Source organism: Cajanus cajan, chromosome 8 (assembly GCF_000230855.2).
Source record: "Cajanus cajan strain Asha chromosome 8, NIPB_CcT2T_4, whole genome shotgun sequence".
Taxonomy (NCBI): domain Eukaryota; kingdom Viridiplantae; phylum Streptophyta; class Magnoliopsida; order Fabales; family Fabaceae; genus Cajanus; species Cajanus cajan.
The window spans coordinates 1,028,602-1,091,985 of NC_138524.1; the positions used below are offsets into that span (position 1 = coordinate 1,028,602).

General features: G+C 29.7%; 5 protein-coding genes and 2 non-coding genes across 14 annotated transcripts; 3 read left to right on the plus strand and 4 right to left on the minus strand.

Moving 5' to 3' along the window:
- The first annotated feature begins 3,372 nt into the window (after window positions 1–3,372).
- On the plus strand, window positions 3,373–7,582 carry LOC109799147 (cycloartenol-C-24-methyltransferase). 3 transcript variants are annotated; one of them, XM_020359675.3, is made up of 14 exons: window positions 3,373–3,513; window positions 3,600–3,699; window positions 3,885–3,951; window positions 4,416–4,489; window positions 4,581–4,665; window positions 4,745–4,800; window positions 5,327–5,381; window positions 5,584–5,631; window positions 5,870–5,953; window positions 6,203–6,319; window positions 6,426–6,509; window positions 6,610–6,735; window positions 6,843–6,940; window positions 7,248–7,582. In XM_020359675.3, the coding sequence occupies exons 2-14, from the start codon at window positions 3,635–3,637 to the stop codon at window positions 7,306–7,308; spliced, it is 1,020 nt and encodes a 339-aa protein (XP_020215264.1). In that variant the 5' UTR covers window positions 3,373–3,513; window positions 3,600–3,634; the 3' UTR covers window positions 7,309–7,582. The 3 variants fall into 3 exon arrangements, with proteins under 3 accessions (XP_020215264.1, XP_082918816.1, XP_029127242.1); XM_083062690.1 differs by having other exon boundaries at window positions 3,381–3,513; window positions 3,604–3,699; XM_029271409.2 differs by lacking the exon at window positions 3,600–3,699 and having other exon boundaries at window positions 3,381–3,513.
- A 2,126-nt stretch (window positions 7,583–9,708) lies between these two features.
- TRNAR-UCU (transfer RNA arginine (anticodon UCU)) lies at window positions 9,709–9,781 on the plus strand. Its single transcript has one exon. It is a non-coding gene; the product is annotated as a tRNA-Arg (tRNA).
- A 6,108-nt stretch (window positions 9,782–15,889) lies between these two features.
- LOC109798463 (polyamine oxidase 1) lies at window positions 15,890–37,155 on the plus strand. The gene is made up of 10 exons (XM_020358771.3): window positions 15,890–16,060; window positions 16,153–16,402; window positions 16,657–16,791; window positions 16,928–16,980; window positions 17,123–17,277; window positions 31,366–31,509; window positions 33,699–33,848; window positions 35,280–35,534; window positions 36,452–36,533; window positions 36,710–37,155. The coding sequence occupies exons 1-10, from the start codon at window positions 16,009–16,011 to the stop codon at window positions 36,871–36,873; spliced, it is 1,440 nt and encodes a 479-aa protein (XP_020214360.1). The 5' UTR covers window positions 15,890–16,008; the 3' UTR covers window positions 36,874–37,155.
- A 32-nt stretch (window positions 37,156–37,187) lies between these two features.
- On the minus strand, window positions 37,188–42,076 carry LOC109798464 (Nucleic acid-binding, OB-fold-like protein). 3 transcript variants are annotated; one of them, XR_002239787.3, is made up of 4 exons: window positions 41,545–42,076; window positions 38,843–39,049; window positions 37,995–38,189; window positions 37,188–37,399 (listed from the first exon to the last, which is right to left on the minus strand). XR_002239787.3 is itself a non-coding variant. In XM_020358772.3 (3 exons), the coding sequence occupies exons 1-3, from the start codon at window positions 41,953–41,955 to the stop codon at window positions 38,046–38,048; spliced, it is 762 nt and encodes a 253-aa protein (XP_020214361.1). In that variant the 5' UTR covers window positions 41,956–42,076; the 3' UTR covers window positions 37,862–38,045. The 3 variants fall into 3 exon arrangements, 1 of the variants encoding a protein (XP_020214361.1); XR_002239786.3 differs by having other exon boundaries at window positions 37,188–37,423; XM_020358772.3 differs by lacking the exon at window positions 37,188–37,399 and having other exon boundaries at window positions 37,862–38,189.
- A 1,936-nt stretch (window positions 42,077–44,012) lies between these two features.
- TRNAG-UCC (transfer RNA glycine (anticodon UCC)) lies at window positions 44,013–44,084 on the minus strand. The gene has a single exon. It is a non-coding gene; the product is annotated as a tRNA-Gly (tRNA).
- Window positions 44,085–45,235: 1,151 nt separating this feature from the next.
- LOC109798765 (GPI-anchored protein) lies at window positions 45,236–49,882 on the minus strand. Of its 4 annotated transcripts, none has more exons than XM_020359152.3 (8): window positions 49,650–49,875; window positions 48,618–48,771; window positions 47,468–48,337; window positions 46,640–46,885; window positions 46,520–46,534; window positions 45,975–46,118; window positions 45,787–45,834; window positions 45,236–45,538 (listed from the first exon to the last, which is right to left on the minus strand). In XM_020359152.3, exons 2-8 carry the CDS (start codon window positions 48,649–48,651, stop codon window positions 45,465–45,467), a joined length of 1,431 nt encoding a protein of 476 aa, XP_020214741.1. In that variant the 5' UTR covers window positions 48,652–48,771; window positions 49,650–49,875; the 3' UTR covers window positions 45,236–45,464. The 4 variants fall into 4 exon arrangements, with proteins under 4 accessions (XP_020214741.1, XP_020214740.1, XP_082918359.1 ...); XM_020359151.3 differs by having other exon boundaries at window positions 48,618–48,800; XM_083062233.1 differs by lacking the exon at window positions 49,650–49,875 and adding an exon at window positions 49,370–49,561 and having other exon boundaries at window positions 48,618–48,800.
- Window positions 49,883–53,495: 3,613 nt separating this feature from the next.
- Window positions 53,496–58,384, minus strand: EMB3126 (Ribosomal protein L1p/L10e family). Its single transcript, XM_020359057.3, has 7 exons — window positions 57,936–58,384; window positions 56,616–56,795; window positions 56,445–56,499; window positions 54,836–54,963; window positions 54,371–54,454; window positions 53,997–54,122; window positions 53,496–53,915 (listed from the first exon to the last, which is right to left on the minus strand). The coding sequence occupies exons 1-7, from the start codon at window positions 58,254–58,256 to the stop codon at window positions 53,781–53,783; spliced, it is 1,029 nt and encodes a 342-aa protein (XP_020214646.1). The 5' UTR covers window positions 58,257–58,384; the 3' UTR covers window positions 53,496–53,780.
- Between the last annotated feature and the right edge of the window lie 5,000 nt (window positions 58,385–63,384).

Below are 63,384 nucleotides of genomic sequence, written 5' to 3' on the forward strand. Positions count from 1 at the left end.
ACCACTAGCTCTTAACTCTTTTCTTGTGTTTTTCTCTTCCAAAGCACTAAAAAATAGGAAGAGAATGATTGCATAGTAAAAAAACCAATGTCATCACCTCTACTAGTTGCATTTGAAGATTCTTCTTCTATGGCATTCATGCTTCTTACTTGACAAAATGTGAAATGATTATCAATATCCATCATAGAGTGAAAATGTTAAATTATGAATTGAATTTCTCAAGAAACACTTCTAAGATAAAACAATAAGAAAAATAAAATAAAATAACTTTTTTTCATAAACAATAATTAATTTAGGTCTAAGTTAATTTATAAAAATTATCTTTTATTAGCTTCATTAAAATCTTAATTTGAACTTATTTGCAAATTAGTTTTAATTTTTGGAGGATTTCGTTTCATTTTTATATCTTTTCTCTCTTAAAAGTGTTCCTAAATAAATTTATTCAAACATACCCACGTTTCATAACTGCAATTGAATTTCGTAATTATGAAGAATTATGTTAAGTTCATATATTATATGGTCATAGCAGTTCCTTGCGGATATTGAAATTACATTCATACAACCCAATAACCATTAACCACATGAAACCAAACGGTGCATCAATTGATACGATTTTGGATTTTCGGAAGAGGAGAAGAAGCAATCAAATTGAAACTTCTTCGCTGGCACAAAAGCAAGAGGATTTACGAGTTTCATCTTACACGTTGGGCCTTTATGGGCCAAACTAACCCCTCCAAAGATAAAAGCACAAGTATTTCAAGCCTCATAGCCCACAAAATAAAAAGCCACCTTTTATTTTAATATTTTAAAACTTTTAAGGCAAATTTTATATACACCTCCCTTTTTAATAGTTTTTTTAGAACACCTACTTCTCATCTTTTTTTCAAAAGATTTATCAAATACCCAATTAATTTATTTTTTAAAGATTTATATATTTTTTTTAAAAAAATTATTCACTCCATCTTCCTCTATTCCTTATATTTCTGTTTATTTTTTTTAATCACTCTTTATACAACTTTTTCTTCTTTTTACATTATACTTTTTGATTTTTTATATCCATAAATCAAGACATTTACTAGTTCATCTTTTTTATTTTTTAAAATCTATTTTTTTTTTTTTTGCATTCTTAATTTCATCATTTTTAAATCCTAATGTTTCACTCTATTTTTAATATTAAATACATTGAATACAAGATTATAAATTTTATAATTTTCAAATATATGACCTATTGATTTTTATGATGAATTATTTATTAGAAACAGCACATTTTTTTTTATTATCATTATGAAATTGTGTTTTATGATTCTTGAAATATAATTATGAAAGATACCTTTCACAAGTATATTTAAAGAATCATAAAACACAATTTCATAAGTATATTTTTGTCTTTCAAAAGTAACTTAAATAAATAAAGTAAAAAATTAAATATTCTCATAAAAAAATTATAAAATAATTTTTTTCCCACAATTTTATAAGGTTCTTATAAATTAATTTCGATTTATAAATAAGTCAAAAGACGAGCAACTTGCTAGAAAGGAATTAATGTGTAGTCTCGATTAACTCTTTTCAGAATTTGAAATTTTTATATAGATGATTTTTAAATTTTTTTAAAAATGATGTTAAAAATTTATTTTATACTTAAAATAAATTAAACTTGATAATTTTAAGATGGTAATATAATTATATATATTTTAGAAATAATAAATATAATAATAATTTTCCTTCTATTAATATAAAGTTGATTTTTTCATTGAAAAAAATCCAACCCCCTTAACTTGTTTAATGCTCGTATTAAAAAAAAAGAAGAGTGTTTGACCTTAAACATATATGCTCTTAATTGAGGTGTATTAATTTTTATGTTATATAACATAAATATTTTAGGTGAATTTTTAATTAATGCAAATGAATAATTTTGTAAATATAAAAAAAATATTTATTTTCATGTAATTAATGATAACATTTAAACAGGAGTGGCAACGGTATTTGTGATAACGTGGTGGCAGAAGTGACAGCAATTATGTTGGTGATGGTGAAAGTAATGATAGGGGTAATGACAACAATAATAGTGATGTAGTAGAGGTGCGATGAAGGTGGTGGTGGTGACAATTTCAATAACAAGAATGAAGACAACAATGATAAAGAAAATTATAATGACGACAATACGTAGTAACATCTTTTAATCTAAGAGTTGTAATTATTTATTCTTATATTCTCATATTAATAAGTGTTATTACTTGAGTCGTTTATTTAAGGAGTAAGTTTTTTTAAACTTATTTTGTTCAATAACTCATGTTCTATATCAAATTTCAACGATTCAATAGTTAGATTTAAAGTTTTTAATACATAGATCAAGTTTGAAATTTTTTTAAAACTTGAAAATCATTTGATACTTCATTTTATTAATTCAAATGGATGGATAATCATAAAATCATTTTATACGTTGATTTTGAATTAATAAAATAAAGTATCAAATTATTTTCAATTTTTTTTCAAAATTTTAGATTTGATCTATATATTAAAAACTTTAAATTCAACAATTAGATCATTGAAATTTAATGTAGAGAATTAATTATTAAATAGAATAAGTCTAGGTAAACTTATTCTTAGAGTAAATGAATCTCTCTTCACACACACACATGTGTGTATATATATATATATATGTGTGTGTATAAGGTGTAAAAAATAGTTATACTTAATTTAATGCTACTAAAATACTTTTTATATATCAAACCTTTTTTCTCCTACGAACATGATTTATGTAATGTTTTAAAATTGATAATCAAAAATTAATTTTCACTCATGAGATCTACTTTTTATAATTTTTTTATCAAACATTTTTATTTGTTACAAGGTATCAAACATTTAATTATCACTTTGTAATTTTTCAGCATTTTTTTCTCATGTTAAATCACCTATAATACTTACATTTTTTCTTTAAGGGTAAATAACTTTTATAACGTGTCATTTGATCATTTTCCAACACTCAATTGTATCAACAAAATTATAAATGTAAATATATTTTGTTGACCTCATTCATTGGTTGTTTAAGCCGTTTTGATTTTCCCGACGCAAACGCAAGAGCATGTGTATGGCCACAAAATATGGATGCAAAGACACATAAAACATAGTGAATTAGTTATTACAATCGTTAAGCAACAAAAAAAAAAAAAAAGAGGAAGTGAAAGCGACATCTTTCTATCTCTTGCTATATAATTAAAAATAGGAATTTAAATTCTCTTAATTTATTACCATTTTCCCATTGAGTAATAGTTGTCCTCACCATGCAATGACAATACGTGGTACTTTAATTCAATGCATTTCATTTAATATATATTTGTGGTTTTTTTTTAATTTATTCATTTTTTGGTTCAGATATTTTATATAGAGGAAAACAATTGTAAAGAATCGTAATCCCTCTCTCCCTTGTACTTTCTCTCTTCCTCTTCCATCGTTGAACCTCTGAAGTGATTCCCCTTTCCATGTGTTGGGTTCTTTTGACACCTTCTTTTTCATGTAAGATTCATCTCACATTTCCTATGCTTCATTGCATTTGTCTTATTTAATTCTGATGCAATTTTGATTTTTATGTGTGATCCTAGCAAGTTCCTTGTGAGAAGGGTTGAAACTTGCCACAATGAATCTGGCATCAGGTGTTGGTGGAAAGATTGACAAATCTCAAATTTTGTCCGCCGTTGAAGAGTATATATATATGATTCTCTCTTATTTTTCCTTCATATTATTATTCCTCATGATAACTATCACTATTTATATTGCATTGTTGTAATTGGGGGAACATTTATATATATGTGTGTTTTGGTACGAGATATGATGTTTAGTTATCAAGACAGATATATAAAATCAAATGTATTAAACTTATGATTCAGGTATGAGAAGTATCATGTTTATTACGGAGGCCAAGAGGAAGAGAGAAAAGCTAATTACACTGATATGGTGAGAGTTATTAATTGATATTTATTTTCTTCATTTAACAATAAATAGTTTTTACACAATCTGGTACTTGTTTAACATTATCCTTTCTTTCAGACACATGCTATCTGCCTTGCCAATTTATATATATCCTAATATAAGATTGTTACACTTTTTATTGTCACTGCTCGATGCTTTTTTTTTTTTTTTTTTCTTTTTTTTTTTAATGATATCAAGTGAATATGAACAATATAAAAATATATATTTTGGCTAGTCAGAATAGTGCCATACATATGCATGTCGGGATGGTTAAGTTAAATATTATGCACGTCGACTCTTCCTTTATTCTTAAGTATTATTTACAACAACAACAAAAATCACTTGTGTTGTTTATAATTGTGATTACTGAAGTTGGTTTGTTCTATCTTAATTGTTGTCAACTTGATTATCTAAAAAAACGTATCATAAGATCTCCATGTGTTTTTCAGGTTAATAAATACTATGATCTTTCAACCAGCTTTTATGAGTATGGTTGGGGTCAATCTTTCCATTTTGCACCCAGGTATCCATTTGTTGTATTATATTATGTACTAAATTATAAATTTGATGTAACCTCAACAAATCATGCATGTTACTAATTTTTTCTAATTTAGATGGAAAGGGGAATCTCTTCAGGAAAGCCTTAAAAGACATGAGCACTTTCTTGCTTTACAACTTGGCCTAAAGCCAGGACAAAAGGTTCTCATATTCGATAAAGCAAACTAAGATATGTTTTACTATTTATTAATTAATTAAATCAGTATAAATTTGTTTTTAGGTTTTGGATGTTGGATGTGGAATTGGGGGGCCACTAAGAGAAATTTCTCGATTCAGGTGTGTCTTTCCTACTTTTTGTGTGCTAGATTGTAAAATTTATCAAGTATATTATCGAAGTATTTCACATAAATAGTTATCTTGTTAACAAATTATGTTTCCATAAGTTTAGTTCTTTATGATTCTCAATCTGAATTGCACTTTGTTAGGTGCTCCAAAGAATTATATCCTACATAACTATTTATATTGTTTCATAATTATGCTATAAACTATTTATATATATCCAAAGAGTTAAGCTTGAAAATTAATAGGAAATAATTTATTTCTTTTTAATTAAATTTCTCATATGTCATGGGAAATAGTTTACATTATCTAGGCTGTCAAAGTCCTTGGTTCAATGCAATTATACCTTGTTTTGCTTCATGTGAATCCAAATTCTCCTCTCGATGGATAAAAGTGCAATGTTAATAATATACTACTAATATTCTACTAGTATCAAGTATGACAGAATGTTTATTTTAGAATTTTGTTTTTGTTTTTCAAGAAAAGAGTGGATGCACTTATAAACTTGGTTCTACTTGTGTAGCTCAACATCAATTACAGGATTGAACAATAATGAGTACCAGATAACAAGAGCAAAGGTATGTTGTGAATATTTAATCTATAAATTAAGCATATTGATGCAACATTCTGACCTTGTCAAACATCTTAAATTCTTAAAAACCTTGTTGATGAATAAATTACATCAGTTTACCACGTTTTATAATTGAAAAATGAGTAATTAGTACTAAATATTAAAAAGAAATATATGTTGATTTCTTATGAGCTTTCATTAATTATCAGGAACTCAATCGCATTACTGGAGTGGACAAAACTTGCCACTTGGTCAAGGTCGGTCTTCTGTTATTAACTTTTTTCCCTTTTTCTAGGGTAGGGGACACATTTGATTTTTTAAGCATGTATGAGTCTAGTTTTTGTACTAATTTTTATTCTATCATTTTTACGTCGTATTGGATTTATTTATTTTAATGGTAAAGTTTAATGAATTGCATTGGACATTTTGATAATAAAATGTTATAATTTAAAGCTATAACAAACAATGACATGATTATCATTTTTCATAATGCAGGCCGATTTCATGAAAATGCCATTCTCAGATAATAGTTTTGATGCAGTGTATGCAATTGAAGCCACCTGTCATGCACCAGATGCTGTACGTGACCATTTTTCATACTTTAATTCACTTTTCTTCAATTCTTCTAATACTACAATACAACTACATAATATTTTTTGTAGTTGTAGATGCACTCATAAATTGACATGCATACATGACCAATTTTCAACATGGACATGCTTACTAGCACAAAGTGTATTGTGTGTGAAACCGAGAATTTGTAAAACTCATTTAATTTGGATTGTTTGAAATTTCTATTTCTCTTTTTTGACATTGAATTGTGAATAGTATGGATGCTACAAAGAGATCTTCAGGGTGTTGAAGCCTGGTCAATATTTTGCTGCATATGAATGGTGCATGACTAGAGCTTTTGATCCCAACAATAAAGATCACCAAAGGATAAAGGTATGATGGATAAGTACAAAGAACTTAGAATTTTTTTACTTTATCTTCTACTTTCTGACTTTTCTGAACTTGGTTTATGATTCTATAAAAATAATTTTTGGTACAGGCAGAAATTGAGATTGGTGATGGACTTCCTGATATTAGATTGACCTCAAAGTGTGCAGAAGCTCTGAATCAAGCAGGTTTTGAGGTGAACTTATTATTATTCCTTACTAATATTATTTTTTTAATATTTAAAAGATGAATAATTTAATTGGCTAAAGGAAGATTCATTCCTTTTGTGGATGAAGGTACTATGGGAGAAAGATCTTGCAATTGATTCTCCTGTTCCTTGGTATGATCCTTTGGATACAAGTCGCTTTTCACTTAATACATTTCGTCTGACAGCTCTTGGACGATTTTTTACAAGAAGTCTGGTATTGCTACTAAAACTTAAATTGCTAAAAAAAATTTTGAATCATGTGTTGTTTTATTTTTCAAAATATTGATATTATTTGTGGGTTGTGAATTGGAATGTTTGTAGGTAAAAAGTCTAGAATTTGTTGGACTGGCTCCAAGAGGAAGTCTAAGGGTTCAAGAATTCCTAGAAAAGGCCGGAGATGGACTAGTTGAAGGGGGAAAGTAAGTTTTTTTTTTTGTTAATCCTTTAATGTCATTTTGAAATCTATTCAAAATGAAGTTAGAATTGGTAATTGAAATATAAAGAAAAATATTGCATAAAATAAATGCACTCATTTATTAGTCATATCACAATTTCCACTAATATGCATGGTAACCTCTATGCTGGGTCAAGTTAATGCTTTTAATTTAGTGCATATGAGTCCGAAAACAAAATATTGATAAATTAAATGAGACTAACTTTTGAATTTTTTGTTTTTTTGAATCGTAAGATTGTCAAACTTGATGTGTATATATGTTGTGTTTTCAGGAAAGAAATTTTCACACCAATGTACTTCTTTTTGGCTCGAAAGCCCGATTATAACATTTAATAAGGTGATCGATGTTGCAAATTACTAATGTGTTGAGGAACTAGTTATTGCATGGGAGTTCTTGGCCTTGCCAAAATGAGTTGTGTTGATTTGAGTTTCTTTTCTCTTGAATTATCACCAAGACCTCATTTGATTTCTTGCTATTATTTCCCAAGGAAATTTTAGTAACATATTTCATGTCGTTGAATTTATTATTTAAGGGAAATAATGATTGGTACAAAATGTATTGGATGAATTTTATGTACGAATAATATACATGTGATGATTTCCACCAGTTTTTTTAAATTTTATTCATTTATTAAATTAAATAATTATAAAAAAGAATAGAATTCATGCAATTTTTTACGAAAACACTTTTGTAACAAATAGCATATTTCATTATTTAAATAGGAAGTGACTTTATATTTACAAGCGATTAGAAAAAAATTAATTGAAAATTAAGATGGGTATATATTAGTAATTTTGTTATCAATAAAAAAAGTATGACAACAATGAGTGCATCTACACTAATTTATAATTACTAGGCTGACCCAATAATTTACACATATATATTAGTAGTTTAACTTAAACTTTACAATTTAAGAGGATCATCAGCCATTTAAAAGATGAGAAACACATCTAATTAAAAAAATAATTGCAAAAGATGATTAGGGGAGATAAATAAGAGACTCTAAATAATTCATTGAAAGATTGTAAAAACATGAGGTGTTCTCTAGAAGACAAAATTGAAGTATCGATATCTAGATTAACAAAGGAGACAGACCAAAGTAGTAGATTAATTATATGTTAAGAGAAAGACATGCAGAGAATTTCTCTTAACATGAAGAGCTATATCAATTCATATCTAAATAAATGATTTATTTTGTTAAAATAATCAACTATAAAATTACTAAACGACTTCTCATAAAAATTGATTGTAAATAAATTATTCTTAAAATTTTATATAATAATAAAACATATTTTTATAAAATTTATTAAAATACTTATTCCTATCCATTTCATTTTTTTGAAAAAAAATTAATAAAATGAAAAATTTTCTATATCATATTACCTGAAGGAGAAATACTACGATGTACTACTACTATTAATGTATTATAAGATGCACCAACACAATATCTAACATAATAGTTTTAAGAAAAAAAATATGCATTAACAATGTAAGATAAGTTTGCATCATCATTTAATTACAAATTATTATTTAAAATAAATTTTTTGAATTTACAATAATTATCTTTAAAATCATATTAAATTATTAATAATGGTTTTAATTGGCTGGCGTTATAAAAAATTTCACTCACAAAATATAACAAATCAAATCATATTTTTTTAATACGTAAGCTATTTTTTTTTTTATAAATTTGTAAAATAAATGTTATTCATATATATTAAATGATCATTAAGAAACAACAATAATGGTTTTAGATTTTAGAAGGGTAATATTCATAGAAAATTATTTTTACCTTGACCAAAACCAATTGTTGCTCATTTTATAGGAATAAAAAACAATGTTTACAAAATTTAGAAGGATGAAATTAATTTTTTTACAATATGGGGTTAGAAATATATTTAAGCTTTTTTTTGCTTTTTTTTATTTAAATATATTCAATAATTAAAATATATTGAAAATATATAAAATAAATAGTAGCAATGTTTTTTTTTTAATTTTTTCTGGCTTTCTTGCAATTATAATTGTGAATTTACACAAGTAGAAAAAAATAATCAGATTAATATATCTTTTTGAAAAACGAATTTTAACGTGAGTTCATAAGAGGGGGGAATTCTTGAAGTAACAAGTAGATAATAAAATCTCTTTGAGAATTAGAAATTATTAGAAAAAACTTCACCTATCTTAATAGTATATTTGTTGTTAAAAAAATAATAGTATATTTTCATACTCATACCAAAGAGTCTAAACTAAGTTGGTTGAGAGATGAGTAAGTATTATAAATTCTATCAAGTTCAATTCTAAGGATATTTGTATTGAAGAATTGTATATCGATTAGCATGTTTGTTAGATTTAATTAGAACGTTATTACGTGTGTTATATTTCGTTAGTAATTACGTTTATTGAATTTAAACTAAAATAGTGAGTTGTGCATATATTACCATAAAATAAATTGTATTTAAATATAAAACTTATTATTTTGATAATATCATGCTGGAAAAAGATGATTTTATCAATTAATACTCATTTAAAATTAAAGTATATGATAAAATTATATTTATTATGTTTTTTTTAAGGGTATTAGTTTTATTCATTTAGTAAAAATATAAATACAAACTTCTTTCTATTTTTATGTTTTATATATAAACTCTAAAAATTAAGAATTGTGTTGCATGTCATATCCAGAGTTTTAGATATCTAAATTGAATCAAGACTGTAGCACTCCTAATAGTCAAGCGCCTGTGGCCTAATGGATAAGGCGTCTGACTTCTAATCAGACGATTGTGGGTTCGAGTCCCACCAGGCGTGTTAGTCACTATTTGCTAATTTTGCTCCTTAGCATTTTTCTCATCCCACAATCAGAGGGGGAGGATATTGAAATAATGATGAATTCCTATTGGGTGGGATTCTAGCTCTAGTAATAATAGAGGCATTAGATTGATGAAATGGGAAAAAAACTAACCTTAAGAAAGGATTTTGGCAAGCTCGGTTTTCGTAGTGTACATATGTTCAATTTAGCTATGTTGGGCAAACAAGCTTAGGCTCTTCGCTGATAAAGATTCATTGATTGACAAAATATATAAAGACAAATATTACCTTCAAGGTGACTTTCTTAGTACAGAGTTGGGGTGCAATCCAAGCTATTCTTGGAGAAGCTTGTTGAGCACCCAAAATCTCTTGAGGGAATTAAGGAAGTTGGTGGAAGATTGGTAATTGGACTAGCATCCCTATTTGGGGAGAACTATGGCTTAGAAAGAAACATGGGAGTGGTAGGAAAGGATCTCCTGAAATATTAATAGTAGCTTGGGGATGAAGGTGGTTTAGCTGATAGATGGAGAGAACGATATATTGCTGGAATAATGAGGTAGTTTGTTCCATTTTTAAGGAGGAGGATAATGACATGATTAGAAACACTCCCTTGCTAAACCCGAACAATGAGGACAAGAAAGTGTGGAAGTGGAGTAGCAATTGTTGTTATTTTGTTTAGTCAACCTATCACAATTATATTAATCACCTTAAGGTTGAGGGAGACTGGGATACTTTTGGAAGCTTAAAGTTTTGGCCAAAGTTAAGATACTGATTTGGAGGATTTGTAGAGATTTCTTGCCTACCAAAATCAACCTTTAAAGTAGGGGTGTGCAATGTTAAGCTAGCTACCTTCTGTGAGGTAACAACTTGGAGAACACATGACATATTTTTGAGGGATGCGACTATGCATGCAAGTGTTGGGATATTAGTCAAGCAAAATATAAGGTTTATACCATTATGGCGACTGCACCTAGTGGTGGATTCAGTATTGGTGATCACAATGGTGTGTTCATCCAAGCCAGATCTAGCAGTTTGCCTTGTTATTTAGAACCCCATGAGAGCGAAGCTTGGGCGGTAGAAGAGTCAATTGGATTAGAGACGCACCAAGCTGATGATTTTGAATACATGGACCTAATTTATAAAAGTAGGTTATTGTTGAATAGATTAAGAGGCTATAGTATCAGCTTTACATCTAGACTAGCTAATTTTATGACCCACACACTTGCTAAGACATCATGATTGAGAGCTGACCTCTGTACCTTATTATATTCTTTATCAAGTTTTACCTCAACAACAAAATCTCAATCTCAAATTAAATCAACATAATTCAGAATTCATGAATGATTTAAGTAGAATTCTAAAAGAATAAGTAGAATTGCAAACTTTCCTTACCTCTGATTCAACACAAATAGAAGTAAAAGAGGAAGAAAGAAATCCTTTCCGAGCTAACATCGGACAGAAATCATGATCCTTGACTTTGAAACATTGAATCAAAATTCTACTACTTACCCATACTTCAAAAGGGATGAAAATTCAAGAAAATCAATAGGAGAAAAAGAAACTCTCAAACTCTAGAGTACTTATTTCTAAAAAAATTTCTCTAAATTTTTTCAAGAATAAATTTATAAAATTCAAATCTTAAAGAAAATCTTATATATCTTCTCAAGATTGGTCTGCTTAGAATAACCTCATAAATAACAAAATTCAATTAAAATTTTTAAATCCTTAAAATTTTACAATAACATTTAAATTCATAAAATCAATGATACTAATAAAAAGACATAGTGTTGCGATATAAAAAAGTGTTTCATTATATATATATATATGGAGCATATCAAGTGAGAGATAATTTATTATGAGAGATGAGAGGGTTAAAATATAACCTCTAGATTAATTTTCTATCACTTGATTAAACCTTAAATTTTCCCTCACTTGATTAATCTAAGGGTTATATTTTAATCATCTCATCTCTCATAATAAATTTCCTCTCATTTGATATGCTCCTTATATATAGATATGCTCCCTATATATATATATTTATATAAGAGAGAAAGAGAGATAGGTTCACATGTGTCAAACTTTTACACTAACACAATTTCATACTTTTTACATGATAAAATTAAGGAAGACAATTGTTGAGTCCAAAATTTTTTGAAACAGGTCAGAGTTTATAAATTTTCATATAAATAAAAAAATTCATTATTATTTCAATATAATATTTTATTTTGACAAATAATATTCTTTATTAAAAATAAATATTATAACAACAATAATAAAAATTAAACTTAAATTTTCTCACATCTATTATTTTTCAAAATTATTAGGATGACTCTAATAAATCTATTTTAACAGATAATATGCTATTTAAAATATAAATATATGCAAAAAAAATTTACAATATATATATATATATATATATATATATATAAAATTATCAGTGGATATATAACAATAACATACCCACAAATATATAATTTATGTAAAATCTTTAATTTGTGTGGATGACACGCGTGTTGGCGGCAAATGAGTACTGTATTTTGTTAACATTTGTTGTTATAAACATTTTCATCGAAATATTTCTTTTATTTATTTATTATTTTGATTCAATGATTGATCAAACTATTATTTTAGTATACTATGCATACAAAATATATGAAAAACATGTAAATGTAGTGTGATTATTGACGACGGAGCCAAGGGGGGACCTACGGGTGCCACGGCCCCCCCAACAATTTTAATTTTTTTTTATATACATATATATTACTATATGGCACCCCCTATTTTTAATATAAACTCATATTTTTAATATAAACTCATATGTATATTACTATATGGCACCTCCTATATGGCACCCCCAGTATTGAAATCCTGGCTCCGTTCACGTAACTGATATTCCAAAGACATATTTTACCTTGCTACGTAATGGCGAAGCAGAGCTGTGTCTTCTTTTAAAACAATAAAATGAACGACAGATTATTTAATTAGCTGGATTAAAGATGTCTCTTCTCAAAACTACATCCATTCATAACCAATTTATCTAAACAATAACTACAATTTCGTTGAAGTTGCTTTTAGGAGACAATATCTTGCTGAAACAATCTATATGGAAAAGACTCCAAAAAGTAAAAAGTTAGGGTGTCTGTATCTGGTTTTTGTTTTCAGTTTTTTTAAAACTAATTTATTAAAAATTTTATAAAATTAAATTTTACAAGGTACATAAATCTGGTAAAGAGATGTGAATAAGGTATAAGAAAGAACACAAGTAATAGGAAAAGTGAAAGTATAAACCAAAACAATTTATAGATGTTCTGATATTAAACAAATGAAATCTATTTTATATTTAGCAACACTCAAAGTTTATTTAATAACAAAAATATGTTAAAAAGGTGAAGATAATATATTTAACATTCCTCAATACATGAAAAGATCTTTAATAATTTTGATGATCAGTTAGTGGATTACTATATTATCAATCGCATCAAATTCCTGTTGCATTTTCAAGGAGGAGAAATTAAACAGGTCATCATAATATATATATAAGGCCTTGACAGCTAATCATTCGTGTACTTCTTCGATTAGAGGTGAAATAATATATATATATATATATATATATATATATATATATATATATATATATATATATGAGAGAGAGAGAAATAAAGTATAAATGACTTGATTATATAGATATAAAAATAAGTACGAAAGAAAATTAAATAGCAAAATTAACCATGTTATTTTATCATTTTTGTTAAATATAAATTATTTTTAATGATAAAAAATATTTATTTTTTAAGAAATAAAAAAATGAAAAATGAAAAGATTTTCTCTCCCGTTTCCTCCCAATTTAGCAAGCCAGATTGTGGGTCCCAAGAAAATTCTCTCATTCCTTTTTTTCTTTTTTATGTCAAACAAATATTAAAAATGTGATATTTAGGTCTTATTTGGTCGTTGTTTTCAAAAATACTTTTCTATTTTTTTTTGTTTGCCCCTTGAATACATTTGGAAGAGCTTGTCTCCTAATTATATTTATACTTTTCGTAAAAGTTTGTCCTCCTAAGTTATTAAAAAGACCAATTAAAAAGATTTAAAATGAGAAACTGTTTCCTCATTGTTTTTTGTGTTTTGAGTTTCAAAAGGCTTATTTTGAAATTATTTTTTAAATAAAACATGCGACAAAATTGATTTTTCAATAATTAAAAAAATATTTTTAAAAAAGTTTGTAAATAAAAAGAAAAGACTCTTCCTCTTTTTAGTCACATTTAAGTCAACTTATTTTAATCTATACAATCACATTAATGTTAACTATATTAAAAGCATTTACAATATATGTATCTTATTTCATTTTATTAATTCTCATGCTGTTACATCACATTTAAGTAACATATTACAATTGTACTTCAATAATAAAGTTTTAAATTTCTTAATACTCACATTTTTTTAATTTTTATTTGTACTTAATTTTGTCTGATAAATGATTCTAGTAAAGAAATAACTTTTTATGTTAAAAATAATTGTATCTTACATAAGATATCGTGCTTAAAATTAATTAAGCAAATCATGATATCAATAAAAATGTCTTAAATGGAGAAAAAAAATGAATTTACAATATTTTAAGTTTAAGATACACTCATTGTAAGTGTTCTAACATCCTCCTCAAAGCTGATCTTAAAATAGTTAGTGATAATTTTGCATATTTAACATGCTAACCAACATTAAAATGAATTTATATGGTATTTTATTATATAAATTTAAATTAACATATAAAATATTTTTATGATTATTCATCAATTTGAATTAATAAAATAATGTATGAAATAATTTTTAAAATTTTTAAAATTTGTAGACTTAATCTATACATTGAAAATTTTTAATTTAATAGTTGAATTATTGTTAAAATTTAATATAAAATATGAGTTGCGATACTTATTTTTAGAATAAATAATCCTTTCTCTCTGTTTATATATATATATTCTCTTTTATTAAGCTAATTTCACGTGAATATATTTTAATTAGAGAAAATATGTTGAAAATATAATATTAATAAAAATATGTGTAATTAACACTATTTTAAATTATTTTTAAGTTATAAGTTATTTTCATAATCAGGAAAATTTAACGAGACAGGTTGAAAAAAAAAACTTATAATCATAAACTACTTTGATAAACTCTCCCAAATAATTATACATGCGTTTATGCCATAAGATAATTAAGTTCAAATAAGTTGTAAATAAATTCTTCAAAATACATCCTTGACAAGTGGAATCACTTTTGAGTTTGGACTTTTATTCAATCTTTGTATTTATTAAATTCTATAATCTCTTAAAAAAAGTTTATTTATCTCTTAAAAAAAAAAGTTTATTTATCAAACACGATTAATAAGGTCCGGCAAACTTTTTAGCTAATAAAAAGAAAATTAGAAATAAACTCAATATGTTTATCAATAATACACATATACATTTGTATTGAGACAAAATTTATGTCGAATAAGAACATTACATAGACTTAAAGTAAATATTGTAGGTTTTATTGTACGAGAATTATTAGTTACACTCTCTCCTATACTTTTTTAAATGCATATTTGATTTTTAATTAAGAATTATTAAGTTATAAAATAAGAAAAGAAACTTATTAAATAAGAAATGAGGACCTATAAAGTTAATGATTTACTATAAATTTCAAGTATATTGTTTGCATTTCTAATTGAGCTATTATCGTATTATTATAATATTTACATCAATTTAATCATGTTGAAAATCATTTATATTAATCTTATATTATTCTAGATCAGGGCTCGGCCCAACAAGAGCCCAATAAACTATTAACATTAACAAATTAAGAAAGGAGGTTATAACTTATAAGAAATCCTAAACATAGTAACAGTATGTTATTCTTTATCTCTGTCATGCCTTATCTGTGACTCTTACGTACTCTGACTTGGCGTGAAATTTCTTACTAGTTACTGGGTGTGACTGCGAAATGCCAAATACGTGATGAAGCAAGTACTCACGAGTTTACAAAGAACAAAACTCATTAAAGAATATAATATAAACTTTTATTTCTCTGATTAATATATTTTTTTTTTAATTTTCGGTCAGAGAAAATAAGAAGAAAAAAAAAACACTACGTAACGGACTCCCGCTATTTTTGCCTCTGAGGCGCACGCACAGATTTCGTGTTCTCCATAGTTTCTCACTTTCTCTCTCTACCCTCCTCCTCTCTTTCGTTTCATGGATTCTCCCTCTCGCTCCTCCGTCATCATCGTCGGTGCCGGTGTCTCCGGTGAGTACCGCCGCCGCCACAACTCTTCCTCTCTTTTCATATCATCTTTCCATATCAATAATAACGAGTTTAATTTTCCGTGTGAAATCAAGGTATCTCCGCGGCGAAGGTACTGGCCGAGAACGGCGTAAAGGACATCGTAATCCTCGAGGCTTCAGACCGCATCGGCGGCAGGATCCGAAAGGAAAACTTCGGCGGCTTCTCCGTCGAGCTCGGTGCTGGTTGGATCGTCGGAGTCGGCGGCAAAGAGTCCAATCCTGTTTGGGAACTCGCCGCCGAATCCGGCCTCCGAACCTGCTTCTCCGACTACAGCAATGCGCGATACAACATCTACGACCGCAGGTCCGCGAAAACGGTTATTTCCGTTATTTTCCATCTTGCGCCGTTTTCTCTATTATGCGCCGCGGCGGCAGGGCGCGCCTCCGCTTCCTTTAAATGCTAGCGTCGTTTTCCATTCTTTGCTTCTTTCTGCGCCTACTGCTCTGTTCTGTTACTCGTGTTTTCGGTTTGGTGTGTGAGTGTGTCTATATTAGTATATATTACCGTTTTGCTTAAATATCTATATAACTGAGTTTGTCACATGGAGTTCGTTGCAGTGGGAAGATATTTCCGAGTGAAATTGCTGCGGACTCGTATAGAAAAGCCGTGAACTCGGCAATTCAGAACTTAAATAACCAGGAAACTGATCGAAGAGCCGATAGCTCCAAAATAACCGAATCGGAATCACCTTTGTAAGTGCAATTGCTTGTGGTTTTCAGCCACAAAACGATTTGGTGAATGAATGTGGTGTGAGTGTGACCAGAGCGCATGAAGCATTTAATATTTTTTCTCATTTTGATTGATTTTTTTTTCTTTGCTTCGATTTAGGACGCCGTTAGAGCTAGCAATTGATTTCATCCTCCATGATTTTGAAATGGCAGGTCCGTTCACACTTCGGAAATCACCTATAGCTCTGAATTAGTGAATTGAATTAAATGTTGTTGATTCTTGCTAATTATGAGCTTTGCTTAGTTGCTTTATGGATGAAATTAGAAAGTGATTAAGTGAAAGTTTTGTATGCAGAGGTAGAACCAATATCTACATTTACAGACTTTGGCGAAAGGGAATATTTGGTGGCGGATGAAAGAGGTTATGATTATTTGCTATATAAAATTGCAGAAGATTTTCTGTTTACATCTGAGGGTAGAATAATGGACAGTCGTCTCAAACTTAACCAGGTAATGTTCCTTACCTGTTATCTAATTAGATTCTTTTATTCCTTTGTTTGGTGTTCTCAAAGATTTAAAGGTGCATACGCGCCGAGTCCATGGGCCCTCTGGTAGTAGTGGTGGGGTGGCGTAGCTTAGTGGTGGGTTGTCTCTTAGCTACCGTGGCTCTGTGCTCAATAGGTAACATGGTAGTGGTCTGTGGATGGGGGGAAATTGAAAATCCGTCTTTGTTTGCACGTACTGTTTTTTTTTTTTTGTTTTTTTATTTATTTTTTTATTATTATTTTTTATTACTAAAAGCTCGTTTGACGCACTTTTGGAACTTGGAGACAGGACTAGTGCTCAGGATACACTTGTCTATTGACTCATCTTATATATATATATATATATATATATATATATATATATATATATATATATATATTTGATTAAACATTTAAAATTATATAAAATATAAATTTTAAATTACTTTTATAATTTTTAAAATAAATATTTTTGAAACATTATTTTTTATAAATATATTATAAGACAACCGTTTAGATATATTTTTTTATTATCATCTTAAAATATTTAGAAAATGAAATTACGAAGTTTATTAAAAACATATAACTATAAGTCAGATTTATTTAGGATGTGAAAAAAAGGTCAAATTTATTTAACATGTAATATGATTGACGGTTTCTTTTATTAGTTTGAATACATTTTAATTAATTAATAATAATAAATATATGAGAATATATATATATATATATATATATATATATATATATATATAAAAGATCTGAGAGAATATATTAGAAAACTTATTTTCTACGCAGACAATGACCTTCAGAAATGTTCAACTTTTAATTTGTTTTTTTGTTTGTTGGGTCATGCTAATGATCTTGTCAACGAGAAATTATTTTTCGGACGGTTAATTAAGATTGTGATCTATATTTGTAAATGAGTCATGCTTTTATATAAATTAAAAAAAAAAATCTTCATTTTATGTTATATGAATATTGGTCTGGATCATAATCACCTGATAGGTTCAAATAATGTAATACACACTTGTCTCTCATAAGCTTTTGATTGTTTTAATGTAATTTTTCTATAATTTTTTAATTAATAATTTAATCTGCAAATAGTATAAGATGCATACTTGCTTTTTATATAATTAAATTTCTATAAATTATTATTTTAATATATAAGCTATATTATAACTAAAGTTTATAATAATAACTAATCAAATATATAATTTTATTTTATATTTATAATCAATAAATTAAATTATAACATAAACTTAATTTTAATTTTTCATATTTTTTAAAATGAATCGTTAAAATCAATATAGATAAAGAAATATAAGAAAAAAAATTGAAATATATATATATATATATATATATATATATATATATATTTCACATGAGAATTTCACACTCTAATATGTAAATATCTAATTATAATATAAGGTTACATGTTTTATAAGTATTAAATTTTTAAAAGTAAAAAAATTCAATCATTATAAAATAAATAAAAAGGTAATTTATATATAATATTAATTATCTTTTTTCAGTTATACTCTTCATGAAATTATTTAGAAAGTGAATACGTTGCATCATTTTAAGTATAAAAGATTAACTAAAAAATTAATTTTATAAAATTATTATTTTATTTTATCTTTTTTATTTATTTATTTAAAATAACATAAAATCGACACTTGTTATGTGACGAAAAGAAAATATTGCAGTATAATTCAATTTATATTAATTCTTAAGTTAAAAGCATGAATCAATTATTAGGGGATGTATTGGTTTAGAATTTCATATGATTTTAAAATATTTTTTTTGAGTAAAAAAGTATGTTGGTATTCAATCAAGATTTTATGTCACTTAAAAACAATCCAATGATATTCAATCTAGATTTTCAAGGTTTTTTAAAGAGTCCATTAAAATTTATTGGTATTCATTTGAGATTTTTTACAATTAAAAAACAATCCATTGATATTCAAAAATATAAGAATTTTAAAGGATTGTTATATTAGAGAGATTTTGAAGGACTTTCTAGTGTTATCTATAAATACCAAATTCATAAAACAATCCTATTCAAACTCATCAGATTTTGAATGATTGTTTGAAGTGACTTTTCAAGTGTTTCAAGAATTTCCAAGTGAATTTTTCATTTTTTTTTTCTCTATGCTTCTATCTTCTCTATTTTTTCTCTGTTAATAATATTGCACTACTGTTCATTGCTTATATATAATCTTGTAGTATTATTCTTATTCTATTCTCCTATTTTGTGAAGCTCCGATATGTAAATGATAGTGTCATTGACTTGCTATATTTTTCTCTTCATTCTCTTTAATTGGCCTCCTCTATTTTATAACGCACATTAAAAAAAGGAAAAGGTGAATATATATATATATATATATATATATATATATATATATATATATAATGAATTTGATTTAGAGTTTCTGTGAGTAGAATGAGATGAAAATGGATTTTAGTTGGAAAAAAATCCCAGCATAAAAACTGCGATCTCTCTCATTCCCTTGAGTTCGTTACTCTTATCCTTCATTCTTTTATGACTCAACAATTATTTTATTTTTTTACTATTAATTTTTATATTATGAAATTAGGATTTTTTTATATTTAAAAAAAACAAAATTAACATAAGATATTACATTATCTAATTTTTTAGGGTTTAGAGTTTATATCTCCATTAACTTATTTTTAAAAAAAGGAAATATTGTTAAAATAATTTATTTTTGTAAATATTGTTAAAAAATTATCATATAATATATAACTAAAATACTTATATATATATATATATATATATATATATATATATATATATTCTCTATATCTAAATACTTCTATTTATATTAAAAGTTTTATATATCTAAATATTTTCTCAGTATCGAATATACTGATTTTTTATATAAAAAATTATCTTATATTTCTATATTTCCATTTTTACATGTTTTTTATAATGGTCAAGGTATTTGATCCTTCATCTTCAATATTACCTGTTGTTCTTACCGATATCAACTCGTCTCTAGTTGTAAGATGTCCCCTTCCGATATCTGATCTTCTTCACGATGTCCGATCTTCTCCTTGAGTTCCTCGGATGTACCTGCAAAAAGGACTCCGACAATCAAGTTAGTTACCTGTCCAAAATCTCATGTATCGTTTATATTATTACCTGTGGTGGTTTTCTGAGTAACCGTGTAACGGTTGTGTAGTTATCTTCCGAAGGTTATTTACGGTTGAGCCTTGTCTGATGTCATTGATATGCTGAGGTGTTCGCCCGACCTCCTTTGTCCGATATCACACCTCAGCATCTCATGTATTTACTTTAGTTTGACTTCGGTCAAATCATCTAATGAACTCGGCTGAGCTCGGCCTTAAGTCAGGTTACACCTGTTAATGAAGATCATACTTTTGAGCTTATTATTCAAACTCATGAGCAAGAGCGAGAAGACGCTAATGCTTGGAGGATTAGTATAGCTATAGATATATGGGTGAATGTTATTTTAGATATATGATATTATAGAGAATAATAATAATTATTATTATTATTTATTTAGACATTGTTGTTTTTTATTAATTTTGTATTTGACTCTTTTTAAATTTGAATTTATGAATTTTTTTTTTGAAATTTTATCATGTCAAAAATCCACGAAAATTCTACAAAATTCACAAAGTCTCGTAAAATCTATTAAAATCTTATTTTAAAAGTCTTGCAGAATCTATTAAAATCCTGATTTAAAGTCTTGCACCTGCAAAGTCTTAAAAGTCATGAAAATCTTGCAAAGTCTTTTAAAATTCGCAGGATTTTTTTTAACTAAAAAAATCCTTTAAAATCCTAATCCAATACAACCTCCTTAGAGTTAATGGTAAAATTTGGATAATATATAATTATATATAATAATAGTAATTCTAATTCCAATTAATAAAAAGAAATGAAACAATAATAAATTTATTGTCGTGCACATTTAATGTATAAGTGTAATTAACATTTTAGCACACGTATTACACTGGTCAAATTTAATATGCAAAATTTATTATTATAATTAAGTATCATAAAACATGTACAAAAATTATTCATATATATCACATCATTAAAGTAAAGAAATATTAAGATAAAATTTAATAATCTCTTGTGAAAGAAATTAAATATATTTTAGTATAATGATGACCAACATACAGTCCATGTAACTTAATTAAAATTTAAAATTCTTTCAATATCTTTACACATTTTAATAAGAAAATTTGTAATAATTATTTATTATAGGGCAGATAAGTTATAATACTTGTGCTATATTATGTTATAAATGATTCTTTTTAATAAATTTTGGATAAGAAACATGAATAATAAATTTACGGACCAGCATATTTAATATAATGTTCCAATAGGTTGATTTTTGTTAATAAAAAAAATAGTACTGTGTTTGATTGACAGAGAGAAATAGAAGAACAAAAATAAAGTGAAAAAAGAAAGGAATAGAATAAAAAATGAAATGATTTTATTAATTATTTAATTGAAGATATAATATAATAAAAAAGTATAAGTGTATTTTCTCTGATTTGATTTAGTAAAATAATATATATATATATATATACATATATAAGGAAATAAATATCTTAATTTGAACAAAAATATAATATAATAAAAAAATAAAACTTAAAATATGCTCTCGATAAAATAAAAAAAATAGTCAAAGATACAAGAAAATTAGAAAATAATAATAAATTACTTTACCACTCAAAAATAAAACTAAACAAAATTAGAAATATAAAATAACTCAAGAGTGTTTTTATCTTTTTTAACTCAAATTCACGCATTCTCTCTTTTTCTTTCTAAATTGAAAAGAAACAATTTTTATTATGGGATCACAAAAGTTTCTATTCCTTCTTTGTTTTTTTCAATCAATAAGGGGCTATAAAAGTCCAAAGCCCAAACCCTCTTTGTTTATATAATAACTAAATAAAATAGTTAAATAAAATATGTTATCCGGACTAATAGAGTTGCACCATCGATAAAGTGTGCGCGTACGGAGGAAGAGAAAAGGAAGTTGGTGAAGGAGAAAGAGATACAAGTAGCTTAGGTGCGGAAGCTTATAATTGAGCGAGATAGTTTGCTGGTCAACCGTAGCAAGCTTGGAGACAAGGTAGGTGTGCTATTTCTTGAGAGGGGTCAAATTTTGGGCGAGAAGAAGGACTTGGCTGAGAAGCTGTTCGTGGCTAAGTAGAAGTTGTTGTCAGCTGAGGAGATCGTCTGTAAGGGGCATCTGAAAGGCTTTTAGAAGGCAGTTCGGCAGATAGCTTTTTTCGCTTTAGGGTTACCTTGTGACAAAGTTGAATGTTGATTTTGATATCTATTACAGAAAGTTCATGAATGAGAAAGACATTCCAAACGAGGGGGGGGGGGGGGGGTTGATTTGGCTGTAGTGGTGCCAGTGGAGGGAATGGGATCTAGGAAAGAGAGAGTATTAAGCTGAATGAGGAGGCATATGTGATCGAGGCAGGTGTGGTAACTGGTGGTGCTGAGGCAACTTCTACGATGGAAGTTGTTCATCATGAGGGTGATGTTGTTGATGGTGTGGAAGTGATCGAGGGGTCGGTGTCGAGTAAAGAGGCAGAGGGTGCTGAAATCACCGATGCGTAGATTGTTGATGACTTCCTAGTTTAAGGACATTTAGTAGTGGTTATTGTGAGTAAAAATGGTTGGTAAATTTACTCTATGTGATGGATAGATTTGGTGTTTGGAGTGAATCATAGACATTATTATCTATTATCGCTTTGATGTGTGTTTTTACCACATAAGGTTGCATGATGAGATCTATTCAATGAGATTGTCTCTTGACATTGGTCTTTGAGGTTAGATATTGGGTTCTTCTTTGTCCAAGAATAATAGAAGTATTTGTAAAAAGGATTTCGACAATCAAGTTAACTTAGTCTATTTAACATCATAAATTGTTAATATATTTACGTGTTTTTTCCATTATCATCTGTTTTCTCCTTCCATATAATTGTCATGATTATTATTTCAAAGGAATCATTTGCGATTAAGTTGATTATCATGATGGAGCTCGGAAGCTCGATGTTAAGTCACAAGAGCATGTGTGCTCGAAAATTGCAATGGAGCTTAGAAGCTCAATGTTAAGTCGCAAGAGCACATGTGCTCGAAAAAAGTGATGGATATAGTAAGTTGGTGTGTTCATTTGGAAGAAAATGATAATGTAAATGGAAAAAGTTTTATTGATATGGGGAAGTTGTACGTGCTCTAAGGTGCCTTGTTAAAAAACCTTTCTAGCCAAAAACACTTTACATAAGGGAAAAGAAAAAAGATTAAGGTAGGAAAAAGAGTACATAATCTATTAACTTATGTGAATGGGAATAAGATATTTTTTTGGCATTGTGAGGCCAATGGTTGGTAGGTCAAGCATGCATCTCAGAGTGATCTTCAAACTTATGTAGCATTTTTGTGTCGTGTGATGGTTAATGCGAATTGTTGCTATTTTTCCATTAGTGGTGGGGAACTTCATTGCAAGATAGTATGTGGAAACTATGCCAACTAAGGCATTTAGGGAGAGTTGCCCAAGGATGACTTTGTAAGAAATTGCAACTTCTACCACAAAAATTCGCTAATGATTTAGTGTATTTACCATTGTTGAGTTTGGTTAAGAGTTTTATGTAGCTCTTTCTGTTGACTTGTTTGCTTGCAAATCCCAATAGAGGCTCATCATATGGCTTGATGCCATCATGGGGTAGTTGCATATGGAGGAAGGTATTCTAGTACAAGATGTCAACTGAGTTGCCTTGATCTACGAGGGTCTACTAGATTTCCTAATTGGCGATTTGTATTGAAATGACCATGGGGTTGTTCTGATTTGGGTCTAAGCCTAGGAAATCATTGTTAATAAAAGTAATCAGGGGTAATGATCTAGGGGACTTATCATGTGAAGTGGTAACACTATTGATAGTCTTTTGCGTGGAGAGTTAATGGTACCACTGCCTGCAAATCCATCAACGATGGTGTGTGTTATTCCTCAAAGTTTGTTATTGTTGTTGCCTTAATTATTAATGTCCTCTTTTGGGGGGTTGTGATGGCACCTGCCCCATCAGCATCAATTGTCCTCCTTTGAGCCTTGTGCTTGGATTTTAGGACGATCTTCATAATGGTTGTCCCTCTAGATAAATTGTTTGAGATGATTAGCTCATAATAGTTCTTCAATTTTATCATGGATGACCCAACACTCCTTGGTTGTGCGGCCGACAATCTTATGATATTTGCGATGTTTGCTACGGTTAGCATCTTCATGAGGTCTGTCGGGTTCAAGGAGAGTAAGTATATGGGTGTAAAAGCTTCCTCGAACATGTTTACGCGTGGAGCTGAAAAAGGGTGTAGTTGGTGAATCTCGACAGTTTGGGAGGCCTTCTACTTTTGAATTTGCTATCAATGTGAGGATGCAGTCTGTTTGACTTGTGGGAGTTATGCTTGATGTTGGTTGAAGATCAACTTTTGCATCGACTTGCTTCACATTCTTTTATTTGAATAAAACTAGTAGTCTAGGTTCTTAGATCATTCATGTTCCTAGGGACGAGTCGATAAAAGGTTATTTGAGAAGGGTCCCTCTTTTAATGCATTCAACATGGCAGTTAGGATGACTTAAGGGTGAAGATCTCGTATTTTGTTGGCAACAAAAGAGAACCACTCCATGAAGGCTCAAAGTGGTTTGTTGTCTTCTTGTGTCATATTGGGTAATACCAACGTGGAAGTTTCATGGGCAACTAGTGGAAAATTGGGCTTTAGATAGTTGTTTGGAGATGGCGTAACTAGGTACGTTGAACATTGGTAAATGCATGTACCATAAAAGGGCAGGACCATCAATGTTTGTTGGAAAAATTTTGCACATAACTGCATCCTCTTATCTTAAACAATTAAGTGCTCGTCTAGGCAAGTTAGATTGTCATATGCCTTCAGGGTGAGGTGTTTCCATCCTCAATAGAGTGGGACATCGACTATGACTTCGGTAAAAGGGTGACCATGGCTTCACAGATGAGACATCCTTGAGAAGAGGAATGACTTTTGTCGTCGAGCTAAAATTCTCGCACAGTGCGCATGTCCTTGGATGACCTGAAGGAGTGTACTCCTCAAATATGGAGATGGTGGTACTTGAATAAGTGCCATTGTGCTCTCAACGTAGGGTTTGGAGCTCTTTCTCATAGCGTGTGAGGTTAGCTTCTTAGCGTGCTCAATCAACTTTATGTTGTTGGCGAAGGGCGTTTATAGCTTCTTTGTTATACTTATGCAGGATTTCCATTCTTTGTTACCACCATCTCCATGTTACACAGTGGTGTGTTGGCAACAATTGTCATAGGATCCACTAGGGAGGTTGTGGAGATGGGAAGTTATCGTTCAAGAATCACATTGCCATTTGTTGTGGAGATTCATGTCATGTTGTTGTTCATCATTTGGTTCTAGGTGAAAACCATGTGTGGACGAAGGACAGTTTCACTTCAATCTTGTGGTGGGAGACAAATGTCTTTACTGTAATCTTGTAAGTGTTCCGACGACGAGATGATGTTTCTATTGCTATGACCTTCACAATAAGGTGGACGAACACCTACAAAGACACTTTGACACTCAAGTTATAGAAAATTTTTGGTTAAGAATACGACTAGGACTGAATGATACATGGTACTTCATATATATCTTGTTTTTAGTGTGACGTGATTTTAGGAGTTAACATTGCACAATATCTACAAGTGTATTTTTGTTATTATGCTTTGGGATTTTTGGGATGTGATGCACAGGTTGCTCCTTAATTGATGTCTGGGTGGTATTTAAGAGTTATTACATGATGAACTCAACTTAAATTTAGTTGCGACGAGAGGTCTAGTTCGTATCGTCTGAGCTGAATGGTATAATCTATAATAACATTTTCTTTTGCAACATTCTGCCCAAGAAGGTTATTTTTTTATAAAAATAGTTACTAATAAAAAAAATAGTTTTGTAAACCATTAATCTCAAAATTGTAAAGTTTTATTAAGAAAAGTTTCTTTTTAAAATTTCAATATATTAAATATATGTTATACTTAATAGAATTGTATGAGTGTCCAATATATAAACAAAAAAACATAATTAATAATAAAGTAAGTTATTTTCTTAAAAATTTGGTTGAATTTATTTAATAAAAAATATTGCTAATAAAAATTTTATAAGATTAAGTATGTTTTTAGTCTTTAAATTTTTGTTAATTTTTATTCTTAGTTCTTAAATATTTTTTAAAATAATTTTAGTCTATTTTTTTTTTAATTTTCACTTTTAATTCAAAAACATTTTCTCTTGTTAATATTTTAGTCATCGACGTCATAATTTTTTGTTCAAGAAAAAAAATTAGGACTAAAAGCAAATAAAATATATTTAGGACTGAAAAAAATTAAAATAAAAAATTAGGTAATAAAAACATATTTAATCAATTTTTATATAACAAATGCTTCTATAATATTTTCCATTTCTAATTATCATATTAAAATTATTTATCAAAGTTTGTCTTAAAAAACATTAAAAATTCTTTAACTGATATTCTAACATGAGCTGTTAAAAAAATTATATTAAATTTTTATTCTTTAATCATTACGCGAAAAATGTCAGTAGCTAGTTTAATTGCGAAAGGTTATATATTTTTATTTATCATAAATAGTTTTTAGGGATTATAATTTTTGTTAAAATGTTTCATTTCATTTATCCCGATAAAAGATTATAAATGAGATTTTTCAACTAAAATATTTAGAGTAAATAATACATGCACCCCCAATAGTATAAAATATTTTTTTTAATTTTCATAAATTTAAGTTAGTATTAAAAAATATATTAGGAAGATTGAGTTACAGACTACTAACATTTGTCATACACATATTTAACAGCTGTACGAACACAAGTGGACAAATAATTACAGCTATTCTAATAAATTTCTCTTATTTGAAATCTCCCCCTCGCACTATTTTTGTGCGTGAAGCCATAATCTTAGTTTAGAAGGCGTGACCGATCACGGAACGCCTATGACAATCGTTGCAATTTTAAGGGTTTTACAAGCTAATAGGTAATAGAAAAATTCTACAACCTTCGAAAACTTATTCCAAAATACATTCCGAATCTTTAAAAAATTAATTTAAATTATAAAATATTAAATTAAATAATTATTTAATAATAAAATTATTAAAAAGTATTAATATTTTAAACTTCGCATAGTTTTCGGAGGAGTTATAGCACTCCTCTAGGTAATAGCCATAAGCCAGTGCCATGAAGCCACTTACCGGCATAACTTGACCCACAAATAATATATCCGATTTCAATCTTTTAAAGGCCCTGTACGTCTCATAAATTAGTAGGTCCCTGACTCCCAATTTCTGTTATCGTCCGCACTATTTGAATTGACTCACTAGCAATAACCTAAAGGGCTAAGGTGCTATGTCATTTCATCTTAAATGATAGCATATGGGTGAACGAAGTCTTGTACATATCTCATTTTGTGTGTATTGAGTGAACATCTCACTATTTTTTAAAATCCCAACATTTATCAACTTGCTTTTATATAATTTTTTTTATATAAATAAATTATTAAAAGGTGAATTTAAATTAAAATTATGTAATTTAAAAACTGTTTATGTAACGATTCCGACAAGTCCTACACTTACTATAATTTAGTCTCAACGTAGCAGAAATAAAGAATAAGCACTTAACTGTCCTATGATTAACAAGCACATTGATATATGTATAGAGTAGGGAATAAAAAACATAACTTGTACACATTATCTACATACAAAATATATTAGAGTATATAAATAATCTTATTCGTCGGTCAAACAACTATATAGGACCTAAATAAAACAAAGTAGCCTTGACAAAATGAGTTATCATCAACATGATTTATCACCTATCCAACCAAATCATCCCGCTAATCCTATCTCACTCTCATACCAAGTATGATAATTGCAATTTCAACTACAAGGAAAAGAAGGGCAAACTTGTGAAAAGAATCAACATGCAATACAATATTGAGTAACAACTTAAACCAACTAAATAACAACATTTAACTTAACAAACAACTTCAACTTATCAATGAGTACTACACAACCAACTTGCAACTTATTACAACATATAGGAACTTCAAGATATTTCATTCTTAATCATCAACATCAATATTTAACTAATGCAATGCATATCAACTAAGAGAATCTCTTACAATAAAAGTGAGCAATCTAAGTGGCTAGATCTTATCGAATCACATTGTTTGACTTATTGTAGCTAGGTCAAGTAAAGATAGCTTCAAGCCTCATAGAGAACCTATTTAACAACTTAATTTGACTTTTCAGGTTTTATCATTTAAACTAAGAAGTCTAGTATTATTGTCAAGGTATAACAATTTAGGTATGAGTCTATCACAACATTAACTTGCAATACTAAATCAGCTAAAGGATTAACTCACCAACTATCTTCTAAGTACTATACCCTTCCAATACTTGATTAGGGACTAAGTTTCTAACTTTGTATTTTACTCGATCGATCACTTTATACACATATAGTTCGACCTTACCCACATATGGATACCACATAAAATCAAGAGAAAACAACTTAAAATATCTATCAATTTAGAAGCCAACATACTTACTAAAAGGTTTTAACCTGAGTTCTTAGAGTACTAAAACTAAGAATGGGAATAGGTTAAGTTAGTCCAGGCTTTGAATATATAAGCTAGACCTATTTTGCAAAATTAAAGTCTAAGTCTAACCTATCTTCTAGCATAGCTTTTTTTATAGGTTTGACCTGCCCTATTAGCCCATTTTTATTTAAATTATTAATGTTAATTAGGTCAATAAACTTAATTTTTAAAAATCAACAAAATTATTTTTTAAAATATAGTTTACTCAATATTATTTAAATTTAAATTTTAAAAAAATATAGGAGAAAAATTGAATCATTTTTTATTGAAGGAACAATTCATGTGTAATCATGTATATTGATAGACACTCATGCACAGGTCATAAACTTATAAACTTATGATAAAAAAATATATTTTAAATATTGATAGTTTATTTTTATTATATAAACTTTTTTATTTATTTATATTTTTAATAATATATATATATATATATATTATATAAATAAATAGGTTGATCTATTAAGCCTAATTGTTTTTCTATAAGTCTAAGCCTGACCTTTTTATATAAATAGGTTTTTTTTAAAAGCCTAAACCTGGTCTCTTATTAAAGAGGTCAGGCCAGGGGACCCTATTTAAGGCTTGACCTATTCTCATCCCTAATTACAACGTATATCCATACAATGTGATATTTTAATTTCTAAAATATTTTTTGCTCTCCTCTAATTTTTTTATGTATCTTAATAAATACATGTATCTATACCACATGTTTATCAATTTAACAACTTAATTAACTTGTATCATACAACTTTATAACTTAAACATCTATCAACTTACAACTTTACAATATAAGCATCAATATACATTATACCAACTTTACATCATAATAATTCATCATCATATCATCTTCATCATACCACTTAATCAACATCTTTCATCATAAACAACTTAAAGACATCATATTCAACAACATACAATCAATGCCTATTGTCGTCCTTTAGTTACACAACGCCATTAAGATAAGGGATTCTCTGTCTCACCTATGCCCAACGTCAAACCACTTGCGTCCAATGTGACTAAGGTAGAGAGTCTCTCACTCTTGACATGACAAAAGCCATTCAGGCTCAAATCAAGTAGAGGGTTGTTGCCTTGCTCACACTCGACATCAATTAGCATTCGACATGGATCTAGGCAGAGCAATTTTTCTTTCACGCTCGACACCATTCAAATCACACCTGACGTGATTTCAACTTGAAACGATTCTCTCTCCCCACACCTGACATGAGCAAGATGAACCCTTCTAGTTGAAGCCATGTCTGACATCACGGAGGCGCATCCAACATGATATTAGTTTTACACATGCAAATTTGCCAACTCCAACTAAAATCCAATATCCAACAACATGCACAACAAAATTCCACCATTAAAAGCAACATGCATCCATCACAAACCAAAAATCAACATATATAACTCATGAGCAACTTCAAAAGAGCAATCACAACTCATCAATCATTGCCTCATGAATTCAATCTGTTTTCACTGCAATTAGAGTGACTCTAACATCAACAAACAACATGCTTCAATAATCATTTATCACAAAGCTTCCCTTATCTCTTGTTGATCCAAATTGACAAGAGGAGAAGAGAAGGAAGAAACTTCATAGGCATCTGACTTGGGGTTTCTAGGCTCTGCAAACTTTGAATCACCCATTCAATAAGTCTTGATCAACTACAAGGAAGATAGGAGAAGGATTTTAGTAGAAAAGGAAGAGAATATTCACTCAAGTTCAAAAGAACTTCTTACTAAGTTTTCTTAAAAATGAACTTACGATGTTTATATCTTAAGAAAAACCTTTTATACCATTATTTAAGATAAACCAATTTAACTCTAACTTAACACCTTAGAAATAATCTAAATCTTAGAATCCCTTGACTCTAAAGTTCTAAAATAGTAATACTAACAATAATTAACAATTAATCATATAATTAAATCAAAGTATCTCAAAATATACAGTGTTACTATTTAACTTTAATTAAAAAGTATAAATTTTAATATAAAAATATGATTTAATATATATATATATATATATGTGCATTCCCAACCAAACAATCAAATGATGTGAATAACTTTAAACTAAAGGATAAGAAATTCATGGACCAGATTCTTGAATATTGCTGTACTTCTGGCTAAATTAAATAACCAATTTATCAGTAATTGGGTGATCTGTACCTGAAGTTTGTTTGGTTTCTTTTGCAATTATTCCTTTTATTTTAAATTAGTTGTCGTTTAAATAGTATGTACATTTAGAAAAAATATACTAATTTTTATGATGAAATAATTTTATTTAATTATTTTACTTGTCAAGCTTTTCAGGTTTGTATCCTCTAACAAAACCGTTAATAATGTGAATCCGTATCCGTGATATTTTTTGCACGGATATTGTGCAGGTCGTCCGGGAAATACAGCATTCAGGAAGTGGCGTTACGGTGATAACCGAGGATGATTGCATCTACGAAGCAAATTACGTAATTCTTTCTGTTAGCATTGGCGTTCTCCAGAGCGACCTCGTTGCCTTCAATCCACCCCTGCCTGTATGTATTGCCTATACTCTCTCTCCTTTTCTTTCTGCCCTACGGATGTCCGTAGGTATTAGATAGATTATTATATTCCCGTCGCCTATGACGTGGAACTCATCTGTTGGGATTATGTGGACGTCCCGAACTTATCCACTGATCTTATCGAAGGCATTGCATTGATCTGAGAAGTGAGAATATTCAAGAACCACTCTATAATAACTCAGTAACCCGGTATGATCAACACGGTCAATTAAATTAAATGAAATCTCATTTAGAGTGAGCTTCCGTCAATATATGCAGTTCTACACAGGAATTTCCCTTCTGTTTAGAGATGTTTATGTTGTGGCCCCATGGTCTAATGTCATAAGATGGGAAAATCAAATCAAATATATTATTAATATAATGATAGCTAGGTCTAGGACTAAACCAGCTCTATGATTGATGACGTCAGGAGATAATTTTATTTCAAGACTAATGATCCACAGTCGACTCATCAACAATAGTCTATTAATTCTCAGTCTCACTAGAGGAGGACGCCAGCTTACTGCTTGCATGTGTTAGCCGTGGATTCTGATAGCTGCAAGTAAAAACGATGATGTTAACGTTATCTTTATATATGATAAACTTCTCCATAATTATTTATAGAAGAGAAAATTAAATATTTTTTTGAAATATATTTTAACTTATTCATAAATTAATTTTAATTTATAAAAGAATTTGTTTTGTTTTTTAAGTGATCTTTTTATATACATAAAATTTTTCCCTAGTTTAGGAAAGTTAATTCCTTTCTCATAAGAATGTTTTTGTGAAAAAATGAGATAAAAATGGTTTTCAGGAAATTATATTTCTTGCGAATCTATTTTTTTTAAAATAGTTATCAAATATAGGAAACCAAGATTTTTAACTTAAAATTCTTTGAAAATTATAAAGATTTCATGTATCAAACACTCCCTAAAAGTGATAAGCAACATCCTTGACTAAAGATGTTAATGACAGCAGTGACGAATCCAGAAAATTAATTTAATTTTTTTTATAAATAGAGTAACAATTTCTCCTTTTTATTTTTGTATCAAATATTATATTTGAATGTGACTTTGTAATTTTTAGTGACTTATTTAATATTAGAGGAACAAATTGGTATATAAATGAATCATATAAAAAAATATAGTAAACTCTTTTTTATTAATTTATCCAATATGTAAAACTTCAGAATTTTAAATTTAATACATTGATAGTGTAAATTTCTTTAATTTTTAACTATCATTTAATAGTGAATTACTTTTTATCGAAACCTCACCTATCGTCCATGAGAAGCCATATTTTAAAACTGCTTTGAGAGTTAAAGTTTTCTTTTGAAGTATTTAATACAAGTTGTATACTTAAAATCTCAAAATTGATACCAATTAAATTGAAATAACTTGATATTTGATGGTTTTTAATAATGGATTAATATATGTTAAAGCAATAAAGTTAGATATATAATAATTAAGATAGTACTTTTTTTACTCAGAAAATTATATCATTTCATTCGTAGCAAAATTGATGATACATGTAGTTTAACAATCTATTAACGTAATACACATACATTATATCAAAATCAAGCTCAAAGTATAAACCCCACTATATTTTTTTCAGTCTCTTATTCATTAATAATAATTATGCACATTAGCTTCTTTTTATCTTTTTCCAACTTCTTGAGCACAAATCATATATCATTTGATCGAAATGAGGGAAGTGTGTAACAGTTACTTGTTGTATATATAGCGTGCACATGGAATGAATGCCATGTTTTTACTGTTTTACAATCGTCCTCCGTAACTTTTACCACACAGGCACGCACAGTTACTGTTTTACAATTTTGTAACTTGAGTTTCCCACACCTGTCCTCTGATATGATTGGTTCTGGTCGAGCACTCGTAATACTTGGCAATTTAGTTAAGTGATGAACACGATGCATAATGTGCTGATCAAACTGTGCTTGAAACGACCAATGACATCATGATGCCATTTAAATATATTAAAACAAATGAATATAATTGATAGTTGAGACACTTATTGTCTGGTTCCTAAGCCCAGATGAGGTTAGTCGTCAAAAACTCAAAATATTAAATTTCCCTTCAATGATTTTAATACTAAAGTTGGTTTTGCTAAGCAATATACTTGTCTGATTAAATATGTGCATGATAAATTCAATAAATGCGCAGATATGGAAATTGAAAGCAATACAGAAGTGTGATGTAATGGTGTACACTAAAATTTTCCTGAAGTTTCCATACAAGTTCTGGCCAATTGGACCCGGAAAGGAATTCTTCATATATGCTCACGAACAGAGAGGCTACTACACATTTTGGCAGGTTTGTTAGAAAATGTTCTCAACTATGTTGTTTCTTCTGCATTCTATGTTTATTTTGTTTCTCATCCGAAAGCTGTTTTATGTTATTCAATAGATTAAACAAGGAATAAAATTCTCTGAAATTGGCGAGCTTACTGATACTTCAGTTGCATGTTCTCTAGGAAATGATGTGAATTACGAAAACATGATAATTAAAGTATCTAATTCTTGTCCAGCTCACAAGAGAAGGGGAATTTGCTATTATGTGAAATTTTAAGTGCTATCCTCTTAAGATGAACGTACATATCTTAAAGAGAATGATTGGCATGGTGAGGATTTAAATAAGAGACGGGCCCTTCCTGATGAGTTTGATAGAATACTGGTTAATAACGAAAGTTTATTTATTTTTAAAAAAATCAAGTTAAAGATGCATATGAAATTATGTTGAGTGGGTTAATGATATTTCAAGGCCATTGACTAACATTTGCCAAAGAGAAATTCTAGTAGTTAATACATTATTCTAAACATCTTGCGCAAAAATCCTAATGCTTCAAGTACAACGTTATTAACTAGTGAACTTCATGACGAGATTATTTGCATTTGCCTTTCGTTATTATTTTCTATTTATTTCCTCTTGCCTGGTTTTAACATATACTAAAGCCAAATGTTATATACAGTAATTTATAAGCTCTTTTGTCTGATATGGAGAGATAGCCTCCCGTGTTCCTAATCCCACCCCCGATTTACGCAAGGTGTCTTTTTAATTTTGTTTTCTGAAGGTGTAGCTTTGACCTTTTATAAGTGCTCACGTTAATAAATACTTTTGCGGCAACTACTTCCATTGTCCTGTTATGATATTATTAATCACATCCTTGTTGGCATAACACGGATATAATAGTTTTTTTCTCCTTGTTACTGTTAAGTGATTCATTATCCTTCTAGGATGTGTGAATTGTTTGATTTCCTCTTTGGAGTTTTCTGTACGAGTTTCGTAATGGGAACTACTAACCAGCCATGATTGATTTCCTTTCCGTATAAAATGGCATGAAATAGTATTTTAAATAAATAAACAATTTACGATGGCGAGAAGAACCTGACCTCTGTATGCATTATGTCAATTTCAGCAGTGTATATTTCTTTTCGTGTCAAAATTTAGGCATTGACATTTTTTCCGTGGGGGAAGGAGTCAAGGAAAGAATAAGGAAATGTGAAAGTGATGAAATGTACTACAGAGATCAAATTCGCATTCTTACAATTTAAGTATCGCACCTTCACCAACTGACTTAACCGGAGAGAATTTATAAATGCATTGACTTTGAATAGAACTTGTAAGATAAATGTGAAAATAACTAAATCAGATTGTTTGGCAACAAATCTTGGGGATTAGTTGTCTATTATCTTAAATTATCAAAATCTTTTCGAGGTATTTCCTGATTTACTGCTTTGTCACCAGCAAATGGAGAATGCATACCCTGGCTCTAATATCTTGGTTGTGACGTTGACAAATGGGGAATCAAAACGTGTGGAAGCTCAATCGGATGAAAACACCTTGAGAGAAGCTATGGAGGTTCTCAGGGATATATTTGGATCAAACATACCCGATGCCATTGATATACTAGTTCCCCGATGGTGGAATGACAGGTTCCAACGTGGCAGCTACAGCAACTATCCCATTATCTCTAATCCCCAAGTAGTTCGTGATATGAAGGTTTGTCTATCATTTTAATTTTAAATATTCATTTACATACGTACACATTATAACTCTGACTAAATTTTAAATATTCATATTATACGTACACATTATAAATTTTCAAGGAGAAAATTTAAAAAAATTCCTTAATAAGAACGAACTTATCATTCCTAAGGTGGTGTATTTGTCTTTATATGTTGCACTACAGTGCATGTGACGACAAAAGAGATGACCTGCAATTTGCATCCAGTCATTGTAAATGTATAATTAATAATCACTCTTCATTTTAAATCTGAGGCCAAGGAGCTTCTTGTCTTTCCAGCTGTTCTTGCGACAAAAACTGACTAATTGTTTAAACTAAGGTTTAATTTATAAATCATCACGTGATATGGAGTGGTGCCTACATTTCAGTTGTAGTATTAGGCCGTGATTGCAGATTGCGTCAGTTGTAAGTGACCTGTATCAACTTGTAGCGTCCCGAACTAACTGCAATTTAAAAACTTTTGATATGTTAGAATATTAAAACAGATGCATTTGTTTTTCTCTGAATTTAATTATAAGGGGTAGACGAGGGCTGGATTAGAGCGATATACGTAAATTTTCCTTTCGAAGCACCTTCGAGAATTAAAATCACATCCAATTGTAAAGTAAATAATTTTATAGTATCTTTAACTTTTGATAACCTGTTGATTGGATAGATATGAAGCCAAATTGCCATAATCAATAATGCAAATATACAATAGTAACCTCATTTTATGTTTAAAATTTGATAATCAAATATTATCTAAAGTGTTTTTATGCTGTATGTTGGTTTTCTATTGTGCCCCTTGATTTGTTTTGTAACCTTGAGTTCTGTGATCATTTCTATAGAAAATATTTATATTTTCTGAAACGTTTTCTGTTGTGTTTATTTGTCCTTTCTGGTTATGATTCAGGCTCCAGTAGGTCGCGTTTTCTTTACCGGAGAGCACACAAGTGAAAGATTTAACGGCTACGTACATGGTGGATACCTTGCAGGTGAAACATTAATTTATCTTGAGGTTTTTTTTTTTTTTTTTTTATCTATAGGAATTACAATTACTTCACTTGAATTTAATTTGTTTTCCTATAAAGGTGATTTATAACTGTAGTGGCACTGACTTATAGATCCAATTTGTGGACATGAATTTATTTCATTCATGAATGCATAACAGGTATTGATTCTAGCAAAGAGTTACTAGAAGAAATGAGAAAGGACGACAGAGAAAATGAGAGCAAAACTCTACTATTAGAGCCCATGCTAGCATTGACCGAATGCAAAATTCCTGGACAATTATATCTCAGGGGCAAGCTTGGGATGGCAGAGGCCAAATTATGACATCATAGACATGAATAGAAACCCTCCATAGAAGATGATGAACGAATCATGACTGATGATAATCATCATGGCCTGGGGGCCAGGGGGTGGTGATACATAGCCAATTCAAGCTTTGGTGCGAATGGAAATAAAATATAGGTTAAAAGAATGCATTAGTCTAGCGGTTAGGCAAAGTTGTGCAAGAAACACTGCTCGGATCTTCTCCCTTTAGTACAAAATAAATGCTAATGGAGCATACTAAGTTATCAATGCTAATAAAGGGAATTAATTGGTTTTAGTATATTTGTCTTTGTTCTCTATAACTAGAAGTAAGATTACGTTGAAAGGATATTCTCATTTCGACTTTTTTTTTTCTTGTCACATATGTCATTTAAGGAAAATACCTTGAATTATTCATAACCCTTATATATAAGTGCAAAATACACAAATTTTCATGCCGAAAATATTTGTATACTGCCGAATCAACGATGATTGCACTTTACATAGCTTCTGAACCATCTCGATAAAGTTAATATTTGTCCTTCAACTGTATTCATCAGATCAACACAATCTGTTTCAGCAATAACAGTCAAAAAAAAAATCAAGAAAACAAAGGTTACAAGTATACTACAGACCAATCGAAAGCAAAGGACCTGAGCTACTCTGTAGTAACTAATTATTAATAAATTTTTGCCATAAACCCTTATTTTATCTAGCTGATAATTGGTAGTTGCAGCGAAAAACACTCCTTTTAAGTATTGATGTAGGATGACAAATTTGTCAGCTATTGAATGGCGTCGCCCTTCCCTTCAAAGCATAGGTTAATTCGAGCTAGCAAAATACCTTTTAAAGAAGATGTTACTCCTATGTCCTATTGTAAATTGACCAACAAATTTGCTTTTGGACCTTAAGAAATTAGTCCCCAAAAATAATAACCGATATTTAAGATTAGTTGCGCTCGAAAAATGGTTTACCTCTGTGGCAGGAGATTTATACTATGCGCAAATCATTGTGTCCAAATGGAAGTCATAAAATTTAAACTAAAAGTTTTTTTAAAAAAAACAAATCAAAATACAGATGAAATAAACGCCAATTTAATTTATCAACCAAAAATTACATTATGAAGCATAATAATTGCTTACGGATAGGCAATGCCTGAATGGCTGTGTAGGGTAAATAATTCACAGTGCTGATCAGGAGATATTTGCTTTCTGCAATGACTGGCATGCTACTGAACCAACAGATGTACGCATGACATGCTCCCCTAGCATTGCAGTACAAGAAACATCTGTCTTAAGATGAGGCTGCACCAATTCCCATATCTTTTTCTTTTGTATCTGCACATTGTCACAGAAGAATAAGATCCAGATAGAAAAACACAGGATGGACACAAACGATCAATTAGAATTTCTCTTGAAATTTCTCATGTGAGAAAAACAATAATCATTATCCTTCCTACACAATTGTTCTTCCTGTCAATTCTTCAATTTTCTATGTTCAGATGCTTAGCTTCTTTTCTGCACAACATATTTAAGCTATAAACATTTTCCCTACACAAGTTTGTTTATCTAAAAATATATATAACCAAAATGATATTGACATCCATTTATACAGTACAGTGTAGTAAGAGTTATTTATATACAACAGCCATCCAAGGTGAATCATTATCTATCTAGTCTAGAAGATTTGGTTTCTAGAGTCTACTGTAGTACAAAGAAATATGCAAGCAACAAGTATTTTTGGGGCTCCCAAGAAAAAATGTCACCCGATCGACCTATGGTTTTTTTAATCTCTAGTTGTAATAAAAAAATACCTTGCGCCAGAGACAATTACTATTGGACACATTAACTCTATGGTATCCCATCTAAACCTTACTAGTTTAAAATGTGATTTAGTCTTATATATAAAATAATAAATCATCTAAATTCTAGAACTTCCGCATTCAACCAGGCAGTCATATTATTAATAGCTATTAAAGAAGAGCTATTGCCTGGTTTGGAGTGGCAGCAGCAGGTTGATTATCCTTCTCATCTTCCGTTCCAAACCATATTCTTTCACCAGTAGTTGCTTCCTCGGGAGGGAACAGAAGTTCAACATTCTCATGCTTTGCATCAGAAGCAGCCATCAGCATTCCACTGGACTTGACACCACGCATATTCCTTGGCTTCAGGTTGGAAAGGACAATTACTTTTTTCCCCTGAATGTTGCCACAAAATTATTTATATTGTATCAAAAAACACAGATATGATGCCAATATGACCAATGGCAGACCTACACTATAATGACTGTGGGCAAATGCACCCCCATAGGCGGGCACTCTCACAGGGTGGACAAATGCATCCCTCACAATCTCACATTAATTAAATTATTAGTATACGTCTAAAAATATTGTATTTTATATTCCCTAATTTTATATGTTTAACTCACTGACAATTGTTTCCGACTTTTATGTTTTGCTCTTTGTATATATGATAATGATGATTATTAATTTTTATTCTTGAAAAAAATTGTCCCCACTAACCTAAGATCTTGGATCCACACTATCACGGCCTCAAATCCATTTCTGCTCTGTTACCAATTGCTATGCATGCACACACACACAAAAGCCACTATTCCAGCAGTCATAAGTTTGTCCAACTAATCCGTCATTATATACATTATTTACACAACAAAGTGTTTTGTTTACAGGATTCAAATTTTTATAATTGAAAATGACGCACAACAATCAATAGAAAATAATTGTTACATTCCCAGCCAGACCTTGATAAATTCTAGCTGACATATTCATCTGGAACAAGACATGCATCTTATAATTTTCTTTTGCTCAAAGAATTCAAACCTTTGAAGTTTTATAACTCCTTGCTTGAGGTGTCAGACATGTTTCCTCCCCAACACATGCCAGACACTCCTCATTACATTAGAAAATTATATTTTGTTGATTGATACTTGAGTCAACACTTCCATATGAATTGTATTTCAAGGACACTGGTATTATAAGAAGTTATAAAATTGTTCTTTTTAAATATTCAGAAAAGTATGTTTAAGATATAATATAAAATATTTTAAAAGATTTCTCAATATTTTTCTTTTGTGAAGCTCATTATCGTAAAAAAATTCCAAAACTTTTTTGAAATGGTGAATATACCTTTTTTGCATGTGTGCGTGAGGTGTCCAGTTGTCCTACTATATCAAGACTTTAGCCGTGTCAAAGTGTTTGTGTCTATCATGTCTGGTATCTGTACCAGCGTCTGTGTTTCATATGTTCAAATGCACAAATGAGTCTATATAACAGTTTTTTTTTCTGAGTTTATTCTTAACAACATTAAAGTACAAAGTTCATTCTTCTATGGTCACAAAATCATGCAGAACCTGACCAAATACATAAGCATGCATTAAAGAGTCTATCACAACATAAATTTAGAAGAAAACAGGTAAAGAGAGTACACTTCTGCTTATTTATATTTTGATTGTCAGTTTTTAAAAAAACTTAGAAATAGAAGCTTAGAAGAATGAAAGAGCAGTCCAAGATTTGATGTTACATTTTATCCAAATGAATAGAAGTTTGTTCAAAAGTGGAAATCACAGACACTATCAAGAAAGAATAACATCAATTAATTCTTCTGTGATGTGTAGCAGTTCAAAATTTGATACAATCATTCAAATAATGTGCTTCTATTCCTATAGAAGCCCTGGAATTAGGAACCATGGACACGGATACAACATGACACATGAAAATGATACAAAACAGATGTGAGAATATGGTAAATTTCAAATTATACGATACATAACTATACAACATCTGGAACCAATATAAAATTAACATAAAAAACACAAATCTTAAATTAAAACCAAAACATTAATGTTCCAACCATACTAATTTTATTTTTTTTCCAAATAAAAGAATTGAAGGATGCAGATTAGGGGTGTAACATGATGTGTGAGGGGTATTTGAAAATGATACATGTCCGAGGGCAACAAGTGTTTAGTGTTTACACTTCCTTGCCCCTCACACATGTGGGAAAGCTAATGGCAAGATAGGATAAAACCTTCAGCTAATATTCCGAATGGCAACATATCGAATCTGTGTGCATATGCTTAAGTATTAAATTCCATGAGAATTTAGTTTGGTGAATGGTGATACTTTGCACTGTGTTTCCCTCTACTTGGACCTGGATAATTGTTCATGGATTATACTGTTATTTAGGTTTAAATTATAGGCTTCTAGTAGTTGTTTAACGGATTATACTTCATTATTTAGGTTTCAATTATAGGCTTTTAGTAGTTGAGGCTACATAAACTTTTATAATACCCCATATTTTTCTTTCTTGAACCAGCACAAACACATCAACTCCCAAACTCAGTTCAGGGAAATGTCTAATGTGGCTCGTACTAAAAACAGACCCAGGTATCATAATCAATCTCCTAACCAGCCTACTTTATTGCAGTTACACTGAACTTTTTATGAGATATCCCTGCAGTATAGAACTAACTACTCTTTATGAAGGCCATGTTCCAAGATGAATATATAAATGTAAATCATTTCAACTACTGAACAAAATAGTCAATGACACAAATTTAGTACACGCGGAATCCAAATTGAAAAACTTGCAACGAAGTCAGCAGAAAAGGACTCAAACTCGAGGATCAAATCAAATAAAATCCGACATTGAAATTGGTTAAAAATAAGGAAACCTGAAGGTGTTCAAGAGGGATGTATTTGACAAGGCCACTGCATATGATTCTGGGTTCAGGTTCACCAATATCGACCTCTTCCACATAAAGAGAATCAGCTTCATCGTGTTTCCACGCCCTTAGAATGCGTCCAACCCTTATGTCAAGCAACCCAGCCGCGTCCTTAACATTGTTCTCAGCTTCACCATTATTGCTAGTGACTGCCTCATCTGTGGAAACAGAAGAAGAAGAAGAAGAAGACGAGAGAGTGCAAAATGAAGGAGACCCAGATGGGTTTGGTGACGATGAGAGGCTGAAAAATGGAAACTTGGAACGAAAGCGCGTGGCGTGGGAGAGAAGGGGAAAATGGGGTGTCGTGTTCCGTAGGGAACAAAGTGAGATGACACTGCCAACCCTCAAAGCTTTCGCCATTTTCGCGTTTTCAGATAATGAGAAATTGGATTGAATTGATTTCAATCCTCGGAGACAACTAATAAACTAGACCAAGGCAAATATTAAGATTGCTTCATTAAAATTGAATTATATGAGAATAGAATATGAAACAAGACTTCTTTAACAATATATTGCTGTGGCAGCTGTGGATTTAAGCTGGAATCTTGGTGTGTTTGATATTGGATTGATTGCGATTTTTTTTTATAAATAAAGTGATCATATTTTAAATCAAATTAAGAAACAATATGGTTTTTACTATTTTAATAAAAAAATTATTTCAGAAGAGCCTAATTCGTCCTATAAAAAATGAAGTGAGAATATTCGGGGGTTATAAACAAGTTAAAGTAATTCATTACCAACGAGGTAATATCATTTTTTCCATTATAGTGATGAAATGGACAAATATCAACGACTTATTAAAATTCTTGTCAAAAAAGTTAAAGTAAAAATATTTGAAAATTTTAATATCATATTTTTTATTTTCAATTCTTTAACAAGTATTTTTAAAACATACCCCAATAGAATCTATGCAAGTATAATTAAAATTATATTCTTTTTTAACCAATACTAAAATTAACTTCTCAACATTTATTAGATAAAAATTCTTCACATATTTTAGTGAAAGTTATGTTGGTCACATCAGTACCGGTGTAGTATAGATTTGAGACATTTCTATCTTTGTATTATTTTATTTAAATAAAAATAATTTATCTATTGAATTGACTTGTGGTTGGTGTAATTAATAAATCTCAATGTTATTGCATTTAGTTTATTGTTAATTGGTAGGTTTAGTTTTAAAAATTGGTTATTTATACATTATAAAATAATAATAAATAAATAAATACTTGTGTTATGATGTTGAGAAAAATCTTATATAAATATGAGATGTTGAGAAAAATCTTATATAAATATTAAGAATTCTAACTCGTTCACATATTTACTTTATTTGCCATTTAGCTTCTTACCTTCTTCTATTTTTTTGAGAAATAATTTAATAATTAGTAATCATTAATGAAAGTTTGGTAAGACTCAATTTTTATTGCAAAGACTTTCAAGATAGACAACAATTCTAAAAAATAGAACTCTATAATATTTAATAGTCACAATTGAATCAGTTATTCGTATGATTTTCATTTCTCTCTTTTACCAACATTGATATGATACTATCATGGCACCATGATTTTCTTTACCCTCTATATTTACAATTCAAATGAAGGGATTATTTATTGTGCTGTTACTAACATATAATGTAAAGAACCATTGAAAGAGAAATTTAAATATCCTAACCATTCACTTTTATAATAACTTATTAAGGGATATTGTAGCATAATTAGCTACAAAAAGAAGGGCTAAAAGCAATCCTCCAAGGACCTTGATAGTTGTCTCAAACACAAATTTTCCTATTTTGCAATACAACCCAAAGTTGAACAAATCATAAGCAATAAAATATATTTAAAAATGAAGATTTTACCAATCAATTTGACGAAGTCACAAAGGTTGGCCGTCATCAAGATAAAAATAAAAAATAAATAAATAAAAATGATAAGAAATGACTATGGAAAAGAGAAAGATTAATATGTTACAAAAACATAAAATGTAGTAAAAAAAAATAATATATGAAAATGAGAAGGAAAGAGGGTGGTCAAAATAAAAGAAGAATATGAAAGAAATGCAATAAGGGATGATAACACAAATAGTAAGATAGTGGACAATTTCTCACTTTTTGAATAATGTAGTTACAAATTTAGAATAAGAGGGAAATGAAAGTGTTGATTTGTGGAATTAACAACAAAAGAAAATAGATTTGTGGTTGGTTTATGAAGTATGATGGTAGTGAAAACAAGAATTTACATAAAAGTTATTTTGTGTAATTAATGAAACAAAGTAATTAATAGGTGATTATCTTATATAATAAGGGACAAAAATGACAAAAAAAAAGTGAAAATCAAGGGTTAATATCTTTTTTTATCTGTTATAGATATGGGAAAATAAATTATGAATAAAGTTTGTGGTAGAATAAGGAAACAAAAGGAACATGCGTTTGCCGGGAGTCGAACCCGGGTCTATTGCTTGGAAGGCAATTATCCTAACCGTTGGACTACAAACGCTTCTTGGGATGTACATAGGACATTATAAATTTATAATTAATTTTAAAATAATTGAAAACAATTAAATTACTACCTAAAATGAAACTTATTTTTTAATGATACACAATAAACTTTATTAATTTTACTTTATGTTCTTAAATAAATTCTAAGCCGAGCATATTACGTGTTTGACCAATTGAGAATAACAATCTTTAATAGCATTTTAAAATAGATTAAATTGCTTCTATTTTACTTTGTAATTCAACCACTGAAAATCCTTTTGTTTCTAAAACATGCAAAACTCCCATTTCATAAATATGGTACACGTTAAACCAAAATCTTTATTTTTAATTGAAATTGAGAAAAAAACATCCTTATTACAGATATTGACTAATGATTTTGCCATGTTAGGAAGAGGTTGTGTTTCTAGAAAGTCATACAGCCTCTTGCTCAATAGGTGCTTCTCCACATATTTTCTGGCATTAATCCACCAGACTTATAGTCAGATGAATTATTATATTTATCATTCTCTTAAAAAAAATAATAAATTAGCATAAAAAATATAAAAATTTTAATAAAAATATATTTCCTTAAATACATGCATAAACAGGTTTTATATCAGATGTAATTTATCAAGTTTCACGATGAATATCTTCATAAATGCCTTTTTTTTTATCAAAAATGACGCCACATTATTATTAAATTCAGATTCTCATTACTTGTTGACACGAAATAAGACGTGTATGGCACAAAAAAAAAACTAAGCAATTTTGAGATGCTCCACGCAAACAATGGTAAGCATATTGTGATTTTTGCATTTAACTCATAATATGAATTTATCTTATACGCCACGGCATCCAATTCATTTAGGCACTTTTCTGTAAAGATTTTGACCCTCCAAAGTACACAAATTCCTATATTGAGACCAAGGCTTAATACTCTTAACCTAATGAATCAGTCTCTAGTTAAACTTTACTCACGTCTAATGACTCCACTCGAGTATAATAATAATTGGTACTCTTTTTGATAGTCAAACTCAAGTGTGTAAGTTCCGAATGAGTCACCAATCACCATGTTTCATTTCCCCCTTTCCCAATGAGTTTTAATCAAAATCCCTGATGGTGCCACGGAAAACTTTAGCGGCTAATCTATCTAGCATCTGCTTGTCTGCATTTCAACACAAAATAATCAAACCCTTCACAGCACAATTATGGATCCTAAATCAAATGAGCACTAACTCCGGAATGATCAGCTCAGAACATACAAGCAGAAGACACGTGAAATAGGAGGAAAAGGGGGGATTTCTATACAATGAGGCCATTCAAAAATATACAAGCAAAAGCCACACCAAAGACACTTTGAAAATGCCTTTCCGACACACATCTAAACCCTAAAATCTCTTCAATAAAACAGTGTACCGAAGATGAAAAATGAAAAAATAAGCACAAGCAATCCCACTCCACCACAATTACAACCTGCAAAATCCACCATATTCACAATGTTAAAATAATGCTCAGCAACAATTGAGCACGATGAAAATATAGCACTGCAGTCCTATCTTCAAAGCAGAGAATTTAAGACAACTCGACAAAGTTCTAATTCCGGCATCCTAGACGTGCAAATTGGGTATGCACACTGCTAGAAAGCTTGAAACATTTAAAGATGTGTATTAAATTCGTCAACTGACAGCCAGGATATATAAAAACTTAAAAATGGGACTCACTATTATTTTTAAATGTCTGTGAAGTTGGGAGAGCAGGCAATGACATCTCTGCAAAAAAAAATAGTGACGAGTTAAGCAAATGCAAAAAGTTTTTGTAATGTCAAAAATCATGAATCATAATATCAACATCCTGGATTAAAAAAAGTAAGGAAATGATTAACAGAAAGTAAAATTGTCCATGCATATACCAGGCCCACAGAGTGACATCGACGTAATTGGGGATGCAGATGTAGGCCAAGGCGCAGGAATGTTGTCGCTCAAATCACAGGTGAAGCTAAAGCCCGAGGAATTGTCAAATATCACATCTCCAGGCAAGCTTCTGAGTAAACATCCTGCATATTAACCAACAACAATCTTACCATGTACCAACAATACAATTATTCCTAGAAAAAAAGCAAGCATGTATTTACTATGCTTTAAAAGAAGTTTTTCCTCTACTCGATAGAATTATTATTTATTAAGGTGTAATCCAAGATTGTATTCAACTCAACCCAGTATAAATCCCTCATAATCCCACATGGAAAGTTTAACTATCAACCTAATTTGTCACCATTCTAAAGAATGGGAAATAATTCCCAAATAGGATGATTGGATTCAACTATCAAGTATTATATCACAAATTCCCATGTCCTTGCTGCCAATACCATGTGTAGTCTGAACAATGTTTAAACAGATTATTGAATTAAAAAACAACAGCTCTCAACAAATGCAAGGAATAGAAAAAAGAGCAAACCTTGTTGTCCATAAGCTGTACGTACCAGCACCATGCAGAGCCACAACAGAAGAATAGATCAGACAAATTCAAAAAGTGATCATGGGCAGAAAAAAGGAATAAATTGAGCAGGATAATTACCTTGTATGCTGAAATCTTTCAAATCGACATCACAAAGCTGATAAATATTTGTCATCACCCCACCTCCACGCAACATAGATCCAAAAAGTGTTGCACATATTATAGCTTGTTTATTTGTAATCAACATTTGCTTTTGTATCCCAGCAATATATGTGTTTAATGAACTACAACAGGAAGGGCTAGGGGCAGCTACATTCTGACATGCATTAATTACTTCTGTAGGCTCGTTAAAAGTCAAAGGACAAACTGCACAAGCAATATTTAATCTATTACAAGTGTTGAAACTTGAAACAACAAAGAGAAAAACAATTATGATTCAATTGGTGGAAAACAAGTCTAGTTATATGTCCTTCATAAATACAACTTTTATTCCAGGTAGAACCATCAATCCCATAATTTGACTTGCATGCTTTTAGGAACAGTTAAATTTATATCAGGTACCAAAATTCAATTTAAAAAACAAAAGTTTAAAGTACATGTATTCCTATACAACATTCTGGCAATCTTAATTTGTGTATAATGAAAAAACACAATTCCAAGTTCCAACTCATTCCTAGTGGAACCCAATCTCTCCCTTACCAAACAGGAAATATGGATAAAAATGGAAGCACCCAAGTAACAGGACACAAGAATCTAAACCAATACCACAGAAACAATTAAATAATGTGAAGAATGAGGTACAGCAAGAACAGTAATATAAAGTCACTTAAATATGTCCCCTCACATTCCATTCCCAATCTATTCATAAATGAGATGATTGACCATGCCACTGACAATCTCCCAAAACACAACATATTACACTAAGAATAAAATCGTTAAACAATGTACCTTTGTTGACTTTACAGGCAGACAGTATTCGAAATGCAGTATTTGCAGCCTCAGATGATAGCTTTTTTGAAATATATGAATAAACCACACCTTTACAATCATTAAGATAATCAGTGTGATTCACTTCTCCGGCCATATTTTCATTATTGTTAATCATCATTTGTCTTCCAGAAATCTGTAGTGCTGCATCCATTATTGCAGGCTGGCAAACAGGTCTGCAACACTCTTTAAGTGGATCAACGGTGCTGCAAGCCTCAAGTAACTTACTTGTGTTAACTGTTTTTTCAAAAGTAGAATCATCCTTCACAGGACATGACCCACCTGTAAAATTAGATGATTTTATGGAGCAAAGTGTGGGGATCGTACTATTTGCCCCTCTACTGGCAAGAATACTAATTATATCAGAGTAACAATGATCAGCAACTGCATTAGGCAAAACCAATTTATCAGATTTCATGCTGAAGAAACCCTGGAAGATGTGGATTAAGCTACTAAACTGGGGACAACATATTACATTCCCCACAAGCGCTGCCAAAGGCCCAGTGCAATCAGATGCTGTTTTATCAAGGATGTTTGATATATCTGGATGAGAAAAGTTTACAGGGCATTTTCCAGTTAAAACTGGTTCATATCTGGCTGGGAATGTAGGGTACATTGGTGGCAAAGATTCAGTGGGATATGGGAATTTTGGTAAGACAGCAGGAGATATTTCTATGGGATCAAAGAGTCCAGATTCCCCAGAAGCAGGTTCCTTAGCTAACTCTACCAGAGAAGAAACTTTTCTAACATCAGCATGTAATTCTTGTGCTGTCACATCTTGGAAAGTAAGAAGCCAGATGAAAAATATAATTAGCTGACAGTACAAAGAACCTGCAACAATTGAATCAGCACTTGACTTAGCAGAAGTATAATTCATTGAACAATGTTCAACAATAAAGCAAGCTAACCATGGACAATATGCTTTGATCCAACAGATACTTAAAAAATAATCATGAATTAGTTGATATATGTTACAGTATGATGACAACCACAACAATAATCCATACAAGAGTTTTTGCACACAATCAGGAGCTTATGAAACCCTAAACTCATAGTTAATGATTCATTGACAAAGAAGCATCCATCAAATCTACTAGTGCTTACGGCTTACCCCTAAAATAATTAGCATCCTGAGAGCAGCCCATAACTCACTAGCCCTCTGGTACCATTGAGTTTTACACAGGAGAACCAAGTGGGTGCCGGTGATAAGCCAAGTGGTACCACATAGCAAAGTAGCAAAGTCGTAATACCTCCAAGCTTAAGATCTGTGATTAAAGTACGAGAACAGTTTAGCCTGTACAAGGAAGATAATCAGAATCGAGCACTGTTACCAAACTACCACCTAATTCCTGAAGCCAATATAAACATGCAACTGCTAGGACAAAATCAACAATATTATAATACAAGATTTGCAAGCCTGAAAAAATTTGAGATGTATTTAGAAGGAATTCCTCTCAGGCATTAATTCATGATGGAAGTTTGGGAGAGGACAATGTTCACAACCGAGTATGGATGTAAAAATACATCCTGAATGTAAAAATACACCAACTCGTGCACTCTATTACAAGCATTGCACAGCATGTGGAATGCAGAACTGAGGTTTTTAAACCCTAGGATTTTGTTTCCACGGTTTTCTATAACAAGAAAATTAAAGATCAAAAATATCAAATAAAACGTAACCATATAAGTCCATGGAAATGCTTTCAGCTTCACCTCTCCTACCTTGTCAACGAGATTTAAAGCAAAAATAAATAAACAAATTGAGCGTAGCACCTCAGATTAGATTAGACCGTTGAGTCACTTCACTAGGATGAAAAATTTCAGTTAAATATAAAACACGAAAGAGACAATTAAAGCAATGACCTAGTTCTATAGAAGCACTACACAGGTTACATGAGTCCAAATGAACAGTGAAATAAACACCGATTTTCCTCTTTGCACTAAAAACCGAAGACTAAGTGGCACGATCACCGAATCCAAATTTGACAAGCCGAAAATAGTAATGTCGAGTATAACAAAAAAAATTAACTACTCGAGTTAACAAGTGCTGAAAGCAAGAAACGGAGAGAGAGAGTGAGAGAATGTATGGTTGATTTGGGGATAAGATAAAGAGCGTAAAAATAAAAAATAAAAAAAATCTTACCGTGTAACAGCGTGAAGTGAAATATGGATCGGGTCGAAAAAAGAAACCCTAATCGAAGAGAAGGAGCAATGAAGAAGAAGAAGAGGAAGAAGAAGAGGATGAAACAAGCGAGTGCGAGAGAGAAGAAGAGTGATATGGTAACAGCTGGCACCCGCATTACCTACTCCTATTCCTATAAAGTTTAAACGCACCGTTTTCACTACACAACAACGCTTCTACTATAGTGCTCACTGTTCTTCCCTTCTTGCTCCCAATGATTCAGCTTTTACTTTTCCTTAACATCTCTTCTCAATTTGTTTTTATCTTACTTAATTAAATACATCTTTCATTCAAAATTATCTATAACTAATCTATGTTTATAAATTAGTCTGAAATTAATATTTTATGGACTTTCGCTTGTGATTTGTTGAAAGTTTTACACAATAGATAAATAAATGGAATTTAGGAAGAAACTAATTTATTCTTATTACTTATTTATTCCTTGATATTTTTTTAATGAAATATTAAATTCGTACGAATAAGTATCTGTAAAAATTTATTGTCAATACAATCCTATGATTAAATTAGAGTATATTCTTTTGAGTTTTGATAGTAATCTTTGTTCGAAAAGGTGGGAAATGGAAAAGATGGCAGAGAAGGGAAGGTGAAAACTGAAAACTGAAAGGTACCTTTCCTTAGCGTAGTTTGGAAGGGGAAGAAAAATATAGAGAATATACTATTATGTTTTTATAAATATTAATGCATGAGATGTATGATAAAAATAAAATTTTAAGAAAATTTTTAAGATATAATTTAAGAACTGTTAATATTCTTCTAAATGTCCTAACATTGGAGAGTGGAAAAAATAATATATATATATATATATATATATATATATATAATATCATTTTATTGTATCCTCTCTTATAAATTTCTTAATCAAATCAAATAAAAATAAAAATACTCGACTCACCTCCTTCTTATTTCTATCAAACACTGTGACGAATTTTTTTCTCAAATAATATTTTATAAAAAAAAATTACCAAAAAAACATCTATTATATATTATTTACCTAAATAGACTTCTTTACTGTTCACATTCAGAATTCGGTTCCCGGAGAATCGCATTCTGAGCAGTGTTATTTATTTTTATTTTTTTGCATTTTAGTTTCTAAGGAAGAGGAAAACTGGATTCAGAACGGGCCGTTTTGCAATCAGAACGAGTCGTTCCAGATAAAAAAATATACACATGACAAATGGATCAGAACAGACCGTTCCAAGCAGAACGGGTCGTTCTCCTTGGCCTGTTCCAGTTGCAAAATTAACACATTCCTGAGCTCAAAATGAAAAAAAAATTATACCGCTCAGAATTCGGTTTCCCGTGTGAACAATAAAGAGGTCTATTTGGGTAAATATTGTGTAATAAATATTTTTTTGGTAATTTTTAAAAAAAAATATTATTTCAGAAAAAAAATTCACACTTAGCTTGTGTTTTTAAGAGACCGCACTAACATATATTTCACAAAAGATAAGTTTGTTAAGTTAGGTAAAATTATCATGAATGGCAATTTTTATTTTTAAGCATTTAACATATGACTTGACGAGACATTAATTAAACTATAGAATTGACTCTATATTTTAACGAAAAAAATAAAATATGAAGAATATATTATTATATTTTAAAAAACAAGAAATTAGATGTAATGTAATGTAAGAAATTCACTAATTAGTATAGTAGTTAGTGGAGTTTGATATTAAGTTTTAACTTTGTTATCATCATTTTATCAATATATAAAAAAAATATATAGAGTAACTTAATGGGTATAATTTAAATTTTATAAAATACTTTTTCTCCTAAAAACCTTCTAATAGTGGAGGAGAGCAACAAATAGTAGAAATTTCGCTTCCTTGTTTTCCTATATTTTATCATCCAATTTTATGAATCAAAGGGATTTAAAAAAATTCTATTCTCTTCTTCCGACCAGACATACATGACTTAATATATATATTTTTCTTTAGAAAATGATTTTATTTTTTGTTTTTTTCTCTTCAATATATATATATATTGAATAAATCATGTATATATTTTTAGATCTTATAATATTTTATATATTGATTTACATATCTCATTCATAATTTAAAGTACTTTTCATGAAATGTTTTTTTAATTTATTCATGAAATTTTGCCCGAATCAAAATACTTGTATAATGACATAATTTTCCAAATATTTGAGTTTATCAAAGTAAAAAAATCGAAAGTAAATGACAAAAATTACAGATTTATTTTAAAATTGATCATAGTACGAAAATATTATATTATATATTATATAAAATTATATTACTTTAATTTGGTAAGTCATATAACTTCATCCCTGTTGAAAAATAAAATCAAAACATGCGACAATAGGTCATGACAAGCCAACCAAAACGTGGTTCTAAACCTGAATTGAAAATCTTCGTAACTTATTTTCTTATCTGGACATGAACTCGATCCAATTAATTTCGAGCCAAACGGAATAACAGACTCGACCAAAAAAATCGAAATTTTTTAATCAATTAATCAATCGGTTGAAAGAAAGAAAGAGAAATAGTACACACAAATAGAACCCTTACCAAACAATAGAGAAATTGTCGTGGAATGTAAACCAATAAAGAATACAATTCTCCACAAAATCTATAGTTTTCAATAGATTCACTAATATTTATTGTTGTTTGGGCAGGATTTGTTGTCGAATGTAAACCGATGAATAATACAAATCTCTACAAAATCTTTAGTTCTGAATATGTTTACTAATCATTTATGTTGTTTGGGCAGGATCTTTTGTTGTAGATATTATTGAAATAATAATTTAAACCTGTGTATCCACTCATTTTGTCTAAAGAAACATTGATTTGATCAGCATAACTTAGAAGATTAGTGTCAAAATGTGAATGAGATGAGAAGAAAAAATAAGACGTAAATTGTTGGGCTATTTTACTAACACCAAACAAAGGAGCTGGGTCCACTTTTATGATTGAAATATTTTGGCTGCAAATGCACGCCACAAAAAGCATTGAAAAAAACCACTCACGCCCTGGCCTGAATCACCACCATCACCCACGTACCTTCATCAGTCACTGCCACTTCTTTACGACTCTTAACAAACCATTTTCCCCAAACCACACATTCTTGTCTTTTAGGTAACCACTATCTAATACAAGGATGCTAACATTATTATATTTTGTTATTAAATGCTTAAATCATAAAATTTTATAGATTTAGTCTTCCAAAATAAATAAATGTAGTTCTAATTCCTAATTGAAAATTTAAAAGTAAAATTTATTGCACATGTATAATAGATTACGGATTTTAAAACATGTAAAAAGATGTACTACTAGGAATTTTTTCACGTAAGAATTGATGTGTTAGTCAATGATTCCGTGAGGTGAGTCTCATCAGAGCGAGATTCACTGCACCATTGCAATCATTACTCATGCAAGAAAGCTTCACCATTAAAAATAAAAACAAATGGGAGGCATGTTATTTGGAGTGTCTCTGCAACTCTGTGCTAGAGTTACTAATTTTCATTATTATTGTTTTTGACCAAAATAATTTATAAACTACCTTTTTCGTTTAAAAACAAAACATTTGTAAAGAAAATTGAATAGTACAATATAATAAAAAATAAAAAATAAAAAATAAACACTGTTTATGCTGTTATAATTAAAGATACTATGTGGGGTGTCATTTTTTTTTTATTAAAATGTCAGATAGAAATTAGAATACAGCTTCTAGAAAACCTGAAGCTGATATTGTAAATGGTTTAATGGGCCACGCCAATTGTAATGAGTACAACTAACACAGGCGGTTGAAGAGTGGAATACCTAATAATCAAACGTAAATATGAAAATTTATTCCCACGAAAGAAAATATAATTAGATGTCTGGTGTTAGTTACAAAGTAGTACAAGGAAAATCCTCAGCCGGGGGGTCAAAGAATATGCAATGTAGTGCGCAAACATTTGGAACAGAGATAAAACCACCAAAGTATCCTATCCCTTGTTCATCCCCTGTATGAAACTTTGGTAACATCTTTGAATAAATATTTGGCAAGATCTCACAATTAAACCCAGATAGCTGACTGAATCCAAACGTGCATTTACATGTGAAGGTTCTATATTGATGGAAGTCTATAATCAAGCATCTCCCTGATATTTAACCTGATTGATGGCCCCATGGCTGAGCATATGTGGGCACTTTTCCAGTACACACCTTTAGCACCAGAAGGTTTGTTTGCCTCCACTGATTTCTGTGAAATTAGGACAATGAGTTAAAAAGTTTATCATGAGAGTGAAATTGAGTTAGAAAAGGCGCTTAGGGAAGAACATACTACTGCAGCAAGCAAGTTTATAAGAAGATCGTCTTCTGAAAAGTCAGCTTTTCCAAAAGGTAAGTGCACAATTCCGGTTTTGTCCGCCCTGTATTCAACTTTTCCCTGCTTGAATTCTGCTATAGCCTGTAAAAGTGAATTTATAGGGTTTCTGATTAATCTAGTGTTTACTTTTGTGAAGCAACAATCTTGGATTTTGTCACCAATGCTCTCGAAATTTCTTCCCATTTATTACAGAAAAAAGGAAAATTCAAAAAGAAATTTCGTCATCTTAGAACAATGTAAGCAAGTAAATTTTATACATTTTGCAAGAAGGTTCAATATATATAACATGCATGCATCGAAGAAAAATAAAATAAAAGAGGATAATACACCTGAGGAATATTAGGTGTTACAGTGCCAGCTTTAGGATTTGGCATCAGTCCTCTTGGCCCCAGAATCTTTCCTAGGCTAGCAACCTGACAGAATCAACAATGATAACTAAGGGATGCATCATAATAGCAATTTTGAAAAAATATATATATTTATTGAATTATTAGACTCATCATATTTACAGACAATTTATCAGGACAGTATATCTGAAGGTCTAACAATAGTAGCTTTGAAGCAGAGTATTAGAATTATTCAGAGATCCCTAGACTAGTTAGAATTTAATTTACCAAACACTTAAAAGGTGATTTTTACTCTACATAAGGAGAACTCAACTCGCAAATAATCCAGCCAGTTATCAATTTTGCAAATCACTTATTGAGATTACTCAAATTATACTTTAGAAAAAAAAAAGCTAGAAATTAGAGGAAATCTAATCACAGATTAAACAAAGATAACCAGAGCAACACCTTAGGCATCATATCTGGAGAAGCAATTAGTTTATCAAACTCCATGAATCCTCCTTTTATTTGTTCTATCAGGTCCTCTCCACCCACCAAATCAGCTCCTGCATTTTTTGCTTCGTCGAATTTTTCACCTATCAAAATGAACTTTGGATTAGACTAGTTAAAACAAGAAAAAGATTACATTTGATTTCCCAGGATATGCACACGTTGTAAATGGTAGCCTATATATGACGGGAATGTGTCATCCAGTCCACACTTTTTTCTTTGTAAAACTTTAAGAGTTATTATCCATGTCTTTGCACAAGGAATATTAATGTTCAAATTAGATAAGACATACTTGTCCATTCAGAACTTTGATTATCTTATCATATACTTATTCTAGGATTTCAAACAGCCCTTGAAAGTATATTTCATAAGATAGAAAGAGCGAAAGCACAACTACAGGGAACATAAATATCCTCCAAAGGGATATATACAAACATAAAGGAAATAGAACAAAATAAAGAATGCAGCAGCAAGCAGTCCAGTCCCTCTATATCAGACAGCTGAAAATCCCTTGAAACAGTGATTGCAAAGCACCATAGACAAGGCATAAATATCAATCCAATCCCATAACAGATTTTCTTGGTAAAGAGAACAACATAAACCTCACCATCCCATAATGATTTGACCTCACTGAAACATTTGATATTTGAAACAAAGAGCTAGAAACTACTTAAAAGTCAAGGGCCCTACCTAAAATTCATCTAGCAGTCTAAGCAGATTAAACTAAAGTTCAATGATTCTAGTTACAAACCAAAGAAATTACAACCTGTTAAATACACAGATTTTTTTTAATGTTTTTACAGCAAACCTAAACACCTCAAGACAATACTTAGGTGCAAAGCAACTAAGTTGTCATGACATATACCTGCTCAGTACCAAATCACCACCAGCAGAATAAAAATCACTAAAACTGATTCCATAAATATGCAACCATGAGCGGATAATAATGTGTTTTTCCTTTAATTGTTAATCTCAACCATTACTATTCATGGTACAATAATCTTGCAACTTGATTAAAGTTGACTGTCAAACATTATCCATCAAATGGGTGGGACAATTAAAGTAATGTGTAAAACTAAAATTACAAACAATTAACTAGCAATATCATATTGCAATGGGATAATACATTGCCCTCATAATCTTTTCATTTGTACAAGAGAGTAAAAGACATATTAATACACAACCATAGCAACTTATAGCTTTTCCACACATGAAGCAGGTCCATGATCCATCACACTCTACCAAAAGTAGATGGACTTAGTTTCTTGAGCCAGAGTTTTGAATAAATTACCAGATATCAATCATTTAAAAATTCAAAATCCATAATGATATGACCCTCTATCTGTGCAGTGGCACAGAAATTCCTGTATGTAAATACCTTACCTGGATGATACAATGTCCACATTCAGGAGAGAAAGGCTCTCATCTTAAGCCCATCCATACAGGATGTTTACATAATGGATACAGTCCTTTCATATGTACCCTCTTTATAAGAAAATATTTCCAGCATGAACTGGAAACCTTTAATTAACTAAAAGTGGGAATGACAATTGAAAAGCATAAGCACCTTGAGTAAGAACAGCCACTTTAACGGGCTTTCCAGTTCCCTTAGGCAGATTTACCTGTCAAGAAAGGGTGGACAAAAGGCTCGGAATTAACTCATGTGCCTCCAAATTTATAGCTCAAATTTTCAATGTAATTGCATATACCAAAATCAAGCATGGAGCAAGAGACTCACTGTTGCTCTTAGTTGTTGATCATTATATTTAGGATCAATGTTGAGGCGGAAATGGGCTTCTACTGTTTCTACAAACTTGGTTTTAGCTGTTTCTTTAACCAAAGATATTGCTGTCTTCAAGTCATACTCCTTTTTACGCTCTCTCAATTTTTGAATTTCCAAGAACCTCTTAGACCTCGTCTGGTGAGATAATGAAAGAACAATTAGCCATGAAATAAAGGGTAAAAACATAATAAAAAATGAGAAATTCAATCACCTAAACAATCACATCCATTACGAAAGAAGCAAACAAATAGCTATAATCTAGAATTTGCATGAACACGGCAGGAATACACTGATGAAGCGTATAAATGTCAAGGAGGTAAATCAAATGCTAGAATCAAATGAACAACCAAGCAAAAAGCTTGTATAGAATGGTGAGACAAACATCATCACAAACAATAAAAAATGGTCTGCTCACAAGCGCCTGCAACCTTGAACTCAAACTACACACCCTTGAAATTCCAGATGATATTTTAATGTAAATAACATTAAGAGTGTTTGGATACAAATTATAAGCATTTTTTAGAGCTTCTCTACTGAAAATAAAAAGTTTTTTTCAATAGGGAAGTTCTCAAAAAAACGCTTCTAAACTTGTATTTAAACAAACTCTAAATAAAATCATTGCATGAAGATACAGCTGGAATATAAACTTAACTCAAATAAAAAATAAACAAGCATGCAACTTTATCGAAGGATTAAGGATTTGTATCCTCTGAAGCTCGCAACGCAAATCATAAAAAGTGTTTTATTTTCATATCAACCAGTTTTCAGGGGATGTCAATTGTCATCTCACTTGCATGAAAAGCAAGTTTATTTCGAATAATCATTTAATTTGAACAGACGGAAGTGTGATCAGCTTGTACAAGCTATCAACATCATTAGCTAACCAAATGAGCACAGGAATTCAGATACACCTTTTAAGCACCACACCAATTTTAGTCATTACCTACTTAAAAGGATGCGAAACATAAGCCAAAGAAGCATAACACACTTGTACTACCTAGAAGCAATTTCAAATAGAAAGAAAAAAAAAATGAATCCGAATGTATAAACACATAGAAAAGGGGTAATAATCCTTGAAACCAAAACCCCACATCCAGCCAACAAGTCGTTGATACCAGACTTTTTGTTCACTTAACAAAGTCGAGTCTTGAAAAAACGTGAGGTTGCAGAGATTTAATCATCGGGATAGCAATAAAATGGTTATAAAAAAAAATACCCATAATTAAATATATAGAAAAAAAATGAGGGAAAGGAAAGAAAAGAAAATTGACATACCCTATCCCTCTTGAGAGGCAATGCAGCCTTGCCTTTCTTGGGCTTGACGGTGGTGACGGTGGCGGTTGCGTCGGGCTCAGCAAGCCCATCCTCGGTTTGGTCGAGGGTTTCGGGGACTTGGAGCTCGGCAGCCAAAGCGGCGACGAGGGCGGGAGAAGACCTGGGTCTGGGCTCTCTGAGATGGGCCCATAGAGTGGGCTTGAAGACGAGAGGGTAGAGGGAGAAGGTTCTGGAAATGGGCCTGTGAGAGAAGGAGCGAAGAGAAGGAGAGAGGTCAGCGTGTGTGAGCATGAGAGAGGGAGGTGCGGTGCATGAAGCCATCGTTGTTGGGTTTAGTTTCTGGAAGCAATGCTTAGGTTAGCAACAGCATAGCTATCCAGATATATAAAAACGGGGATAAGATGTCTATTGAATGACGCGTGGATCCTCTCTGCTCAAAAACCACAATATTCATCAAACCTTCTCCTTCTTTTTTTCACCCATCGCTTCTTTTCGGACTGCCTTCAAACACTCTCTTCACCAAAATAATTATTTTTGTATCTTGAAACCACTTGTAATATTATTGTATACCAAAATTCAATCTGGTAATATAATTAAATCTATTAATATTATAAATTTTAATGATGAAAGTTGTTAAAAAAAATATTGTAACATATTTTGAAATGAAAATAGTATTAATATGGTTGGTTGTTAGAGTGATGGTAGATTTGAGTGAAACTCTACTTTTGTGTATAAAGAAAACTTAATTAAGAGAAAATAATTTAATTACTTTGAATATCTTTTACTCTCAAAAGAATGATTAGGGGTACTTTTTGATCACACGCTTGTATAAAATAAATTCCAGTAAAAATAAAATTATTAAAAAAGAATATTAAATACGTAATTTTTGTGTAAATTATTAATTGCATTTAATGCATTAAATTCTGAGGCGCAGGCACCTTCACTGATCAGCCATCTGATTCTCTTCAATGGCAACGAGGAACTTGCATTGCACTTTTCATCTCTTGCTTCTTCATTTGAGACTTGAGACTTTAGTAGTGAATATTGTCCATACATGTCGGATTTTGTTTTCTTTCACATAGATTAGACTCTCATTTAAATTTATCTTCACGATATATATATATGATGAAGCAGCTTTCAAATGTCTTGCATGTTATATCAGCCACTAATTAAAGTCTGTTTGATTGGGTGAAGTGGTCCTCTTATTTGGAAATTTAGATATATCAAACAAACATTATCGATTAAAATCTAACTATTGAGACTATAATATTTATTTAATAATTTAGTTTAGAGTATATATAGTTCTCATAATATTTATTAATTTAGTTCTCATCTGATTGCTGGTTTTGGTCTCTATGTTTTTATTTATTAGATTTTTTATTTGTACAGTTATTATTAATGAAAATTATTTTATTTTTTCAAAATCAATTCTTATAATTTAATTATCAATATATTAAAGTATTAATCCTCGGAATATTAATAAAATTTACATCTAAGAAAAAAATAAATGAAAAGACTTTGATAAAATTACAAAAACCAAAATCAATCTTAAACTTCTCTTTTAAATTATGACCTTTAAAATGTAAACTGTCATTATCTTGTACTCACTAGGTTATTTGACCAAACACGCAATTGTGACAATAATTTAAATGAGATATTTAAAATGCAAAAAATATATATATATAAACGATAACAAAATAAAAGACTTGTAAGTTTCATTGAATAAATCAAATGTTTAAGGTTTTTTTTTAAAAAAAAAAAGAAGAAGAAGAAGAATATGTTTACGGCCATATACAGATGAACCTATTAATCAAAGCATAAAGAAAAACAAGGATGAAATTATTAAGCTCGAATCACAATTGTGCATGTATGTAACAATCACATAAGTAATAATTATTAATTATAGATTTGGTGGTATATTTGAGGTCTAACTTTATTTTTGGGGTCTACAGTCCAAAATTTATAGATATGTGTCTCTTATGGTGTGTTTGGATGAGGAATTTTACAAATTCAAGGAATTTTAAATTCTTGGTATTTAAATTACTTTGATTTCAATTTCAATCATTCTTAAAATATTTTGTTTGGATAAGTCAATTCAAATTTCTCAAATTTTAAATTGTTGGGTTGGATATGATAACTTGATTCCACCATGATAAAATTGATTTTAAAAATATATTTATATGTTGATATTTTTAAATTAAATTTTATAAAAAAAATATTAGCTAATTTTTAAATATTTATAATAATTTTTAAAATTAATATTAGATAATATTTAATAATTTTAAAAATATTTTTGAATATTCAATGATTAAAAACTTGAAGAAATAAGAGATAAGATAAAATATATAAGTGAAATAAGAAAAAAAATATAAGGAATTTCAAATTCTTACTTTTTTGGGAGAATTTGAAATTCTACTATTTAAAGGAATTTCGCAAATGCTTGAATTTCAAATTCCTTATAAATTCTCCATCCAAACAAGGTATTTCACCTCAAAGAATTTGAAATTCTTCAAATAAATGAATTACTCCATTTAAATTCCCCATCCAAACACACTATTAGGCTTTGATTGGATTTGAGGATGGAAAATAAGGGATTTGAAGAAAAAGTGAGTGGAAAGTGAGGTTGATTGGATTAAGGAAAAGTGAGTGGAAAGTGTAGAGAAAGTTTGTGAAAGTTTGTGAATGAATTGATTGATGTGAATCATGTGATAGATAAAAATAGATTTTTTAATTAATAGTTGTGAAAGATTACTATTTTGCCCTTAGGTTAAATTTTTTTTTATAATTATTATAATTAAAAGATAAATATATAAATTTTAACTAAAAAAATTATAAAAAATTAATTTAAAAATAAATTAATTTAAATATTTGCTTTAAATTTAATGATAGATAAAAAATAAAAATTTAAGAGATGAATATATAATTTACACTTTTACCCTTAGATTAAAAATGAGTATAATATTATTTATTGTAATTAATAATAATTACAATAAAATTATATTAATAAGATTTATTTACTAAAAAAATAATAAATAATGATAAGAATAATAATAAATATTAGAAAAATAATAAGAATCATAATAAATAATAATGATACTAATTATAATAAATAATAATATTAATATTAATAAAAATAAAAACAATAATATTTATAATAATAAATAATAATAACAAAATATATTATGATAATTATATTTTGTAACATTATTTTATTAATTTTTATGAAAGTGTTATTATTATAATTTTATAAACATGTTTTACTTTATTTTTTTATATTTTCACTTTTTGATGTTAATATTTAATATATAATACCTTAAATTGAATATAATTTAAATATTAATATTAAATAATTATATTTAATTTAAGGTATTATAAATTAAATATTAATATTATATATATATATATATATACACGTATTAAAAACAAATTAATGTGCCCAGAACGGCCCGTTCCGAAAGTGGAACGGCCGTTCTGGGGTTATAAAGTACTACGCAAAGGTCAAAAGTGGAACGGTCCGTTCCAAAAGTGGAACGGCCCGTTCCAAAATTGGAACGGCCCGTTCTGCTTTCTTATTTTTCTCATAACATGCATTTTTTGAACGGGCCGTTCCGGGGCCGTTCCGATTTCCACTAGCAGCGAAAATACCTTGCATAATCGATTATGTGGCCAATCGATTATGCTCCTTCGTTGAACGTGAATCCTCTGCTGCATGGCACATGCATGGGAGGGACATTTTCGGATTTTCACAAATCTTACGTGTCTTTCACCTCTTTTCTTCCCTCTCATGCGAGGAGAGCAACAGTGCTTCTCCTCGCTTTTCTTCGCCTTTCTATCATCACAAATCGGTGGAAACAAACGCCAACTTTTCTCGCCTTTCGTTACTCGTAAACAGTAAATCACCTGAAACAAGCACTACGTTACTTATATTATATGTAAATGAACTTATTTATCCTAAATGATAATTACTCACCGCTCGTTTCACTTAAATTCATTCTAGCATTACTATGTATGTCTATCACAATTACACAAGTAACAATTATTATTTGTTGATTTTGTAATATATAACTAAAATATTATATATATATATATATATTATTTTATATTTTTTCATTCTGTTCCAACAACATAAAATTTATGGATTGAACACTGTTTAAGAGACTTTTGAACTATTTATTGTAAATATTCCTTTTTTTTTATGTAAGTACTATTTGCAATAATAAAAATAAATTATTATACATTTTCTTATGCTAAAAAATTATAGGTTTAGAGAAATATACATGCTCATGGAATTATAATTTTAGCATGTCTTGTGTATATTTAATTATATTTTATCATATTATGTATTTTAAGGATGTCGACAAAATTAAGTACGTGTGAGTTTTAATATCTTTATCCACATCTTTATTTTTGTTTATGTGTTTTATATATATTCTCATATTATAAAATTATAATTTTATCTTATCTCATATTTTTTTTTATTATATTTCATTATATCATATATATCCCTTATCATGTGTCATTCCTTAAATTATGAAGGAAAGATATTAGGTTACTTTTTTCTAAACTATAACACACACATATATATCGTACGTGCAACAAAAATAATACAAGAAATATACCTTTATTGCATTCTTACAAAATTAAGTTTCAAATATTGTTGGTACGAGCCTCGAAACTAAAAACGCTAAACAATTTTTCTTTTTATCGTACTTACAGAAGTCTTTAAAAATATAGGAGTTTTTTTATATTTAATTCTTTTACTTATTTCCTCTTATGTTCGTACATTTATTTTTAATTTTTTGTTTTATTATATCTTCGTTGTCAAGTTCTGTCCGCTAAATACTCAAATCCAATGGAAAGAATTTAGAAACCAAAATAAATTATAAATAAAATACAGGGCCGAAATTGATGAGAACAGAAAAAAATTAGAACAAAAACAACTCAATATTATGGACTAATTAAACAAATATTTAAGATAATTTTGTAAAAATTAAATATTAAACATTACAAATGCACCGGTACAACTAAGAGGTCTATCATAATTATTATTTGTAGTTAATGTTTGAATTCGTTTTTGATTATAATGGAGAATCTTCGATTTAATCCGTTATGAGTATTAGTAATATATAATTTATTAAATTAAGTACAAGACTAAATATGAGTATATATTTCTCTGTTCAATACTCACATTCATACTCGTTTTAAATTTATAGATTTTTTTAATATTTTATTTGAGATTTATGAAATTTTTATTTTATTGTAAATTTATACCAAATAAAACATAATTAATATGTTTTTTGTAATTTATACTTTATGTTAAAATTATTATTTTTTATGTATTTTTTGAAAATTAATTAATTCTTGAACGAATACAAATATATTTGATAACCGATGGAAACACAAACATGGGCAAAACATAAATTTTATATTTGTTAAGTATTGAGACAAA

What these genes read in the sequence shown, in the direction of transcription:
- LOC109798463 (XM_020358771.3), top strand. Translation starts at nt 16,009, where the DNA reads ATGGATTCTCCCTCTCGCTCCTCCGTCATCATCGTCGGTGCCGGTGTC. An exon ending in GTCGTCTCAAACTTAACCAG is followed by an intron (nt 17,278 to 31,365) that starts GTAATGTTCCTT and finishes GATATTGTGCAG; the next exon opens with GTCGTCCGGGAAATACAGCA. An exon ending in CCTTCAATCCACCCCTGCCT is followed by an intron (nt 31,510 to 33,698) that starts GTATGTATTGCC and finishes ATAAATGCGCAG; the next exon opens with ATATGGAAATTGAAAGCAAT.
- LOC109799147 (XM_020359675.3), top strand. Translation starts at nt 3,635, where the DNA reads ATGAATCTGGCATCAGGTGTTGGTGGAAAGATTGACAAATCTCAAATT. An exon ending in AAGCTAATTACACTGATATG is followed by an intron (nt 3,952 to 4,415) that starts GTGAGAGTTATT and finishes TGTGTTTTTCAG; the next exon opens with GTTAATAAATACTATGATCT. An exon ending in CCTGTCATGCACCAGATGCT is followed by an intron (nt 5,954 to 6,202) that starts GTACGTGACCAT and finishes AATTGTGAATAG; the next exon opens with TATGGATGCTACAAAGAGAT.
- LOC109798464 (XM_020358772.3), bottom strand. Translation starts at nt 41,955, where the DNA reads ATGGCGAAAGCTTTGAGGGTTGGCAGTGTCATCTCACTTTGTTCCCTA. An exon ending in TCCCTCTTGAACACCTTCAG is followed by an intron (nt 39,050 to 41,544) that starts GTTTCCTTATTT and finishes GGCAACATTCAG; the next exon opens with GGGAAAAAAGTAATTGTCCT. An exon ending in CTGCTGCCACTCCAAACCAG is followed by an intron (nt 38,190 to 38,842) that starts GCAATAGCTCTT and finishes GACAATGTGCAG; the next exon opens with ATACAAAAGAAAAAGATATG.
- LOC109798765 (XM_020359152.3), bottom strand. Translation starts at nt 48,651, where the DNA reads ATGGGCTGCTCTCAGGATGCTAATTATTTTAGGG. An exon ending in GGATGCTAATTATTTTAGGG is followed by an intron (nt 48,338 to 48,617) that starts GTAAGCCGTAAG and finishes CAATTGTTGCAG; the next exon opens with GTTCTTTGTACTGTCAGCTA. An exon ending in ACAGACATTTAAAAATAATA is followed by an intron (nt 45,539 to 45,786) that starts GTGAGTCCCATT and finishes TGGATTTTGCAG; the next exon opens with GTTGTAATTGTGGTGGAGTG.
- EMB3126 (XM_020359057.3), bottom strand. Translation starts at nt 58,256, where the DNA reads ATGGCTTCATGCACCGCACCTCCCTCTCTCATGCTCACACACGCTGAC. An exon ending in CTCCAGATATGATGCCTAAG is followed by an intron (nt 54,455 to 54,835) that starts GTGTTGCTCTGG and finishes TGATTCTGTCAG; the next exon opens with GTTGCTAGCCTAGGAAAGAT. An exon ending in TAAACTTGCTTGCTGCAGTA is followed by an intron (nt 53,916 to 53,996) that starts GTATGTTCTTCC and finishes CTAATTTCACAG; the next exon opens with AAATCAGTGGAGGCAAACAA.